This window comes from Phyllobates terribilis, unplaced genomic scaffold (genome assembly GCF_046119375.1).
Source record: "Phyllobates terribilis strain yellow unplaced genomic scaffold, ASM4611937v1 Scaffold_3__8_contigs__length_932513732, whole genome shotgun sequence".
Classification (NCBI taxonomy): Eukaryota; Metazoa; Chordata; class Amphibia; order Anura; family Dendrobatidae; genus Phyllobates; species Phyllobates terribilis.
In genome coordinates, this window is record NW_027362763.1 from 120,060,923 (window position 1) to 120,133,011 (window position 72,089).

Consider the following 72,089-nt stretch of genomic DNA (forward strand, 5'->3'; position numbering starts at 1 on the left):
ACAAAGTACAAGTGTTATCAGAGATAATTAGTATAAGACCCGGTCAGACATTCACCCTGTTATCACTAATAATGATGAGAACTTATCTTCACATAAAATGAAAGACAAGACACACAGCAGTTTTCTGCAGATGACGTCTCATTTTACTTACTGATAAAGTAGCGGGTGTCCTCATCTGACTTTAGCTCAGGAACGAACAGGGGCTTCTGACTTAGAAGGTTGTCAAAGTCTAAGTGATGCAGAAATGGATGCATTTTGATCTCATTTGCTCCTCCTGGAAAAGGAAGACAAGAAAGAATGTGATAGAGTCATTTTTAGAGAAACTGCTCCATATCGGTACAGTTTATGTTAACCTGAACTGAAGATGTAACAACAGACATGAAGGAAATGTACTGAAAGTCACAGCATGAAAAATGGGGAATGGATAAGTAGGTAGATTACTGAACCTCATGGACACAACCATTTGTCTGGTCACAGACGTGTAATAAGTCATAATACTATTATAATATTACCTGTCCCAAGTCTATCTGCTGGATCTTTTCTGAGCAGCTGAGTGATGATGTCCCGAGCATCAGGTGGAGTAGAGTATTTATGATATGTCAAAATTAATTTATCTGTTATATAGAAACAAATATTACAGGAAATGAAACGTTTTCATTTATTTTTATAAAAAATGTCCTTAATGAGGCTAGAAATTAAACCAGAAAACCAATGAAACCAAATAACAGTGACATCACAAGCATTCAGATTATTTTACTTACCCTCAAGGACACTGCGTAAAATATCTCTTTTTAAAGCCCCTTTAAATGGTGTACATCCATAAAGAAATTTATGTAGAGTGATCCCTACTGACCACCAATCAACGGGCCTTCCATAGCCTTTCCTTTGGATAATTTCTGGGGCCATGTAACTAGGGGTGCCAAAAGTCTGGAAACCAACAGAAGAATGAGATGATAATCAATAAATATAATTGCGTCAAATAACATCAGTGCAAACGTTTTATAGAGAAATTGTCAGAGAAAGAGAAAGAGATGAAATCTGTAAAGTACAAGACCTTGTAAGTAAAGCCTACCTCTTCATCAAGGAACTCGCTGGTGATGTCCTCAGTTGAAGCCTTGTAGATATCTGAGCTTGGTCTCATGAGGCCGAGTTTTGAAACCCCAAAATCGGTGACCTTAATATGTCCTGTTGATGATATCAGGAGGCTGTGAAAGAAAGAAATGGTGTCAGACCCAAGTAATTACCCATAGACTGTATAAAAACTATAATTTTTTTCCCCTTTATTATACTACTGGGGTCACTTACTTGCCAGGCTTCAGGTCTCTGTGCACCACACCATAACTGTGCAGGTATTCCACAGCAAGTACCGTTTCCGCAATGTACATACGGGCCAGGGGGATTGGTAAAGGACCCCTGCGCTTTATAAGACTGGCACAGTCTCCTCCTATCGGAGAAAGCAAATATGAGAGGTGAGGGTTTGTTTCAATGTAAATTACACATGATGAGGGTGAATATGAAATAAGTGGAAATATTGGGACAAGATGGCCTATATAGAGATATACTGTGTAATGTAGAGCGTATACTGTATACTATATGTTGCCATCCATGTGGGCACATTATGGTCATATATAGGTGCTAGGACTAAACAGACGTGGGCTGGATATAGATACAATGGATGTGTCCTACCTGGTACATACTCCATGACCATACACAGATGAAGTTTAGTAGGGAAAGAGCAGAACATGGAGGCCACAAAGGGACAATCAGCGAATGCTGAGATGTCCCTCTCCAGAAAGGCCAATTCAAGTCTCTTTGGCTTTTTCAGGTTCTCCTTGTCCATTGTCTTCATAGCACAAATCTGGTTTGTGTCTTTATGGCGCACTAAGTGGACGGCCCTGGAGAGGAAGAAAATCCATGATTTATTACAAATTCTTATTAACAGTCCATCTATAGACCTCATCAAATGATCTCCTGTACTAATGGTTAATACTAGATGTGAGGCCATCACTATAAATCCATGTCTAGAAATGCATAAAATAATACTCCATAAATGATTATCAATGGAGGGTCCACATCCACGTCACATCCTAACTGACCTGACAGATAGATGTGGACAGTGATGTGGTCTCCTAATTTCTCTATGGGAATATTACATGGGCAGGACACCGAGGCATCATCATAAGGAGCCCTGGGAAATAAATATTATACCAAAGTAAAGCTCACCCAAAGGCTCCACTGCTGATCAGTTTGATCTGTTTATAGTCGCTCTTACAAGGATTTCTCTCTGGGTTCAATGATCCGATCAAGGCCTAAAAAGGAATAAGAAATGACATTAAGACAGAAAATGCAGGAGAATAAAAGCTCAAGATGCAGGAACGTCTCCCTTCTATATTATGTCCCCACTGATTACACTGTAGAGAACGTAATACAAGCCGGACCCACCACAGACCCCATTATATTATAAAGGGAAATCCCCCATACACATAAATCAATACTGCAGGGAAGGATAAGGGACATCACACAGAGGGGGCAGGAAGAATAACGCCATTATCACACATAATATGTCTGATCTACATGACGAACAGTGATATCCCATTGTCATATGGGATATAATATGGGATGTATAATTCACACACGTCATCTAATGATATACAGACGTCCCTCTGATACTTACACTGGCAGATTCCTGGATGATTTCTGGTGTCTCACATATTCCACCATCAGTATTTGCCGGCACAGTTATTCCTAAAATAATGAAGAAACGTTATTTATTAAATGTCTATATCAGCACTTAATAACCAAAAGAAAAGGAAGTAAAAAAGTCAAATATCAAAAAAACATAACAAATTTTATTGATTAATCAGAACAATTCATGATAAAAAAAATAATAAGAGAATGTCAGACACAGAGAACGCTCTCTCTTTCAAACCAAGAACAACTGATCAAAATCACTTCAAAACCTATTCATAATGGTATTCATACAAGTTTGTGTCTGTTTAGAATGTAGAAGATATAGGAACAATCTGTAGTCCTCAAAATTAATAAGACAAATAAAAAAGAGAAACCTGCACAGTCTGGGAGGGTGGGAAGCAAGACCCCGACATGTGTTTCGCATAGGCTTCTTCCAAGGGGTATTGAAGAAGTTTTGCGTAGGCTTCTTCCAGCGGGTGTGTAAGAAGCCTACATGAAACGCGCATCAGGGGCTCACTCCCCACCCTCCCAGACCATGCAGGTTTCTCCTATTTATTTGTTTATTTATTTATACAGAGGATGAAGAATAAATCAACATATTCTTTGCCGTTCTCAATAACGAAATATTTGAATGTAAAATATTAGATGATCGTCTTACCTTCTATCAGATCGGAGTTTGGCCCTGGCTGACTATTATCAGGGTCAGCAACATTTAGGTTTTGCCCCTCTGCGGAGTCGCCTTTTGATGTTTCCTGATGGATAAAAGATATACAATTAATATAACATTTCTCAAACACTAGATTACCATATATATAAAGCAGGAAGGATTAAACCTTGATTTACTTGACAAGTTCAGTATTGGACGGACAATTCACGGCCGCTCTATCAAGTAAATTTACATTAATATTTAAGCGACTTGTATCTACAACTGTTCTCTAATAACTTCTATCAGAACTGCAGCATTTACAAGGAGGAAGATTGTGATGATCGAGTGAGACAGAGGTAGAAATACAAGCTCCGCACCGCTGAGTACAGACTGTCACCACAGAGGATGGAGCCGCAGAGACAGGCTGCCATAAAATATCCTGTGTCTGCCTGGAGCGGAGAGAGGAAGGCCTCTACCATCATAAATCTGACCTTCTGCTATATGACTGGTAATCTGGAGAAGATCAGACAACAAGGACATGAGATGTAGAAGATGACAGATCCTTACCAGGCGCTCCAGTGAGTAGGCCGGATACTCCAGTACAAGCAGGACATTTTGGGCCAGCTGTTTGAAAAAGGCCAATTCTCCACTTTGGGATTTTTCTTCAGCCTATAAAGATGAAAATAAACAAGAAATGAAAATAATCAATAAAATTCATGAACATATATGGTATTGCCACGTTTGTTAAAGTCTGATCTGTTAAGATAGGTGTTTATTAATTGTGTTAATTAATTCCCTAACATCGAGAAAAAAAATCAAAACGCTAGATTTACAGGTTTTTTTGCTCACCTCACTTCACTAAAAAAATGTAATAATAAGTAATTAAAGCACCGTATGTACACAAAAATGATATCAATAAAAACCTGAGTTCACTGCGCAAAAAAAGGCTTTACTTAGTCCTATCAACAGAAAAATTACAATGTTATGGGTCTCTGAATATAGTGACACAAAGAATCATTTCATCTCAATTGGAATTTTTTTCACCTTGTTTCAATACAATGTATGGTAAATAGGATGGAGCCATTGAAAGCTGCAATTCATCCCAAAAAAACAAGCCCTCACATGTCTATGCCAATGGAGAAATAACAAAGTTATGGCTCTTGAAAGAAAGTGAGGAAAAAATGAGAGCAGAAAAATGAAAAATTCTGTTGTCCATAAAGGGTTAACCAATCCTATTCCTTCCTCCCCCCGCATCCAGGACCTTCCCACCCCTAATTCAACTAACCCTTTAGATCCCACCCTCTCCTTTGTCATGTAGCCTGATTGCCCTGTTTTGACTCCAGGCTATTCTTATCTGGGTATTTGGCACAGGTTAAACTTAAACTTGTATTCCATTATTATTTTCCATTATTATTATATATAATTTGTGCAGATTGTCTGCTACTTACCTGGTGTACTAATGTCCAGATGTTCTGCTGTAAATGCTCAAGATATTCTGAGCTTATGCAACCTTGGTGGTATTTGGTCAGGCAATCTCTCACAAGCTCCATAACCAGCCGGTAAGTGAAGCTGAGGACGCCATCGGGTAGTGGTAGCACAAAGTCAGGGTCATAGGTGGTAAGAATCCCCTGGAGTAGTGCTAACACCTGAAGTCTGTCTGGAGGAATTCCAGACATTTCAAGTAATCCAAGCGCGGTTAGTATATGACTAGCTATATGGCTTATCACACCAACAGCAATGACACCGGAATGTCAAAGTGACAACAGGAGTGTAAACACTTGTAGAAGTAGTGATGGTTAATTGTGATGTCATAATGGAATCTTGTGTTCTAATCTTAAAGGGGCATCTTACCTTATAAGGAAGTTGCCTTGCAACCCTTAAGTAGGGAAAAATATAGGCTCAGCATCAGTATCTGTTATACACAATAAAAATTATAGCGTTTTGTATCAATAAGAAATTCCGATTCCAGCGCTAACAGAAATATCTTTCTGTGGGAACAGGGCATGTGGGGCTGGGGCTGCATCCAACCCTGGCATATGAAGCACGCTGGCCCATGTTGCTCTGCCACAACCACTTCCAAAGATGGGGGTCTTTATTACAAATATGACCCTGCCTACCAATGGAGAAAATCAAAATTTACTACTCCCAATAATTCCAGTTTTTAAACTTGGCAAAATAGGTCTCTTTATAATATTAATAGTAACCTCTTGACCCTCCTTATAATAATAATAGCGCCCATCTGGTTCTCCTGATAATATTAAAGGGAATCTGACAGTGGCATCAACCCTCATAAGCCATCTATATGGGCATTTAGGTCATAGAACGTTGAAGAAACCGATACCTTGATATCTGCCATCTGATGTCTTATTCCACAGAAATCCACATTTTCTTTTATATGTAAATGAGCTGTTAAGATCTATGGGCCGGACATAGATCTCCCTGAGAATCTGCATCCAGAGATTATTTTCAGTGGAACAGGTAGTTATCAGTGGGAGACATGTACATCAGGAGAGTAGACGGTCAGTCATTACATGTGTCACACTGGAAATGACTCTTTTCATTTATAATAAGCCCTGGATGCAGATTCTCAGGGAGATCTATGTCCGGCCCATAGATCTTAACAGCTCATTTACATATTAAGAAAAAAAGTAAATTTCTCTGGATTAAGACATTCATCAAATAGTGGCTATCAAGGCATCACTCTATTCAACTTTCTCTGACCTGCATCTTTATGTAGACGGCTTATGAGGGTTGATCTTACTGACAGTTTCCCTTTAATAGTGTGGCTCGGACCTCCTTATAATAATAGTGCCCCTTATGGGCCTCCTTATAATAATGATAATAATGGTGACTACCTGTTCTTTTTTATTAAATTAAAAATAATAATGCTCCGTCAGGCCTCTTTATAATAGTAATATTAATGATAAAAATATTAGATGACCCCACACGGTTTAGGGAAAGTGTCACTGAATGCAGAAGCCGGGTCTAAGCTCCTAATAAACACTACCCACCTCCTGCCCTGCTGTGTTATTACAGGCTTTATTCCCCTTCAAGCCTAAGCAGCAGAATGCCGGTATCTCCTCTTACTGCTCCATTTCACCTGCTGTCAGTAATGCAAAGTGCCTGGGCCCTGTTTTAAAGCCTCTTGCTAACCCTCTCCCACCATGTATCTAGTGGTAGACCCCATATTAATATAAGCCCCCTACATACCTTGAGCTGCCCCTCTCCAGCTGTCTTTTCTGGAGCTGATCCCAGCAGGTATGGCTGACAAGAGGCTGCAGCTGGAGGCCTTGTGCTTCAAGCAGCATTGTGGGGAGGAAGGATAGCTGTCCTGACTTCTGGCAAGGCTTGCAAGTCTCCTTCACGGCTGGACTGGGCATCTGGCAATTCTGTCAAATTCTGGCTTGGCCGGTCTGGCAGTGGGCTGCATCGATCCGCAACACTATTAACTGTTAACAATTATAGTGAAGCAGAGAGCCATCAGCTCCCTGCTCTGCCACTTAACTAAGGCAAGCCACAGATTGCTTCCGGCCACAGGCAGGGACTGCAAGGGATCGGTACCACGTAATGGACGTCAGGCAATGAGATGACATCAGAGACTGTAGTGAGGAGGAGCACATCACCACTCGGCATGGGAGTGTCGTGAGGAAAATATGAGTTTATTTCTATTTTTTTGCAGTCACTGCAGGGTACTAATATTATTACAAGATAAGATACCTAGGGGGGCACTAATGTCTCATAAAGAGGCCAAGGAGGGTGACATTGTTATTACAGGTTGTCCCATGGGGCTCTTTTATTATCACTATGGAGGAGGCCTAGAGGGGCTCTGTTATTATTATAAGGAAGCCCGGGGATATTAATATTATTGTAAGAAATCCCGGGGCGCTATAAATATTATAAGGAAGCCCAGGGTCCATTATTATTATTATTATTATTATTATTTTAAGCATGCCCAGGGGGTCTCTATTATTATTGGGGCAATATTATTGTAAGAAGCCCTGAGTGCACCATTATTATTAGGTACAGATGGGGGCATTATTACTCTGTAGTGGCACAGAGGGGACACTGTTACTGTGTGGGATACAAAAGCAGGAAGCTCTTTCTATGCAGGGTACAGAGGGGGCATTATTACTACGACAGGGGTGGGCAATTAATTTTCCAGAGAGGAAACAAGAGAGACTGTGACTGTTGTGGAGGGTCAAACCAATAGGCTGAATTTAATTCTGCTCATCATTAATATTACAAAAAATAATTACAATTATTATTTTATAATAATAGTATCACTTAATATTAAGTAGAATTAAGTATGCTGACATCCCCCTATATACCGTACGAGCCCGCAAACAGCCTCCAATATACAGTATGAGCCCCTACACAGCCCCTTACATACAGTATGAGCCCCCAAATAGCCCCTCTATATACAGTGAGCCCCCACATAGCCTCTCTGTATATAATATGAGCCCTCACATAGCCTCCTATATATAGTATGAGCCTTCACATATTTCCTATATACAGTATTTGCCCCATAAACAGTATTAGCCCCCCATAGCCCCTCTATATGCAGTGTGAACCTCACATGGCCTCCTATATACAGTATATATACTCCTATGTGAGCCCTCACAAAGTTTCATAGTTTTAAAGTTGAAGATAGACTTAACACCATCAAGTTCAACCTATAGTCTAAAATGTTGATCCAGAGGAAGGCAAAAACCCCATGGGGCAGAGATTAATAGCTCCATATTAGGGGAAAAATTCCTTTCCGATTCCATAAGACAATCAGACTAGCTCCCTGGATCAACGCCCCATCACAGAATCTAGTGCCCATATCATGTAATGTTATATTTCTGGAAATTGCAGTTGGAACCAGCTCAACACACCGGAGTAATTAAAAATTTGCAAACTCTTTATTGGAAATCCTTTAAAAATGAAATTGATAAAAAATTGGGCATCTTAGACAACAAAGAGGGGTGTAACAGGAATCAATCCATACGCGTTTCTAGCTACATGGCTCTTAAACACAGTGTTCAAGAGCCATGTAGCTCGAAATGTGTATGGATTGATTCCTGTTACACACACCACCCCTCTTTATTGCTTTGTTGTCTGAGATGCCCAATTTATTATCAATTTCATTCTTAAAGGATTTCCAATAAAGATTTTGTGAATTTTTAATTACTCCGGTGTGTTGATCTGGTTCCAACTCCAATTTCCTCAACTACCTCCAGCGCTGTGCAGCAGCGGGGACGCCGTGCTCCTCCCGGACTGGAACAGCATCTCAGGGGTGAGCTGAATTTTTTCTTATTTAATGTTATATTTCTCAAGAAAAGCATCCAGACTCTTCTTCAATTTTTGTAGTGAATCACTCATTACAAACATCATCTGGCAGAGAGTTCCACAGTCTCACTGCTCTTACAGTAAAGAATCCGCGTCTGTGGTAATGATTAAACCTTCTTTCCTCTAGACGTAGAGGATCCCCTTTTGTCCCCATCGCAGGCCTAAGTAAAAAAAGCTCATTATACACATCTCTGTATTGTCCCCTCATATATTTGTACATTGCAGCAGGATCGCCCCTAAGCCTTAGTTTTTCCAAACCGAAAAACCCCAAGTTTGATATCTGTCTTGGTATTGCAGTCCACCCATTCCCTTAATAACCTTGGTTGTTCTTCTCTGTACTCACTCTAGTTCAGTTATGTCCTTCTTATACACTGGAGACCAAAATTGTACAGAGTATTCTAAGTGGGGTAGCAATGGTGACTTGTATGGTGGCAAAACCAATGTTCTTGCCATGAGTGTCTATGCCTCTTTTAATGCATCCCATCATTTTCTTTGCCTTGACAGCAGCTGCCTGACACTGGTCACTAAAGTGAAGTTTGCCGTCCACCCATACACCCAAGTCTTACTCAGTGACTGTTTTACCCAGTGTTTTACGATTTAGTTCATAATTATTTATTTTATTTCCTCTGCTCAAGTGGAAAGTGGTGACTACCTGTTCTTTTTTATTAAATTAAAAATAATAATGCTCCGTCAGGCCTCTTTATAATAGTAATATTAATGATAAAAATATTAGATGACCCCACACGGTTTAGGGAAAGTGTCACCGAATGCAGAAGCCGGGTCTAAGCTCCTAATAAACACTACCCACCTCCTGCCCTGCTGTGTTATTACAGGCTTTATTCCCCTTCAAGCCTAAGCAGCAGAATGCCGGTATCTCCTCTTCCTGCTCCATTTCACCTGCTGTCAGTAATGCAAAGTACCTGGGCCCTGTTTTAAAGCCTCTTGTTAACCCCCTCCCACCATGTATCTATAGCATCGGCGTCTCTGCCCCCTGCTGGCGTAGCGTACATGTACATACCGTATCATACGTGTACGTTACGGTAAGCTCGGACCAATGAGAGGAAGCATCCGGCGCTCAATCAGAGGAAGTATCCGGCACCCAATCAGAGGGACAGCTGTAACATCACGTGCCAACGTTAGCTGCTGGTCTGAGATTGGCTGGCGGCTGCTTCCTGTGATTGGGCGGAGCTTACAGTAATGTACGGGACGCTACATGTAGGGTACAGCAGCGGAGAGAGACCGGCGGTCGGGCAGAATCCAGCGTGGAGCCACAGAGCACCGATGAGTGTGTGTGTTCTGGCGGGTCTGGCAGTGGCATGGGGTTATTTGGTGGTGGCAGCGTGTTTGGTGGATCCAGCGGCGACCCCAGGAGCGGCTCTGACAACGGCGGCGTCTCTGGCGGTGTGTCCGGCTGTGCTTGGAGCGTTTGCAGTGGCGGGTGCAGCCAGGGTGTCCTGTGCCATCTTGGGACACTCATGTGCTTCCTGCCGGGCACGGCCGCGGTGCCTTATGGGATTCGTTCACTTCGCAAACTGCCAATTATGTAAGTACATAGCCTCCCATTGCTTAGTGTTCTTGATTGTCTTTGTGGGCACACTCTCCTCCGTAGTGTAAAAACAAGGCAGCAGCACAAGTGCGAATGCTCGCTGGGTTATGTCATCATCTTTGCCAGTGATGGTGCATCGGAGACCAGAGCTGTGGAGTCAAAGTCGGAGTCGTGGAGCCTGAGTCGGTGCCAATTTTGGTGGAGTCGGTATAAAAAGGACTGACTCAGACTCCAAAAATATATAATAAATTGGGTACGGTAGTGCAATGCAATATTTGCAAATTATTATGTTCTACATATCTTGATTATTATAGCAATGATTAAAAGGCTTATGTTCACATGATGCTACAATAAATGTATCACCTAAACATCAGCAATGTACGAAGGAGTCAGAGTCATGGAGTCGGAGTCAGGGAAATTGAGGAGTCAGGGAAATTGAGGAGTCAGTGGTTTGGCTTACCGACTCCACAGCCCTGGAGACAGCCAGGCAAGTGTCGCTGCTGCAGTTGTGTGTGCCTTTCCCAGAATTTCGCGCAGTATCCTAGATGCCAAATTGCAGCATCTGTATCCACGATCGTGCATCTACCTAATAATGCATGTTGCAGCAGCCTCCAAGATGCATTATCAGTAGGAATAGATATATTCAGATGCTGAATATGGACAAATATTTTCAATTAACACTACCCCACCACTATACTAGAGAAGCAAACAAAACCATCTCAAACTTTTATTTAAAACATTTTATTTACTGGAAAAAGTAATGAGGCAGAGGGCAAAAACATTTAATACAAAAAAAAATAAATTCATATATGTACTCTTTTAAAACCAAAGGAAAGAAATTCTGCATTAATGAGCCTTGTCATTTATTCATAACTCTGTCAATCTTGCACCAATGCCATCCAGACATGACATCCACATTTGGAAATCTCAATCCCCTTTTTTTGCCAAGAAACATCTAAAGGAGTTATTCAAGTCTCCAACGCTTGGTTACCTAAATAGAAAAAAATAAATAATATAATATATATATATATTAGATGGTGGCCCGCTTCTAACGCATCGGGTATTCTAGAATATATATGTAGGCTGCTGGGGTGTATATAGAGGCTGCTGGAGTATATATAGAGGCTGCTGCTGCTGGGATGTATATAGCGGCTGCTGGGGTGTATATAGCGGCTGCTGGGCTGTATATAGAGGCTGCTGCTGCTGGGGTGTACTGACCAGAAAATGTGACTGCCTCAGCCAATCACAGGCCATAGTTAACCGGATTTACCCAAAGTCCATTTTCCCTAATATGGGTAAATCCAGTTAATTTGTAGCATATAGCACAGTGGGTAACCGAAGTCCATTTTTCCCTAATCTGGTGAACAACTGCAGTATATGATACTACTTAACCGTTTTTACTCAAAATGAACGGACTTTGTCGTTTTTTAGACCCTGGGTCACTGCCCCCCCGTGCTGGATCTGCCCCCGCAGTGTTCGCTTTCTACCCTCCATCCCACGTGCTGGCTCTTATGCAGCGGGTGAGAGCGGGCAGAGTAGGCGTGAGTGGGTAGAGCAGAGTGCGGGACAGCGGGGGGACAGTGGGAGACAGGAGAACACAAAGGGAGACAGTAGAGCACAATGGGGTCAGTGGAACACAGCGGCGGAGAGCAGAGAAGGGGTCAGTGGAGCATAGCAAGCAAAGCAGGGTACAGCGGAGTACAGCAGGGGACATTAGAGCAGAGAAGGGGTCAGCGGAGCAGAGTGGGGGACAGCAAAACAGAGAAGGGTTCAGCAGAGCTCAGCGGGGGTTAGCAGAGAAGGGTCAGTGGAGCACAGCGGGGGACTGCAGAGCAGAGAAGGGGTAAGCAGAGCATAATGGGAGACAGCAGAGCACAGTGGGGGACAGCAGAGTAGAGAAGGGGTCAGTGGAGCACAGCGGGGAAAAAGCGGAGCAGAGAAGGGTCAGTGGAGCACAGCGGGGGACACCAGAGGAGGGGTTAGCAGACCACAGAGGGGGACAGCGGAGCAGAAAAGGGGTCAGCGGAGCATAGCTGGGGACAGCGCAGCACAGTGGGGGATAGCGAAGCAGAGAAGGGTCAGTGGAGCACAGTAGGAACAGAGAAGGTCAGTAGAGCAGAGAAGGGGTGTGTGTGTGTGTGTATATACACATGCGGTGTGTGTATATGTGTTCCCTCGCCCGACATCGCCGCAGCGCTGCCTGCACCCACCTCCGTGTAGCCACAGCCTCTAGGAAAGACCGCGGCTTGCGGCCTGTGCACGGAGGTGGCTGCAGGCAGCGCAGTGGCGATGTCGGGCGAAGGGGAATGGGGGAAGAGTCCCAGCGACGGCAGGTCCAGGCGGCGGGTGGGTTCCACTTCCGGTGAGCGTGGTTCAATTCTCGCGGCAACTCGCGGCTGGACTGCGCCTGTCCCTGATTGGTTCTGGCCGGCCGGGATTGGTTCAGCGACGCGGGATTTCGGTTAAGGAAGTGGAACCACAAGGCAATTATATAGTGAACAGCTAAGGCAGCTTAGATGGTATCGCTTCCCACAGGTGGAGCAGGGCCTCAGGGCAGCGTAGGAGGGGGGATGCAGGGCAGGCGAGACAAATCCAGGTCAGAGCAAGAACAGGGACGGACACGATAGTCACTTCAGTACCTTTTACTGGTGGAAATTCAGACACATCCCAGAGCACTGTAGGGTGAAGGGTGCATATCAGAATCCTCCCCAATGAGCGGGTGTAGGGCCTCCTGTTTCTTGCCTCTGCGTAGTAAGTTTCTGACCTGCCTGGAGCTAGGCCTAACTTTGTCTCTGTCCTGCGCTGGCTGACCTTGTGGTAGGGCCTTTTCTTGGAATACACGCTCCCAGCTTACGGGGCCTATGTGTCTCCTGGCTCTGTTACGTATCAGCACTTTAGCGATCCTGGGACCTGTAGTTCTCCAGGGATTCCGGTTATACCTTACTGGGTCATAGAGATCCCGGTAAGCTCGGATCCGGTGTCCGGTAATGCTTCGGGGTGAGCTAGTTAAGCTCCTTTGCCCCCTATGTACTAACTTCTCCACTTGCCTTCGGCCTTCTCGGGCCCTCACTAGGCTATACACACTAACGGCAGCTTGCCACGCTTCACCGATCTTATGGCGCCGGCACACCTAAGCTCACTATTCAGAGCTACAACTGAGTCTGGACTGTGCTTCACTGCAGGAACTCTCTCAACAGACTTGACTAGGCTGAGCTCAACTCTGTATTCAGGTCTGTGCTTGCTGAACTCTCCAGAGGAACTGAACTGCCTGGCTCCACCTTCCCTTTTTATATCCGTAACGGGCTCCCTCTGCTGGTCTGAGGTGGAAGGTGGAGATGTGTGAATGTTTATGGGGGCCTCTTGTGGAGGATTCCATCAATGCACTCTTCCAGGATCTGTGATACCAAGCGCAGCTGGGCGTCACATTCCCCCCTAGCAAAGCTTAGCACTCCCGGTACATTTTATAACAATAAGAAACATTAACAATCTTCCCTTTATGGGAGGCACCAAGCTTAAACGTTGCATAATAATATCAACAAATACAAAGTGTCCTCAGAATTCAAGTCTCTTGTGGTGACGTTCCCAAACAGGATGTCCATCTCACAGAGTAGAGTACTTGGTGGTTTGAGGGACCTGTCCCAAACCCTCAACGTAGGCCCTGGGGTGGCTGCAGGGCATGGAAATCCCGAGTTGGACCTCCAATAGAGCCACTCCAGACAGGTTTTCCTTCGGTGGTCACCTAAAGGGGCACTCCTGGGAGCGCAATTATATACAATAAATAGTTTTTGGGCTGCACACAGTCCTCAGCCACGAAGTTCTTTATGCAAACAATAAAGGAATTAATCAGGTAAAGTGTCCATGTCACTTGAACTGTTCAATAATAAAGCAAAGCACAAAATAATATACATTAGTACAGTACATTACAATTTAATACCCCAGGGGTAACTATCTACATTTGTCAGAGGTTAGCTATCTTACTGCTTGTACCTGAGAGGGGGTTTACCTCGCGTGCTACGTGTTGATCTGCGTAGTGCGGTGGTCTGTGAGGTATCAATGTCTGTACTATCAATTACCCTACCAGTTCTACGTGTGACTATGTTGTAAAACTGCCTTAACCTCTCTCTGGAACTGGTAAGTCTACCATTGGCTGGGCCTTCTTGCTCTACTCCTGCCGGGGATCCTTCGTCCGGGGATTCTTCTTGAGCTGGCTCTTCTGCGGCACTAGGCTCTTCTGCAGCACTTACAGGTTCAACTTGCTGTGGAGGGTCTTCTGGTTGTTGAAAGAATTGGAGTATTGGAAAGATTACTGCTCCTCCTAGTTGGGGCCAATCTGCTGGGAAGTCTCCTAAGTCAGTATGGATTACTGCTTCTTTAGGCTCCTCCTGGATAATGAAAGGCACTTCTTCTTGGGGTTTCAGTAGATTTGGACATAACTTTAGATGGTCCCTGGATACTGTGGCAGTTGTCCTTCCTCCATCTCGACTAATTATGCAGGTCTTCTTATTATCAAATCTTGACTTCAGCACAGTGTAGGGTTCTTTCTCTCACTGGTCATCAAGTTTGTGGTTCCTTCTTTTCCTTTTCAATACTATTTCACCAGGTGTGAAAGGCTCTGCGGGTGCACGTTTATTGTAGTGGGCCTCTTGCTTATCCCTCACCCAGGTGAGACTGTCCTCGACACAGGCTTGTACCCTTCTGTACTGCTCTTGTCTGGTCATGTCCCAGTCCTCAGTGGTCACATCCGCTTCTGGTTCTACTACACCAAGCTCCAGATCCATAGGCAACTTCCCAGGTCTTGCACGCATAAGATATGCCGGAGTACAATTGGTGGAACTCACGGTTGTACAGATCCACTAGGTCAGGTAGTAGGTCTGGCCACTGATTTCTCTCCTCAAGTGGTATGATCTTCAGCAGGTCGATGATGATGTTGTTCATCTTTTCACAGAAACCGTTGGTTTGTGGGTGGTACGGTGTAGTTCTTATCTTTTTACACCCGTACAGATGGCACAACTCCTTAAACAATTCAGCCTCAAAGGCCGGGCCTTGGTCCATCAGCACCTGCTCAGGGTATCCATGGAGTCCGCAGAAACACGCCTGGAAGGTCTTTGCTGCTGTCTCCGCCGTCAGGTCCTTGACGGGGGCGACCACCAGGAACCTAGAGTAGTGATCCACCATGGTCAGGGCGTAGGAGTACCCTGACCTGCTGGGTGACAACTTGACATGGTCCAGGGCCACGATCTCCAGGGGTCGAATCGTCTTGATGGGTTGCAGGGGTGCCTTCTGGCTGCTGTAGTCTTTTCTTCTGAGGCCACAGGGTCCACAGTCTTGGCACCACCGCTCAATGGAGCTGCGCATTACTACCCAGTAGAATCGACACTTCAGCAGGGTCTCTAGCTTTTTCCAGCCAAAGTGTCCCGCCTAATCGTGGTAGGCCTCCAACACCATTTCTTGCGGCCCGCCCGGTATTTAATTGTAAATTGGTAATTTGGCAGCTGAGCCATCCATCGTTGTTCCAGTGCTCCTAGCTTGGCTGTTTCAAGATGGGTCAAAGGGTTGTTATCAGTGAAGGCAGTGAACTTGCTGGAGGCCAGGTAGTGCTTAAATCTTTCAGTGATGGCCCAGACCAAGGCCAGGAACTCCAAATTAAAGCTGCTATAGTTCTCTGGGTTCCTCTCGGTCGGGCGGAGCTTCCTGCTTGCGTATGCGATTAACTTCTCCTGGCCATTCTGCTTCTGACTTAAGACAGCTCCCAGCCCTTCGTTGCTGGCATCTGTATACAGCAGGAACGGTTGGCTGTAGTCAGGGTAGGCTAGGATCTCATCGCCTGTCAGGATCTCCTTCATCTCCTGAAATGACTCGACTTGCTCCTTACCCCAGTGGAAAGGGGGATTTCTGCCTTTGGGGGACTGCCCTACCAGGAGGTCTTGCAGAGGGGCTGCTTTCTTAGTATAGTCTTTTACAAACCTCTGGTAGTATCCTACTAGTCCCAGGAACTGATGCACCTCCTTGAGGTTCTTCGGCTCCGGCCACTTCTGGATGGCAGCGATCTTCTCCGGGTCTGGTGCTACCCCTTCCGGACTGACAATGTGCCCCAGGTACTGTACCTTTCTCTTGAGCAGGTGGCACTTTGAGGGCTTCAGCTTCATCCCATACCGGGACAGTGAATCAAATACCTCTGCCAGGTGTTTCAAGTGGTCCTCGTACGTTCTGGAGTACACTATCACGTCATCCAGGTATAGTAACACAGTCTCGAAGTTGCGGTGTCCCAGGCAGCACTCCATCAATCTCTGGAACATTCCAGGGGCATTGCAGAATCCAAACGGCATACTGTTGAACTGCAGAGTCCCATCGGGGTTGTAAAGGCCGTCTTCTCCCGATCCTCCTCAGCCACAGCTACTTGCCAGTACCCACTAGTGAGGTCAAGGGTGGAAAAGTAATTTGCAGACTTTAAGGCAGCTAGGGACTCCTCTATGTGTGATAAAGGGTATGCATCTTTATGTGTAATGCGATTTACTTGTCGGTAATCTACACACATTCTCATGCTCCCATCCTTTTTCCTAACTAGCACTAGGGGAGCTGCCCAGGGACTACAACTATCCCTTATTATCCCCGCCTTTCTCATGTCGTGCCACATTTCCTTAGCCTTCTGGTAGTGAGCTGGTGGTATAGGCCTGTAACGTTCATTGATTGGGGCATGGTCGCCTGTGGGGATATGATGTTGAACCCCCTTAATCCTCCCGAAGTCAAGTGGATGTTTACTGAACACCTGCGAGTATTCTTGAACCACCTGGTGTACACCCTGTTTTTGATGGGCAGAAGTGGTGTCTGTCCCAACATGGAGCTGTTGACACCAATCCTCCACCTGGGTTGCAGGGTCATTATCCTCCACTTCATCTGGTGAGGCTAAGGACTCCGCCTTGTGAATACAATTGTTATTTACAGCATGTAATTTGGCAACAGTGGGATAACGTGGCATCTTCCCCACAGTTGAGAAGACGGACGGGCACCCTCCCATTGCGTACATCTACCACTCCTCTGGTGGTTAAGAGCGTGGGTCTGTGCTCGGAGCAAAGGGGTTCTACTACCGCCTGGTAGCTCTGTCCTCTAAGACCTATAGCAGCTCTACACCAGATGAGCATTTCACTCATTGGGGGGACGACAATGGGTGTGGGGTCCGTTACACGCACATTACCAATTTCACCTTCCGCTAACCTTACTTGCTGTTGGTACATCAGGACTCGGATCTCCTTCTGCAGCGCCCTCCTCTGTCCTGGTCTGGCAGTGTCAGCTATCTGTTGGAGCAAGAACACAACCTCTCCCAAACAGTTACCAACAATGTTTGCTTCGGGGTGAGCTAGTTAAGCTCCTCTGCCCCCTATGTACTAACTTCTCCACTCGCCTTCTGCCTTCTCGGGCCCTCACTAGGCTATACACACTAACGGCAGCTTGCCGCGCTTCACCGATCTTATGGCGCCGGCACACCTAAGCTCACTATTCAGAGCTACAACTGAGTCTGGACTGTGCTCCACTGCAGGAACTCTCTCAACAGACTTGACTAGGCTGAGCTCAACTCTGTATTCAGGTCTGTACTTGCTGAACTCTCCAGAGGAACTGAACTGCCTGGCTCCACCTTCCCTTTTTATATCCCTAATGGGCTCCCTCTGCTGGTCTGAGGTGGAAGGTGGAGATGTGTGAATGTTTATGGGGGCCTATTGTGGAGGATTCCATCAATGCACTCTTCCAGGATCTGTGATACCAAGCGCAGCTGGGCATCACATAAGGACTCTGCACCCCTTGCTTAATCCACATCCAATATTGATCTTGTGTTTCTGGACACACTCATCACCTACGTCAGGCCTAGCTACCACAGGTGACTTGTTACAAGTCGGGGCGACGACTGACTTCCTGGCCTGACCCCTGTGGCTTTTGTATTTTTCTGCTGCAGATCACATGTCCCCTGTGTACCTAGCTCTGCTTTCCTCTCATTCAGCCTGCCTTCTGTCCTTTGGTTCCAATACCCTTTCAGGGTCCTACACCTATATTCCTGATCACTACATGGCAGCATCTGCCCACAAATACCTTACAGCTCATTTCTATTATATGAATCACTCACTCTCCTTACATTCCTCCTCTCTTTAAGCTCATCAGTACTTGGATGAGAAAGGTTACTTATGCTCTAGATGCTCCTTGGCGGTGGTCTCAGAGTCACCAATATCCAAACACACTCCTGTGTCTGCTGTATTACATACTGCCATATGAAATCATCTTCCGCATACCTCCTGGGTGAAACACCAGTGTTGGTACATTCAGATCTGTGAGGTCCCTCCTGACCTGTCTCTTCTGGGACACTGAGGCCCTGAAACACTCTTCCTGTGATTTTGACCTCTACCCTACCCTCTAAGCTAGCCCCGGTCATTCTCTCTTCATCAGACACACATATCGGTAGCATGTAAGGGTGCCGCACTCTCTCTGGTGCGACGTCTTCTCCTTTCGGGGTGTACTCTCCTTGTCACTCGATGAGGAGCAGCCTCCGATGCGTAGTCCAATTTTCCCCAAGGGTGCTTCACTTGAACCAAAACTCGATTCCCCAGCTGTAATGGTGCCTCCTGCACAGGAGTTACTACAGGATGCCTTTTCCCCTGGGGCTTCTGTACAATCTTAAGTCTCAGTGTTTCTAACCGATGTTGGTGTTCCCACACCAAAGTTGTGGTGTTTATCTACGTACTATCTTCCTCTGGATCAAGCTCTAGCTCAGTAACCTTACGGCTGTTACGTCCAAACAGCAACGTGTAAGGCGTGTACCCTGTCGTAGCATGAACCCGGTTACTGTACACCCAGACCAGTTCTGGTACAAATTCAGGCCATTTCATTTTCCTGTGTCACGGTGTAGGGGAATGCTGGTGAGGAAATAGCAGATACGGGCTGGGTGAGCAGGGAAAACTAATCTGTCCCTAGACTGGGAACCCTGAATAGCCCTGACCCCAAAAGTATCTCTGATGGTGAGAAGGTTCGGGTCTCCACCCTAAGCCCTAACTCCTCCACAAGCCCTGCGCTAATTCCCCAAACCTCCCTCCGCAGAACAAAGGTACAGCAATCTCAAAGGAAAGGACTTCAGCAGCACAAACGAACAGCACTGCACAGCACGGCTTCCAGGTATAGAGTGAAACTCTATCAGCTGCACCACCTGGTGGAAGGCGAGGCTACTTAAAGGCTAAGGGGAGGAGACACACAGAAACTCACATCCACCAGGACATGGCAATAGAATTGGCATGAACCCATGCAGTACAAGAGGGAATTTCACAGTTTAAGTTACAGCGGCATCTAGAATAGACCGCAGACACACAGCGCTAGACAGCGTGTGACATCCTGTCATCTTCCTGTTGTCCTCCACAATTCTCAGAATGTAGATAAAGTTCTGTTGAAACGTTCACAGTCCCCATTTCTCTATGGGTGGTAGGGTGTAGTTCTGGAATTCTCAATGTTGTACAGTTGGTGCAATTCATCCATGACTTTTCCATGAAAACAGGCTCCCATCTCAGAGTGAATTCTTTTTGGACACCCGTATACGCAGATGAAGTCATGACAGATGGCACAGGCTGCTGACTCGGCTTTTTGATTCCCGGTGGGAGTCATGACTGCTAACTTATTAAAATGATCCATCATCACCAGACAGTACAGACAACCATTATCGGAGTGGCTGATCTTGAGATAGTCCACCATCAGCACTTCCAAAGGGAAAGAAAACCTCTTCACCTATATAGATGCTCTGTGTTTAGGGGGTTTAGTCATCTCACCCTGATGGGATTTCCGGTAATCTTCTTTCACCACTCGATTTACAATACAATACAGAAGCCGTTGTAGCCAGTGGAAAGTTCTCTCTGTTCTGAAATGGGTATCACTCTCATGGACTTCCTTCTTCACTATGGGCTTCATTCCTTGTGAAATCATTAGCAGATTACAATGAGGCAATCTGGGCTACCGCCTAGGGCCAAAGGCACCGGGGGTCCTTTGGCCATATTGTCCTCATTATAATGGTTTTTTTCACCACTGTCGGCAGTGGACATCTCCGGAGAGGGAGCTTTCCTAAAGCTCAGCTGCCAGCAACTCACAATGGTTTGCTGGCATCTACAAGGCTATGTGTGTATGTGATCTTAGGAATAACAGAAGCTTTGGTCCTCTCCTCCACTTTTGGCTGAGATTTAGAGGATTAATCGGAGACATAGAACCGCTGTTCTCCACTTTGGAATCCAACCCTTCAGATATATGGTATATGATGTATAGTATTGATATACCAAAAATATCAGTAATAATCAATTAAATTCTAAAAGACATTAATCAATTTAAAATTTGTATTTATTTAGTTTAATTAAATCTGGCATGGAAGGATGAAGACGTGTTCTTGGCGAAGCCTTCAACTTTAGCAGGTGTTTCTTGCTGGTCAGGATGCCACGAGTAGATGGTTCAAATCCTTCCATACAGGTACAGCATTGATGGTGGACATGCTGTAGTTTCTTCAGGGCGCTAGATGTGGGGGTTTTCTGTCCTCGAGATGTCTAAGGTGCCCTGGTGACAGCAGGCAAAAATGCAGCTTCCTCTGACAGTGCGAGCAGCCCTGGATAATCCACGCCGGCAGAATGATATCATCCGGCGGAAGATGGAACCTATGAGAAAAGATGTAAAACTAATGTAAGTAATGGGACTCCATATTAGAGGGTCCTACTGTGGTGTCACTGTGGGAGAACATTAGAGGAATCTCATCACACAGAGGGCAGGGATCATTGTCAGTCATCATACATGTGACAATCCCACCACTGACAGATAACATCTGCTCCACATGACTTCTTCTCACTGACATCATACAACAGGGAGATTATTGTCACACTTACCTCGCCTACTTTCCCCCTCTTCTACTTTCTCTGTTTTTTCTTGTCTTCTCAGTTTTAGAAAATATTTTCTTTTCTTCTGAACTGGAGATTCTAATCAAAAAGTCAGAAAAAAATATTAATTATAAACTTCTAAAATATTTTCTTTGTATCTATATAGAGTTATGCAATTGATTAATATGCACCTGTAGCATTTCTGTGTGCCGCCATGTGGTGACTCCCCAAGGAAATATGTCCCCTTATTATCATGACATACTTGCAGCAAGACACTGTGTTATCATATAATCAGTTAGATTAAACTTCAGTGTAACTTTCAAGAGCACCCATCACCAGATCAAAAGTTTCTGAGATTCACTCTTATCTTATGTCTGCTGCTCCCCTGAGTATTCTGATATTTGTTTTGCTAAAATCCACCCTATGTTTTTTTCCATGAGGGTGTGGCTCACAATTTTATATTGCAGAGCAACCTAAAGACACGCCCCAGAGGATCCTGTGAGCACCACCCTCTTGGAAAAGACCATAAACATTAGCACTAAATAAGACCCATAACTCAAAAAACTGAATACTCAGGGGAGCAACGGGAATAAAGTAAGTAATTTTTGAAGACTTCATGTGCTGATTCACATTATAATTTTGGATTATAGGCTATAGTTGGATGGCCTATAAACCTGTACATACCTGACAATGAGGACGAGGATGACTCGTTGTTTTTAGCAGTGAAACACTGATTGTCTCCATTAGTTTTGGAAGAGGAAGACTCTTTCTGCCTGTTTGGTAGAAGAAAGACCAGTAAATTAAAAGTAAAAACAATAGAAAAAATGAAGAACACCTGTTTGTGAGGCCAATTAGGACAACATAGAGGGGATACCCTGCCCACGGCCTCAACTAGTAATATTGGCCTGTCATGAGCTGGAAATGAATGGCTGGTCACAATGATCAGCTGTTATTGCAGTGTTATCACAAGCCAGACGCACAGAGATCAGCAATCATGGGGTGGTGGATGCTGGATTTAGATTTGTGTTACTCGTGTCTTGTATTTGGTTCTGAACATACATCAAAACTAAATCTCATAATAATAATAATCTACTCACATGTCTGAGTGTTTTTCACTGTTCTCTTGGGAACACTGTGGAGTTGACATAGGCTCTACATTGGTCATCATCCCGGTATTGGTGATATTTAGCTAAAACACACAGAGAAAAATAAATTGATTTATTTTTAAGCATTTTTGTAATTATAGGTTTTAGACATACTATTAGCCACATACTTACTTTACAAAACCTTTGATAAGATGATACAAAGTTTTTTATTTCTGGCCAGTCATTGTCCTCTCTTGTGTCCGCCTCATCTGAATTCATGTGTCTGCTACAACGAGCTACAAAGTACAAGTGTTATCAGAGATAATTAGTATAAGACCCGGTCAGACATTCACCCTGTTATCACTAATAATGATGAGAACTTATCTTCACATAAAATGAAAGACAAGACACACAGCAGTTTTCTGCAGATGACGTCTCATTTTACTTACTGATAAAGTAGCGGGTGTCCTCATCTGACTTTAGCTCAGGAACGAACAGGGGCTTCTGACTTAGAAGGTTGTCAAAGTCTAAGTGATGCAGAAATGGATGCATTTTGATCTCATTTGCTCCTCCTGGAAAAGGAAGACAAGAAAGAATGTGATAGAGTCATTTTTAGAGAAACTGCTCCATATCGGTACAGTTTATGTTAACCTGAACTGAAGATGTAACAGCAGACATGAAGGAAATGTACTGAAAGTCACAGCATGAAAAATGGGGAATGGATAAGTAGGTAGATTACTGAACCTCATGGACACAACCATTTGTCTGGTCACAGACGTGTAATAAGTCATAATACTATTATAATATTACCTGTCCCAAGTCTATCTGCTGGATCTTTTCTGAGCAGCTGAGTGATGATGTCCCGAGCATCAGGTGGAGTAGAGTATTTATGATATGTCAAAATTAATTTATCTGTTATATAGAAACAAATATTACAGGAAATGAAACGTTTTCATTTATTTTTATAAAAATTGTCCTTAATAAGGCTAGAAATTAAACCAGTAAACCAATGAAACCAAATAACAGTGACATCACAAGCATTCAGATTATTTTACTTACCCTCAAGGACACTGCGTAAAATATCTCTTTTTAAAGCCCCTTTAAATGGTGTACATCCATAAAGAAATTTATGTAGAGTGATCCCTACTGACCACCAATCAACGGGCCTTCCATAGCCTTTCCTTTGGATAATTTCTGGGGCCATGTAACTAGGGGTGCCAAAAGTCTGGAAACCAACAGAAGAATGAGATGATAATCAATAAATATAATTGCGTCAAATAACATCAGTGCAAACGTTTTATAGAGAAATTGTCAGAGAAAGAGAAAGAGATGAAATCTGTAAAGTACAAGACCTTGTAAGTAAAGCCTGCCTCTTCATCAAGGAACTCGCTGGTGATGTCCTCAGTTGAAGCCTTGTAGATATCTGAGCTTGGTCTCATGAGGCCGAGTTTTGAAACCCCAAAATCGGTGACCTTAATATGTCCTGTTGATGATATCAGGAGGCTGTGAAAGAAAGAAATGGTGTCAGACCCAAGTAATTACCCATAGACTGCATAAAAACTATAATTTTTTTTCCCTTTTATTATACTACTGGGGTCACTTACTTGCCAGGCTTCAGGTCTCTGTGCACCACACCATAACTGTGCAGGTATTCCACAGCAAGTACCGTTTCCGCAATGTACATACGGGCCAGGGGGACTGGTAAAGGACCCCTGCGCTTTATAAGACTGGCACAGTCTCCTCCTATCGGAGAAAGCAAATATGAGAGGTGAGGGTTTGTTTCAATGTAAATTACACATGATGAGGGTGAATATGAAATAAGTGGAAATATTGGGACAAGATGGCCTATATAGAGATATACTGTGTAATGTAAAGCGTATACTGTATACTATATGTTGCCATCCATGTGGGCACATTATGGTCATATATAGGTGCTAGGACTAAACAGACGTGGGCTGGATATAGATACAATGGATGTGTCCTACCTGGTACATACTCCATGACCATACACAGATGAAGTTTAGTAGGGAAAGAGCAGAACATGGAGGCCACAAAGGGACAATCAGCGAATGCTGAGATGTCCCTCTCCAGAAAGGCCAATTCAAGTCTCTTTGGCTTTTTCAGGTTCTCCTTGTCCATTGTCTTCATAGCACAAATCTGGTTTGTGTCTTTATGGCGCAGTAAGTGGACGGCCCTGGAGAGGAAGAAAATCCATGATTTATTACAAATTCTTATTAACAGTCCATCTATAGACCTCATCAAATGATCTCCTGTACTAATGGTTAATACTAGATGTGAGGCCATCACTATAAATCCATGTCTAGAAATGCATAAAATAATACTCCATAAATGATTATCAATGGAGGGTCCACATCCACGTCACATCCTAACTGACCTGACAGATAGATGTGGACAGTGATGTGGTCTCCTAATTTCTCTATGGGAATATTACATGGGCAGGACACCGAGGCATCATCATAAGGAGCCCTGGGAAATAAATATTATACCAAAGTAAAGCTCACCCAAAGGCTCCACTGCTGATCAGTTTGATCTGTTTATAGTCGCTCTTACAAGGATTTCTCTCTGGGTTCAATGATCCGATCAAGGCCTAAAAAGGAATAAGAAATGACATTAAGACAGAAAATGCAGGAGAATAAAAGCTCAAGATGCAGGAACGTCTCCCTTCTATATTATGTCCCCACTGATTACACTGTAGAGAACGTAATACAAGCCGGACCCACCACAGACCCCATTATATTATAAAGGGAAATCCCCCATACACATAAATCAATACTGCAGGGAAGGATAAGGGACATCACACAGAGGGGGCAGGAAGAATAACGCCATTATCACACATAATATGTCTGATCTACATGACGAACAGTGATATCCCATTGTCATATGGGATATAATATGGGATGTATAATTCACACCCGTCATCTAATGATATACAGACGTCCCTCTGATACTTACACTGGCAGATTCCTGGATGATTTCTGGTGTCTCACATATTCCACCATCAGTATTTGCCGGCACAGTTATTCCTAAAATAATGAAGAAACGTTATTTATTAAATGTCTATATCAGCACTTAATAACCAAAAGAAAAGGAAGTAAAAAAGTCAAATATCAAAAAACATAACAAATTGTATTGATTAATCAGAACAATTCATGATAAAAAAAATAATAAGAGAATGTCAGACACAGAGAACGCTCTCTCTTTCAAACCAAGAACAACTGATCAAAATCACTTCAAAACCTATTCATAATGGTATTCATACAAGTTTGTGTCTGTTTAGAATGTAGAAGATATAGGAACAATCTGTAGTCCTCAAAATTAATAAGACAAATAAAAAAGAGAAACCTGCACAGTCTGGGAGGGTGGGAAGCAAGACCCCGACATGTGTTTCGCATAGGCTTCTTCCAAGGGGTATTGAAGAAGTTTTGCGTAGGCTTCTTCCAGCGGGTGTGTAAGAAGCCTACATGAAACGCGCATCAGGGGCTCACTCCCCACCCTCCCAGACCATGCAGGTTTCTCCTATTTATTTGTTTATTTATTTATACAGAGGATGAAGAATAAATCAACATATTCTTTGCCGTTCTCAATAACGAAATATTTGAATGTAAAATATTAGATGATCGTCTTACCTTCTATCAGATCGGAGTTTGGCCCTGGCTGACTATTATCAGGGTCAGCAACATTTAGGTTTTGCCCCTCTGCGGAGTCGCCTTTTGATGTTTCCTGATGGATATAAGATATACAATTAATATAACATTTCTCAAACACTAGATTACCATATATATAAAGCAGGAAGGATTAAACCTGGATTTACTTGACAAGTTCAGTATTGGACGGACAATTCACGGCCGCTCTATCAAGTAAATTTACATTTATATTTAAGCGACTTGTATCTACAACTGTTCTCTAATAACTTCTATCAGAACTGCAGCATTTACAAGGAGGAAGATTGTGATGATCGAGTGGGACAGAGGTAGAAATACAAGCTCCGCACCGCTGAGTACAGACTGTCACCACAGAGGATGGAGCCGCAGAGACAGGCTGCCATAAAATATCCTGTGTCTGCCTGGAGCGGAGAGAGGAAGGCCTCTACCATCATAAATCTGACTTTCTGCTATATGACTGGTAATCTGGAGAAGATCAGACAACAAGGACATGAGATGTAGAAGATGACGGATCCTTACCAGGCGCTCCAGTGAGTAGGCCGGATACTCCAGTACAAGCAGGACATTTTGGGCCAGCTGTTTGAAAAAGGCCAATTCTCCACTTTGGGATTTTTCTTCAGCCTATAAAGATGAAAATAAACAAGAAATGAAAATAATCAATAAAATTCATAAACATATATGGTATTGCCACGTTTGTTAAAGTCTGATCTGTTAAGATAGGTGTTTATTAATTGTGTTAATTAATTCCCTAACATCGAGAAAAAAAATCAAAACGCTAGATTTACAGGTTTTTTTGCTCACCTCACTTCACTAAAAAAATGTAATAATAAGTAATTAAAGCACCGTATGTACACAAAAATGATATCAATAAAAACCTGAGCTCACTGCGCAAAAAAAGGCTTTACTTAGTTATATCAACAGAAAAATTACAATGTTATGGGTCTCTGAGTGACACAAAGAACCATTTCATCTCAATTGGAATTTTTTTCACCTTGTTTCAATACAATGTATGGTAAATAGGATGGAGCCATTGAAAGCTGCAATTCATCCCAAAAAAACAAGCCCTCACATGTCTATGCCAATGGAGAAATAACAAAGTTATGGCTCTTGAAAGAAAGTGAGGAAAAAATGAGAGCAGAAAAATGAAAAATTCTGTGGTCCATAAAGGGTTAACCAATCCTATTCCCTCCTCCCCCCGCATCCAGGACCTTCCCACCCCTAATTCAACTAACCCTTTAGATCCCACCCTCTCCTTTGTCATGTAGCCTGATTGCCTGTTTTGACTCCAGGCTATTCTTATCTGGGTATTTGGCACAGGTTAAACTTAAACTTGTATTCCATTATTATTTTCCATTATTATTATATATAATTTGTGCAGATTGTCTGCTACTTACCTGGTGTACTAATGTCCAGATGTTCTGCTGTAAATGCTCAAGATATTCTGAGCTTATACAACCTTGGTGGTATTTGGTCAGGCAATCTCTCACAAGCTCCATAACCAGCCGGTAAGTGAAGCTGAGGACGCCATCGGGTAGTGGTAGCGCAAAGTCAGGGTCATAGGTGGTAAGAATCCCCTGGAGTAGTGCTAACACCTGAAGTCTGTCTGGAGGAATTCCAGACATTTCAAGTAATCCAAGCGCGGTTAGTATATGACTAGCTATATGGCTTATCACACCAACAGCAATGACACCGGAATGTCAAAGTGACAACAGGAGTGTAAACACTTGTAGAAGTAGTGATGGTTAATTGTGATGTCATAATGGAATCTTGTGTTCTAATCTTAAAGGGGCATCTTACCTTATAAGGAAGTTGCCTTGCAACCCTTAAGTAGGGAAAAATATAGGCTCAGCATCAGTATCTGTTATACACAATAAAAATTATAGCGTTAAATGAGCTGTTAAGATCTATGGGCCGGACATAGATCTCCCTGAGAATCTGCATCCAGAGATTATTTTCAATGGAACAGGTAGTTATCAGTGGGAGACATGTACATCAGGAGAGTAGACGGTCAGTCATTACATGTGTCACACTGGAAATGACTCTTTTCATTTATAATAAGCCCTGGATGCAGATTCTCAGGGAGATCTATGTCCGGCCCATAGATCTTAACAGCTCATTTACATATTAAGAAAAAAAGTAAATTTCTCTGGATTAAGACATTCATCAAATAGTGGCTATCAAGGCATCACTCTATTCAACTTTCTCTGACCTGCATCTTTATGTAGACGGCTTATGAGGGTTGATCTTACTGACAGTTTCCCTTTAATAGTGTGGCTCGGACCTCCTTATAATAATAGTGCCCCTTATGGGCCTCCTTATAATAATGATAATAATGGTGACTGTTATGCACACGCCCGGACTGACTGGCGTGTGCGGGTGTTGTGGTTCCACTGGACCATGAACCGGAGAGTGCCTGGAGGGGCGTGACTAAGTATCTGGCCGATCCGACCAAGATGGCACGACGGCATACGACGCCAGTGCACCAGGGAGAAACTGGGCAGAGGGACCAGGTGCTACTCCAGGTCAAACTCCGGACACGGGGGTTGACCCACACAGGGATTACTGGAACAGGCTGGTTAGGCTGGCGCACAGACTGGAGGGTATAGGCAGGCACGACTGGTATGCAGGCAGGCGGGTAAAGGCAAGCGCAGCTAGAGTGCAGACAGGGAGGCACTAGCAGGTAGGAACACAGGCGGGATAGGACCCAGTACACACTGGGACTCAGGAACAATACAGGCAGAGGGGTACAGGCAAGCACAGCTAGAGTGCAGACAGGGAGGCACTAGCAGGTAGGAACACAGGCGGGATAGGACCCAGTACACACTGGGACTCAGGAACAGGCAGGTTAGGCTGGCACAGACTGGTGGATGTAAGCAAACACGGCAGGTATGCAGATGGGTGGATACAGGCGAGTATGCAGGCAGGGAGGTACTGGCCGAAAGGACGGGCTGGAGCACAGAAAGGTTAAGACCCAGTACAGACTGGGTCACAGAACCGCAGATGCGGTAGACAACCACAGCAGAGAGGGAACGCCCGAAGCGGTGGGCAAGAACAGAGCAGGACGGGGCTGCAGGAGCAGCGAGCACAAGCAGGGCAGGACAGGACTGCCGGAGCAGCGGGCAGAAGCAGGGCAGGACAGGACTGCCGGAGCAGCGGGCAGAAGCAGGGCAGGACAGGACTGCCGGAGCAGCGGGCAGAAGCAGGGCAGGACAGGACTGCCGGAGCAGCGGGCAGAAGCAGGGCAGGACAGGACTGCCGGAGCAGCGGGCAGAAGCAGGGCAGGACAGGACTGCCGGAGCAGCGGGCAGAAGCAGGGCAGGACAGGACTGCCGGAGCAGCGGGCAGAAGCAGGGCAGGGCAGGACTGCCGGAGCAGCGGGCAGAAGCAGGGCAGGACAGGACTGCCGGAGCAGCGGGCAGAAGCAGGGCAGGACAGGACTGCCGGAGCAGCGGGCAGAAGCAGGGCAGGACAGGACTGCCGGAGCAGTGGGCAGAAGCAGGGCAGGACAGGACTGCCGGAGCAGCGGGCAGAAGCAGGGCAGGACAGGACTGCCGGAGTAGTGAGCAAAAGGGTCAGAGCGGAGCAAGGCTGCCGGAGCAGTGAGCAAAAGGGTCAGAGCGGAGCAAGGCTGCGGAGCAGTGAGCAAGGAGTCAGAGCAGGCTAGAACCGCCGGAGCGGTGAGCAAAGGAGTCAGAGCAGGCTAGAACCGCCGGAGCGGTGAGCAAAGGAGTCAGAGCAGGCAAGGCTGAGTAGGGGGGACAGGGCTCTGTTCACACGGAACAGACAGGAAGGGAAAGGCAGAGCCAGACACCCACAGGGTACTTGCAGAGAAGTAGCGAGTGGACCACAAACTCACAAACGGGAGTACAGAGACAACAAGCAGGAGTTAGGTACGAGTTCAGACTCTGCAGAAAAAGGAAGGGAACGGACATAGAGGCAAAACAGGTAAAGGATAGGAGAGAGTTCAGACTGGAACTGAGTGTACGGAAGAGACCGACACTGCAGCGGAATACAGGAGCGGGTCTGGGAATACGGCCCCCAGAGAGGCAGGACGAACAGGCAAGGAGCGTGTTCAGACAGGACAGACAAGATACAGGAGCGGGTCTAGGTAATCGGCCCCTAGAAGGCGGGAGGAACAGGCTAGGAGCGTGTTCAGACAGGTCAGACAAGATACAGGAACGGGTCTAGGTAATCGGCCCCTAGAAGGCAGGAGGAACAGGCTAGGAGTGTGTTCAGACAGGCCTGGAAATACAGCCTCCAGGATAGGCAGACAAGAGAACAGAGAACGGGACCTGGCACCTTCAGAGTGCAAGCACACACTGAATGAAACACTATGCTCAGGCAGGAATAGATGGGAGCAGCTGAGCTATATACCAGGTGACAGACAGCAATAGGCTGAGGACGCACAAGGGGTGTGACCCACAGCAGGTACAAAAAGCAGGAAGTGATCGGGCGCCGCCCTTAAGCAGCAGAAACAGACACAAACAGACAGCATGGAGGGAAGCCAAAGAGACATTCTGGACTGGAGATCAAGTGCGCGCTCTTGCACAGTGGGAGATGGACCACCATGCAAGGACGCCGCCAGGTATGTTACAGTACCCCCCCCCTTACGCCCCCTCTTCTTCAGGCCTGCCAGAATCTTCCGCAGGGAATTCGAGGACCAGTCGTTCACTTCAAGGAGATCACTTCCACTGTCCACAGGAAAAACTGATCTCATCTGGTTAGCTAGGATGCTACCTCCTATCCAGCCATCCTCAGCAACAGACGAAACGGGTGGAGTACCAGGAACAGCACACAAGGAAGTCTCTCTCCACATATTTTCAGGTGGCACCCCAGAGGGTACAGGAGACAACTGGAAGTCCTTCACCGGGTTGGAGGGGGACAGAGACTTGAGGGTAATCTCTGCTTCGAGGTACATCTTGTCAAGCTCACAGGAAGAAATAGACGGGTTATCAGGTACATAATGAGAAAAAGTCACTGTCTCTTTGTTATCTGGTGGTACCCCGGAGGATTCAGGAAACAACTGGAGATCCCCCGCCGGGTCAGAAGAGTGCAGAGGCTCAGAGAAAACATCTCCTTCAGAGTACACTAGGTCGGACTCACTGGACGAAGCGAGCGAGGTATCAGATCCAGGATATAGGAAAGTCTCTGTCCATTCACCACCAGGTGGCACCCCGAAGGGTTCTGGAGACAACTGGCGGTCCTCCGCCTGGTCAGAGGGGTGTAGAGACTCACGGGTAACCTCTGCTTCAGAGTACACTAGGTCGGACTCACTGGACGAAGCAAGCGAGGTATCAGATCCAGGATATAGGAAAGTCTCTGTCCATTCACCACCAGGTGGCACCCCGAAGGGTTCTGGAGACAACTGGCGGTCCTCCGCCTGGTCAGAGGGGGGTAGAGACTCGGGAGTAACCTCTGCTTCGGAGTACACTAGGTTGGACTCACTGGACGAAGCGAGCGAGGTATCAGGTACAGAGTATAGGAGAGTCTCTGTCCTTTCACTACCAGGTAGCACCCCGAAGGGTTCTGGAGACAACTGGAAGTCCTCCGCCTGGTCGGAGGGGTGTAGAGACTCGGGGGTAACTACCACTTTGGGGTACCCATTGTCAGGCTCACAGGACGAAGCGGACAAAGTATCGAGTACCGAGTGTAGAGAAGTCTCTCTCCATTTGTCATCGAGTGGTATCCCGGAGGATTCAGGAGGCAACAGGGGGTCCTCCGCCAGGTAGTAGAGGTGCACAGACTCAGAGGTAACCACAGCTTTGGAGCATCCTTGGACATGCACACCGGTTAAAGTGGGTGAAGCATCTGATGCCGGGTGCAGGAAGTTCTCCTGTGTGGAGTCTGGATGGGCAGAAGTCTCTTCGGGCAGGAGAACTGGTGCACTACCCACGCACATTACCCGTTGGGGCTTCTCCAGGATACAGGGAGATGAAGCTTCAGTAGGGACTTCAAGGTTGGGGTCAGGAGGTCTCAGGGAGGACAGACCTTGGCGTGACGGCTTGCCTCTACGTCTAGCACGTCTGGACTGCCTCTTGAGGTTGGGAGAAGTATTCCGGAAAGCGTAGTCACCCTGTGAGGATTCTGGGTGGGCAGTAGTCTCATTGGGCTGGAGGACTATTGCGCTACCCACACACATTACCCATCGGGGCTGCTCCAGGATATTGGGAGGTGAAGCTTCAGCAGGAGCCTCCGGGTTAGGATCATCGAAGACCATTAGAAAGGCCACCAGGAAGGCCATTAGGTCCAGGAGGATCGGATCCTGTGTTTCATATAGGGGGTTGATCCATTCCAAGGCATCACCCGCCAGGTAAGACATAATGAATGCCACCTTAACCCGATCGGTGGGAAAACATAGAGGGTAGAACTTGAAGTGTAGCATGCATTGCTCCACAAATGCACGACTTTGTCTTGGATCCCCATAATAACGTAGCGGATCTGCAGGAACGAGAGCAGATAGATCCATCTGGACGGGTGCGTAAATCGCCTGGAACTCAGCTAAAGGGAAAAAAAAAAAAATTATTTATTTATTTTAATGCATGTATTCGCTGGAAAACTTCTCAGAGAGCGAAGGCCGTGGGGCTCAACGGGAACCATGGCCTGAGCATGCTGTTATGCACACGCCCGGACTGACTGGCGTGTGCGGGTGTTGTGGTTCCACTGGACCATGAACCGGAGAGTGCCTGGAGGGGCGTGACTAAGTATCTGGCCGATCCGACCAAGATGGCACGACGGCATACGACGCCAGTGCACCAGGGAGAAACTGGGCAGAGGGACCAGGTGCTACTCCAGGTCAAACTCCGGACACGGGGGTTGACCCACACAGGGATTACTGGAACAGGCTGGTTAGGCTGGCGCACAGACTGGAGGGTATAGGCAGGCACGACTGGTATGCAGGCAGGCGGGTAAAGGCAAGCGCAGCTAGAGTGCAGACAGGGAGGCACTAGCAGGTAGGAACACAGGCGGGATAGGACCCAGTACACACTGGGACTCAGGAACAATACAGGCAGAGGGGTACAGGCAAGCACAGCTAGAGTGCAGACAGGGAGGCACTAGCAGGTAGGAACACAGGCGGGATAGGACCCAGTACACACTGGGACTCAGGAACAGGCAGGTTAGGCTGGCACAGACTGGTGGATGTAAGCAAACACGGCAGGTATGCAGATGGGTGGATACAGGCGAGTATGCAGGCAGGGAGGTACTGGCCGAAAGGACGGGCTGGAGCACAGAAAGGTTAAGACCCAGTACAGACTGGGTCACAGAACCGCAGATGCGGTAGACAACCACAGCAGAGAGGGAACGCCCGAAGCGGTGGGCAAGAACAGAGCAGGACGGGGCTGCAGGAGCAGCGAGCACAAGCAGGGCAGGACAGGACTGCCGGAGCAGCGGGCAGAAGCAGGGCAGGACAGGACTGCCGGAGCAGCGGGCAGAAGCAGGGCAGGACAGGACTGCCGGAGCAGCGGGCAGAAGCAGGGCAGGACAGGACTGCCGGAGCAGCGGGCAGAAGCAGGGCAGGACAGGACTGCCGGAGCAGCGGGCAGAAGCAGGGCAGGACAGGACTGCCGGAGCAGCGGGCAGAAGCAGGGCAGGGCAGGACTGCCGGAGCAGCGGGCAGAAGCAGGGCAGGACAGGACTGCCGGAGCAGCGGGCAGAAGCAGGGCAGGACAGGACTGCCGGAGCAGTGGGCAGAAGCAGGGCAGGACAGGACTGCCGGAGCAGCGGGCAGAAGCAGGGCAGGACAGGACTGCCGGAGTAGTGAGCAAAAGGGTCAGAGCGGAGCAAGGCTGCCGGAGCAGTGAGCAAAAGGGTCAGAGCGGAGCAAGGCTGCGGAGCAGTGAGCAAGGAGTCAGAGCAGGCTAGAACCGCCGGAGCGGTGAGCAAAGGAGTCAGAGCAGGCTAGAACCGCCGGAGCGGTGAGCAAAGGAGTCAGAGCAGGCAAGGCTGAGTAGGGCGGACAGGGCTCTGTTCACACGGAACAGACAGGAAGGGAAAGGCAGAGCCAGACACCCACAGGGTACTTGCAGAGAAGTAGCGAGTGGACCACAAACTCACAAACGGGAGTACAGAGACAACAAGCAGGAGTTAGGTACGAGTTCAGACTCTGCAGAAAAAGGAAGGGAACGGACATAGAGGCAAAACAGGTAAAGGATAGGAGAGAGTTCAGACTGGAACTGAGTGTACGGAAGAGACCGACACTGCAGCGGAATACAGGAGCGGGTCTGGGAATACGGCCCCCAGAGAGGCAGGACGAACAGGCAAGGAGCGTGTTCAGACAGGACAGACAAGATACAGGAGCGGGTCTAGGTAATCGGCCCCTAGAAGGCGGGAGGAACAGGCTAGGAGCGTGTTCAGACAGGTCAGACAAGATACAGGAACGGGTCTAGGTAATCGGCCCCTAGAAGGCAGGAGGAACAGGCTAGGAGTGTGTTCAGACAGGCCTGGAAATACAGCCTCCAGGATAGGCAGACAAGAGAACAGAGAACGGGACCTGGCACCTTCAGAGTGCAAGCACACACTGAATGAAACACTATGCTCAGGCAGGAATAGATGGGAGCAGCTGAGCTATATACCAGGTGACAGACAGCAATAGGCTGAGGACGCACAAGGGGTGTGACCCACAGCAGGTACAAAAAGCAGGAAGTGATCGGGCGCCGCCCTTAAGCAGCAGAAACAGACACAAACAGACAGCATGGAGAGAAGCCAAAGAGACATTCTGGACTGGAGATCAAGTGCGCGCTCTTGCACAGTGGGAGATGGACCACCATGCAAGGACGCCGCCAGGTATGTTACAGTGACTACCTGTTCTTTTTTATTAAATTAAAAATAATAATGCTCCGTCAGGCCTCTTTATAATAGTAATATTAATGATAAAAATATTAATGACCCCACACGGTTTAGGGAAAGTGTCACTGAATGCAGAAGCCGGGTCTAAGCTCCTAATAAACACTACCCACCTCCTGCCCTGCTGTGTTATCACAGGCTTTATTCCCCTTCAAGCCTAAGCAGCAGAATGCCGGTATCTCCTCTTACTGCTCCATTTCACCTGCTGTCAGTAATGCAAAGTGCCTGGGCCCTGTTTTAAAGCCTCTTGCTAACCCCCTCCCACCATGTATCTAGTGGTAGACCCCATATTAATATAAGCCCCCTACATACCTTGAGCTGCCCCTCTCCAGCTGTCTTTTCTGGAGCTGATCCCAGCAGGTATGGCTGACAAGAGGCTGCAGCTGGAGGCCTTGTGCTTCAAGCAGCATTGTGGGGAGGAAGGATAGCTGTCCTGACTTCTGGCAAGGCTTGCAAGTCTCCTTCACGGCTGGACTGGGCATCTGGCAATTCTGTCAAATTCTGGCTTGGCCGGTCTGGCAGTGGGCTGCATCGATCCGCAACACTATTAACTGTTAACAATTATAGTGAAGCAGAGAGCCATCAGCTCCCTGCTCTGCCACTTAACTAAGGCAAGCCACAGATTGCTTCCGGCCACAGGCAGGGACTGCAAGGGATCGGTACCACGTAATGGACGTCAGGCAATGAGATGACATCAGAGACTGTAGTGAGGAGGAGCACATCACCACTCGGCATGGGAGTGTCGTGAGGAAAATATGAGTTTATTTCTATTTTTTTGCAGTCACTGCAGGGTACTAATATTATTACAAGATAAGATACCTAAGGGGGCACTAATGTCTCATAAAGAGGCCAAGGAGGGTGACATTGTTATTACAGGTTGTCCCATGGGGCTCTTTTATTATCACTATGGAGGAGGCCTAGAGGGGCTCTGTTATTATTATAAGGAAGCCCGGGGATATTAATATTATTGTAAGAAATCCCGGGGCGCTATAAATATTATAAGGAAGCCCAGGGTCCATTATTATTATTATTATTATTATTATTATTATTATTATTTTAAGCAGGCCCAGGGGGTCTCTATTATTATTGGGGCAATATTATTGTAAGAAGCCCTGAGTGCACCATTATTATTAGGTACAGATGGGGGCATTATTACTCTGTAGTGGCACAGAGGGGACACTGTTACTGTGTGGGATACAAAAGCAGGAAGCTCTTTCTATGCAGGGTACAGAGGGGGCATTATTACTACGACAGGGGTGGGCAATTAATTTTCCAGAGAGGAAACAAGAGAGACTGTGACTGTTGTGGAGGGTCAAACCAATAGGCTGAATTTAATTCTGCTCATCATTAATATTACCAAAAATAATTACAATTATTATTTTATAATAATAGTATCACTTAATATTAAGTAGAATTAAGTATGCTGACATCCCCCTATATACCGTACGAGCCCGCAAACAGCCTCCAATATACAGTATGAGCCCCTACACAGCCCCTTACATACAGTATGAGCCCCCAAATAGCCCCTCTATATACAGTGAGCCCCCACATAGCCTCTCTGTATATAATATGAGCCCTCACATAGCCTCCTATATATAGTATGAGCCTTCACATATTTCCTATATACAGTATTTGCCCCATAAACAGTATTAGCCCCCCATAGCCCCTCTATATGCAGTGTGAACCTCACATGGCCTCCTATATACAGTATATATACTCCTATGTGAGCCCTCACAAAGTTTCATAGTTTTAAAGTTGAAGATAGACTTAACACCATCAAGTTCAACCTATAGTCTAAAATGTTGATCCAGAGGAAGGCAAAAAACCCATGGGGCAGAGATTAATAGCTCCATATTAGGGGAAAAATTCCTTTCCGATTCCATAAGACAATCAGACTAGCTCCCTGGATCAACGCCCCATCACAGAATCTAGTGCCCATATCATGTAATGTTATATTTCTGGAGATTGCAGTTGGAACCAGCTCAACACACCGGAGTAATTAAAAATTTGCAAACTCTTTATTGAAAATCCTTTAAAAATGAAATTGATAAAAAATTGGGCATCTTAGACAACAAAGAGGGGTGTAACAGGAATCAATCCATACGCGTTTCTAGCTACATGGCTCTTAAACACAGTGTTCAAGAGCCATGTAGCTCGAAATGTGTATGGATTGATTCCTGTTACACACACCACCCCTCTTTATTGCTTTGTTGTCTGAGATGCCCAATTTATTATCAATTTCATTCTTAAAGGATTTCCAATAAAGATTTTGTGAATTTTTAATTACTCCGGTGTGTTGATCTGGTTCCAACTCCAATTTCCTCAACTACCTCCAGCGCTGTGCAGCAGCGGGGACGCCGTGCTCCTCCCGGACTGGAACAGCATCTCAGGGGTGAGCTGAATTTTTTCTTATTTAATGTTATATTTCTCAAGAAAAGCATCCAGACTCTTCTTCAATTTTTGTAGTGAATCACTCATTACAAACATCATCTGGCAGAGAGTTCCACAGTCTCACTGCTCTTACAGTAAAGAATCCGCGTCTGTGGTAATGATTAAACCTTCTTTCCTCTAGACGTAGAGGATCCCCTTTTGTCCCCATCGCAGGCCTAAGTAAAAAAGCTCATTATACACATCTCTGTATTGTCCCCTCATATATTTGTACATTGCAGCAGGATCGCCCCTAAGCCTTCGTTTTTCCAAACCGAAAAACCCCAAGTTTGATAATCTGTCTTGGTATTGCAGTCCACCCATTCCCTTAATAACCTTGGTTGTTCTTCTCTGTACTCACTCTAGTTCAGTTATGTCCTTCTTATACACTGGAGACCAAAATTGTACAGAGTATTCTAAGTGGGGTAGCAATGGTGACTTGTATGGTGGCAAAACCAATGTTCTTGCCATGAGTGTCTATGCCTCTTTTAATGCATCCCATCATTTTCTTTGCCTTGACAGCAGCTGCCTGACACTGGTCACTAAAGTGAAGTTTGCCGTCCACCCATACACCCAAGTCTTACTCAGTGACTGTTTTACCCAGTGTTTTACGATTTAGTTCATAATTATTTATTTTATTTCCTCTGCTCAAGTGGAAAGTGGTGACTACCTGTTCTTTTTTATTAAATTAAAAATAATAATGCTCCGTCAGGCCTCTTTATAATAGTAATATTAATGATAAAAATATTAGATGACCCCACACGGTTTAGGGAAAGTGTCACTGAATGCAGAAGCCGGGTCTAAGCTCCTAATAAACACTACCCACCTCCTGCCCTGCTGTGTTATCACAGGCTTTATTCCCCTTCAAGCCTAAGCAGCAGAATGCCGGTATCTCCTCTTCCTGCTCCATTTCACCTGCTGTCAGTAATGCAAAGTACCTGGGCCCTGTTTTAAAGCCTCTTGTTAACCCCCTCCCACCATGTATCTATAGCATCGGCGTCTCTGCCCCCAGCTGGCGTAGCATACATGTACATACCGTATCATACGTGTACGTTACGGTAAGCTCGGACCAATGAGAGGAAGCATCCGGCGCTCAATCAGAGGAAGTATCCGGCACCCAATCAGAGGGACAGCTGTAACATCACGTGCCAACGTTAGCTGCTGGTCTGAGATTGGCTGGCGGCTGCTTCCTGTGATTGGGCGGAGCTTACAGTAATGTACGGGACGCTACATGTAGGGTACAGCAGCAGAGAGAGACCGGCGGTCGGGCGGAATCCAGCGTGGAGCCACAGAGCACCGATGAGTGTGTGTGTTCTGGCGGGTCTGGCAGTGGCATGGGGTTATTTGGTGGTGGCAGCGTGTTTGGTGGATCCAGCGGCGACCCCAGGAGCGGCTGACAACGGCGGCGTCTCTGGCGGTGTGTCCGGCTGTGCTTGGAGCAGCGTTTGCAGTGGCGGGTGCAGCCAGGGTGTCCTGTGCCATCTTGGGACACTCATGTGCTTCCTGCCGGGCACGGCCGCGGTGCCTTATGGGATTCGTTCACTTCGCAAACTGCCAATTATGTAAGTACATAGCCTCCCATTGCTTAGTGTTCTTGATTGTCTTTGTGGGCACACTCTCCTCCGTAGTGTAAAAACAAGGCAGCAACGCAAGTGCGAATGCTCGCTGGGTTATGTCATCATCTTTGCCAGTGATGGTGCATCGGAGACCAGAGCTGTGGAGTCAAAGTCGGAGTCGTGGAGCCTGAGTCGGTGCCAATTTTGGTGGAGTCGGTATAAAAAGGACTGACTCAGACTCCAAAAATATATAATAAATTGGGTACGGTAGTGCAATGCAATATTTGCAAATTATTATGTTCTACATATCTTGATTATTATAGCAATGATTAAAAGGCTTATGTTCACATGATGCTACAATAAATGTATCACCTAAACATCAGCAATGTACGAAGGAGTCAGAGTCATGGAGTCGGAGTCAGGGAAATTGAGGAGTCAGTGGTTTGGCTTACCGACTCCACAGCCCTGGAGACAGCCAGGCAAGTGTCGCTGCTGCAGTTGTGTGTGCCTTTCCCAGAATTTCGCGCAGTATCCTAGATGCCAAATTGCAGCATCTGTATCCAGGATCGTGCATCTACCTAATAATGCATGTTGCAGCAGCCTCCAAGATGCATTATCAGTAGGAATAGATATATTCAGATGCTGAATATGGACAAATATTTTCAATTAACACTACCCCACCACTATACTAGAGAAGCAAACAAAACCATCTCAAACTTTTATTTAAAACATTTTATTTACTGGAAAAAGTAATGAGGCAGAGGGCAAAAACATTTAATACAAAAAAAAATAAATTCATATATGTACTCTTTTAAAAACAAAGGAAAGAAATTCTGCATTAATGAGCCTTGTCATTTATTCATAACTCTGTCAATCTTGCACCAATGCCATCCAGACATGACATCCACATTTGGAAATCTCAATCCCCTTTTTTTGCCAAGAAACATCTAAAGGAGTTATTCAAGTCTCCAACGCTTGGTTACCTAAATAGAAAAAAATAAATAATATAATATATATATATATTAGATGGTGGCCCGCTTCTAACGCATCGGGTATTCTAGAATATATATGTAGGCTGCTGGGGTGTATATAGAGGCTGCTGGAGTATATATAGAGGCGGCTGCTGCTAGGCTGTATATAGAGGCTGCTGGTGTGTATATAGCGGCTGCTGGGCTGTATATAGAGGCTGCTGCTGGGGTGTACTGACCAGAAAATGTGACTGCCTCAGCCAATCACAGGCCATAGTTAACCGGATTTACCCAAAGTCCATTTTCCCTAATATGGGTAAATCCAGTTAATTTGTAGCATATAGCACAGTGGGTAACCGAAGTCCATTTTTCCCTAATCTGGTGAACAACTGCAGTATATGATACTACTTAACCGTTTTTACTCAAAATGAAGGGACTTTGTCGTTTTTTAGACCCTGGGTCACTGCCCCCCCGTGCTGGATCTGCCCCCGCAGTGTTCGCTTTCTACCCTCCATCCCACGTGCTGGCTCTTATGCAGCGGGTGAGAGCGGGCAGAGTAGGCGTGAGTGGGTAGAGCAGAGTGAGGGTAGTAGCAGAGAGCGGGGCAGCGGGGGGACAGTGGGAGACAGGAGAACACAAAGGGAGACAGTAGAGCACAATGGGGTCAGTGGAACACAGCGGCGGAGAGCAGAGAAGGGGTCAGTGGAGCATAGCAAGCAAAGCAGGGTACAGCGGAGTACAGCAGGGGACATTAGAGCAGAGAAGGGGTCAGCGGAGCAGAGTGGAGGACAGCAAAACAGAGAAGGGTTCAGCAGAGCTCAGCGGGGGTTAGCAGAGAAGGGTCAGTGGAGCACAGCGGGGGACTGCAGAGCAGAGAAGGGGTAAGCAGAGCATAATGGGAGACAGCAGAGCACAGTGGGGGACAGCAGAGTAGAGAAGGGGTCAGTGGAGCACAGCGGGGAAAAAGCGGAGCAGAGAAGGGTCAGTGGAGCACAGCGGGGGACACCAGAGGAGGGGTTAGCAGACCACAGAGGGGGACAGCGGAGCAGAAATGGGGTCAGCGGAGCATAGCTGGGGACAGCGCAGCACAGTGGGGGATAGCGAAGCAGAGAAGGGTCAGTGGAGCACAGTAGGAACAGAGAAGGTCAGTAGAGCAGAGAATGGGTGTGTGTGTGTGTATATACACATGCGGTGTGTGTATATGTGTTCCCTCGCCCGACATCGCCGCAGCGCTGCCTGCACCCACCTCCGTGTAGCCACAGCCTCTAGGAAAGACCGCGGCTTGCGGCCTGTGCACGGAGGTGGCTGCAGGCAGCGCAGTGGCGATGTCGGGCGAAGGGGAATGGGGGAAGGGTCCCAGCGACGGCGGGTCCAGGCGGCGGGTGGGTTCCACTTCCGGTGAGCGTGGTTCAATTCTCGCGGCAACTCGCGGCTGGACTGCGCCTGTCCCTGATTGGTTCTGGCCGGCCGGGATTGGTTCAGCAACGCGGGATTTCGGTTACGGAAGTGGAACCACAAGGCAATTATATAGTGAACACACATTTCACATACAGTGACAGAACTACCCAACTCTGAGACCTTATTGTTCCCACACAGCCTGTCCTTGGGTGGCTCCGTCTGAGATAAGGTGTTATATTCAGCTAGGATGCATTTTAAAAAGATTTCTCTCTCCAGTCAGGGTGATGAAGGACTGTATCCCTTATCTGCATTATACACCACAGGGAACCCTGGTTTTACAGATTTCTGCTGCCTTCACCATAGCCCATAGGAGACATAATATATTACCTTATTGTATGATTAGACACTAACATGTCCCTGTGGACATTACAGCTGTGTTAAAAAAACAAACAAAAAAATGAGATAAGGCGACACTCTCACCCTTCCTGGGGATGGATGGCACAGTGAGCACCATTTATGGCCTCCCTCCAGGCAGGAGCAGAACCTGCAGGGGGGCGAGTATAGGAGCAGTGAAAAGAGAAAAAAAACATCACATGGACTGTGAATGCCAGTTTGAAAAAAGAAATATGAAGCATTTCCCACCTTTGGTCCCTAGAGGGAGGGCTTACAATGTTTCTAGTTTGAAAGAAAAAAAAATGTGATGCTTCTCCCCTTTTGGTCTTTAGAGGGGGGCTTGCAATGTTAAAAATTTATAGCACACCCCCTGTAACTGATGAACTATAAATTCAGTGGCCTGAACACAGAGCATTGTCAGAAGGTTCCGGTAAATCCAGGTAACTGCTAGCATAGTGCACAGCAAGGCAATCTGATAAACCACTATCCACTAGAGAATGAAATCCACCCAATGTACAGAGTCACTGCTGCCCCAAGAAAGATTGAAGAAAACAACCAGCGTGTATTTGTTGTTTTAGGAAATAGGCTGTGAGACTTTTTTTTTTTTTTTTTTTTTTACAGGCTAGGTTTTATTTTTACATGGTGTTTTTTAATACAGATCCCATGGTGTTGTGGATCCGCCGGCTGCTGGGCGTAAGTATGTACCTTACCTACCAGTGTCTTACATCTGCCAATATGTATAACATTTTTTATTCACTTCTGGGTGTCTATAGGTAAATTACCTTACTTGATGCAATACGCAGTCACACTGTGACAGTGATACCACATGGAACGGTGTGAAGTCTACCATTTTGTCATGTCTGCAGCTTTTTGAGCGCTTTATGAATGTGTAAGGCCGTATTCCCTTTGACAGTAGTTGCACGGTGCATCACCAGTCTTATACTGCTTTTTTTAGAACATATACCACGAGGACATACCTGACCTTCCCAGTTTGCTCTAAAGTATCAGAGCGACTGGACAAACATCTACACGGAGTGTGCATGACCCAGAATTCTGCCGAGGAGAGGAAAGCCGCTACTGCTGATGCAAGGGCCAGAGTTAGAAAAATCACATCCAAAGGGACAAGCATAGACGAGGAGGACATTATGTCTCTTCAAACATTGGCCAACGTAATCCCTTTCCTTGAGGATAGAGGGTTCCTCATAGTCCGGAAGCCAACTGCGGCCAGGTAGGCTCCACTTTTTCCTATCAATCTTTTGGCTATATCACATGACTTTGTATGTTTAATATATTAGTGTTGAATGATCTGATCGGCCCAACTTCAGGATGGATCAGGCGCTTTTTTGGCTGACTGGGTTTAAGGTTAGGGCCGATCACCGATTGTCGGTCAGATTGGGTCGATGCTTTTGACCCCATCTAACCCAGGATGGCTCATCACCATTTGATATGCATGTCCGTTAATCAGGTGGCTTTTTATAAATTTACAGTACTGTCCAATGTGAGGAGCAGACTGCAGGTGCCAGCAGCACTGCCCCTGCGGTGGAATATGAAGTGGTCCAGGAGAGCGAGATGTCCGAGAGTGTGTAAGTGTCTGCCAGTCAGCCAGTCTGTGTCAGTCAGTCTGCGTCAGTCAGTCTGTCTGTCTGTCTAACTCACACATAATGCTTTCTTTCCTCGCAGTGCCAGTGCCGTGCATCCCTCTGCTCAGTCAACTCAAGAATCTCCTTCAAGAGAAGAAGACTACCAGAGATCGCCTGTACAGTGAGTTTATTGCTTAGTCTTTTCATTAGGATACACCCAGCATTCAGTTATCCAGTGAACCACTGCACCATATGCTACTACTTAACCGGAATTACTCAAAATGAAGGGACTTTGTCGTTTTTTAGACCCAGGGTCACTCCCACTGTCAGAGGTGCGGGCATTCAGGTGTCTGATGCCCGTCCCAGCTGGCCAGGGGAGATACCACCACCAGCAGCCGCGTCCCAGCTGGCCAGGGGGGGGGACACCACCACCAGCAGCCGCGTCCCAGCTGGCCAGGGGAGATACCACCACCAGCAGCCGCGTCCCAGCTGGCCAGGGGGGACACCACCACCAGCAGCCGCGTCCCAGCTGGCCGGGGGGGAAACCACCACCAGCAGCCGCGTCCCAGCTGGCAAGGGGGGGGGGACACCACCACCAGCAGCCGAGTCCCAGCTGGCCAGGGGGGGGGAACCACCACCAGCAGCCGCGTCCCAGCTGGCCAGGGGGGGGGGAACCACCACCAGCAGCCGCGTCCCAGCTGGCCAGGGGGGGACACCACCACCAGCAGCCGCGTCCCAGCTGGCCACGGGGGGGGGGGGGGGGACACCACCACCAGCAGCCGAGTCCCAGCTGGCCAGTGGGGGACACCACCACCAGCAGCCACGTCCCAGCTGGCCAGGGGGGGACACCACCACCAGCAGCCGCGTCCCAGCTGGACAGGGGGGGAGGGGAACCACCACCAGCAGCCGCATCCCAGCTGGCCAGGGGGGGAAACCACCACCAGCAGCCGCATCCCAGCTGGCCAGGGGGGGAAACCACCACCAGCAGCCGCGTCCCAGCTGGCCAGGGGGGGAAACCACCACCAGCAGCCGCATCCCAGCTTGCCAGGGGGGGACACCACCACCAGCAGCCGCATCCCAGCTGGCCAGGGGGGGACACCACCACCAGCAGCCGCATCCCAGCTGGCCAGGGGGGGGGAAACCACCACCAGCAGCCGCGTCCCAGCTGGCCAGGGGGGGACACCACCACCAGCAGCCGCGTCCCAGCTGGCAAGGGAGGGACACCACCACCAGCAGCCGCGTCCCAGCTGGCCAGGGGGGAGACGGCCTTTGCTGGCTCACGCCATACACACATATACATATATACTCAAACCAAGGAAGAAGAGGATAGCCGGGTTGCGTTATCATGGAGGCTGGAGAGCCGCGTCTCCACAATGCTTCATTATCTAACTGAAGAAAAAAAAAAAAGGGAAATTAATTTGCAATAATATAAAAAAATATATAATATATTATGATACAATATATAATATATATATATATATATAAGACCACCAGCAGCCGCGTCCCAGCTGGCCAGGGGGGACACCACCACCAGCAGCCGCGTCCCAGCTGGCCAGTTGGGACATACACATAAAGAAACACAAATACACAGGGAGTAAGGCACACAGGAGGAAGACAGCACACAAGGGGGAAGAGCTCCTATCGGAACGTCACCCCCCTCCCGATGCGATAGCATCGGGCTTCCAACTAGTATAATATATATATATATATATATATATATATATATATATATATATACACACACTAGATGGTTGACCGATTCTAACGCATCGGGTATTCTAGAATATGTATGCGGAACACCGGGCGCAATCAGCACAGCAGTTTTTACATTTGGCGCCAATATCGCTGATTGCTCCCGGCCGCGACCAATCAGCATAGAGGTTTTTAAATTTGGCGCCAATATAGCTGATTGGTCGCTGCCGACGGCCGCGGCGCTGCTTGTGCGGGTACTTCCGCTGCGAGAAGCTGGGAGATGACCGGCTGCTCGCAGCAGAAGCATCCCGAATGGTGGCGCCGCTGCCCGGTCCTCCCTTCACTCTTACAGTCGGGAGATCAGCGGTCCTAGCCGCTGATCTCCCAACGGTAGCCGCATGGAGGTCAGCGGCGCCGCCGGTCGGGGTAGTTCTGCTGCGATCAGCCGGTCATCTCCCGGCTGCATAGCCGCTGACCTCCGTGCGGCAGATGAGCCGCTAACGGCCGCCATCTTTTTTCTGAAATCCCGCGTCGCTTATTGGCTGCGGCCGGACCAATCAACGACGCGGGATTTCCTGGACAGACAATTATATATATTAGATTTTATTTATGAAGATTTAGGAATAATGCAATACATGCGGGCGGGCGTGCGGCGGTGTAGGTGTGCAGTGGTGTGTATGAGCAGCGGCTGTGTGCCCCGATGGCTGTGTCACCTTGTGGCTTTGTACTCCTGTAGCTATGTCCTTCTGTCTCTGGCTGTCTCCCCCGTGTGCGCTCTCTGTCTGTGCCTGTCCCCCTGTCTCTGGCTGTCCACCATGTCCCCATGTCCCCTTGCCTCTGGCTGTCCCCCATGTCCCCCTGTCCCCCTGTGTATCTGGCTGTCCCCCTGTCTCTGGCTGTCCCCCATGTCCCCCTGTCTCTGGCTGTCCCCCATGTCCCCCTGTCTCTGGCTGTCCTCCATGTCCCCCTGTGTCTGGCTGTCCCCCATGTCCCCCTGCTCTGGCTGTCCCCCATGTCCCCCTGTGTCTCTGGCTGTCCCCCATGTCCCCCTGTGTCTGGCTGTCCTCCATGTTCCCCTGTCTCTGGCTGTCACCCATGTCCCCCTGTCTCTGGCTGTCCCCCAGTGTCTGGCTGTCCCCCATATCCCCCTGTCTCTGGCTGTCCCCCATATCCCCCTGTCTCTGGCTGTCCCCCATATCCCACTGTCTCTGGCTGTCCCCCTGTCTCTGGCTGTCCCCCATGTCCCCCTGTGTCTGGCTGTCCTCCATATCCCCTTGTCTCTGGCTGTCCCCCATGTCCCCCTGTCTCTGGCTGTCCCCCATGTCCCCCTGTGTCTCTGGCTGTCCCCCATGTCCCCCTGTGTCTGGCTGTCCTCCATGTCCCTCTGTCTCTGGCTGTCCCCCATGTCCCCCTGTCTCTGGCTGTCCCCCATATCCCCCTATATCTGGCTGTCCCCCATGTCCCCCTGTCTCTGGCTGTCCCCCATGTCCCCCTGTGTCTCTGGCTGTCTCCCATGTCCCCCTGTCTCTGGCTGTCCCCCATGTCCCCCTGTGTCTCTGGCTGTCTCCCATGTCCCCCTGTGTCTCTGGCTGTCCCCCATGTCCCCCTGTCTCTGGCTGTCCCCCATGTCCCTCTGTCTCTGGCTGTCCCCCTGTCTCTGGCTGTCCCCCATGTCCCCCTGTCTCTGGCTGTCCCCCATGTCCCCCTGTGTCTCTGGCTGTCCCCCATGTCCCCCTGTGTCTCTGGCTGTCCCCCTGTCTCTGGCTGTCCCCCATGTCCCCCTGTGTCTCTGGCTGTCCCCCATGTCCCCCTGTGTCTCTGGCTGTCCCCCATGTCCCCCTGTGTCTCTGGCTGTCCCCCATGTCCCCCTGTGTCTGGCTGTCTCCCATGTCCCCCTGTGTCTCTGGCTGTCCCCCATGTCCCCCTGTGTCTCTGGCTGTCCCCCATGTCCCCCTGTCTCTGGCTGTCCCCCATGTCCCCCTGTGTGTCCCCCTGTGGCTCTGCTGCAGGCACCACCCCCTGTCCTCTGCTCCTGTCCTGTGTGGCCCTGTGTCCCCCTGTTCTGGTCCTTTGCCCCAGTCCTATTGGGACATAGGATCGTTGAGTGTACCTCAGTTAAGGATGACAGCAGCCGGCGGGCATCCTCTGCTCTTTGAAGAAAATGGCAGACACGGCACTAGAGACAGCCTCCGCCTCTCCGGGAAGGGAGAGTTCTGTTCTCCCGCGGAGCCTCTTGGGAGTTGTAGTTCTCCAGGCGCTGTCACTGCCTCTTCTGGCCTGGGCGTGGACTACATCTCCCAGCATGCTGTGCGGCTTCGGCCTCAGACAGACAGCTGGCTTCCCAGCAGCGTCACGTCCCCCCGCCCCCCAGCCATTCACACAGGGACGGGGAAAGGAGGAAACAGAGCAGGCTGGAACATTGAGCCCGCGCCTCCCTCTCCCCCTCCCCCCACGGCCATTCTACATTGTGCTCCGGACGGGGCCACAAGCAGATCACCCTGTCCCTGCCTCTGATGCCACACTGTACACTGCCCCCCACATTGAGCCCGCAGCCCGTGCGCGTCCCCTACCGGCCGTTAACATTGTACATTGCACAATGAGTGACAAGCCAGCCGGCTCCGAGTCAAACACCCTGACTCCGCCCCCGCCGTGCAACATCCCCGTTTTACGCGATTTGAGGGTCTTTTGAAGTATTTTTTTGCGGCGGCCATCATCCGGGGGAGGGGCTGATGATACCACACGCACTTAAAATTCAATCTGCAACAAAAAAGTCACTGACCCCGTTTTTCACATGAAATTTGCAAAATAAAAATAAGCGTACGTGCGGACGCGCCTCCGTTCAGCGCAGCGTCCGTTATCACGCTCATCGCATGAATTACGGAAAAAAAACGTAAACTTTCTCTTTTTTTGGGCGCACTTTTTTTTCCACCCTATTGGGCTAGCTAAAGGCAAAACTGTCCATGGACAGCCCGCCACCTGCTGCTCGTTCACCGCATTGCATCTCCTAACCCAGATAATGGTGTTTGAGGGTTCCGTGGTCTGCTGCACCACCTGCCTGGGGTCGGCAGATCGCATGGCCCTAATCCGGTTAATTTGTGCACTTTGTGATTTTGGGGTGATCTTTTTCGTGCAAATAGGGCGTAGTCGCAGAGGCGCGGGAGAGGCGGCATATCGTTCGGCCGGTCTCGGCGGTGGGGCACGCACCAGTCTCGCGACCGCCGGGGCAACGGAACGGCCGCAGCGGCCCAAAGAAGCGCCACGGCGAGGGGGAAAAAAATTCCGCAAAAGCGGAGATGCTGCCCTCCGGGGCGTCGCCCCAGGGCCCGGCGTACCGATTTTCGAGGCGATCCGCCAAAATTTCCGTTTTTCCAGAGTCAGGCTGTAACCCTTCAGGTGGGAATGCTGCACTCGGAGAGGATCTCCTTTCATGTGCTATCCGGACTCTTTCACTCCCTTTTGCTAGGTCTTGCCTGGCTACAGAGACATGAACCCATCCTGAATTGGTGATCTGGTGAGGTGCTCCGTTGGGGGCAGGATTGTCATGAGACTTGCCTGGTTCCGGTTCGTCTGGCTCGACCTCCGTCTACTCCGGCTAATCTACCTGGTCTGCCGGCACACTACTGGTCCTATGCGGACGTCTTCGACAAGAAGGAAGCTGAGACACTACCACCTCATAGGCTGTATGATTGCCCTATCGACCTGGTACCCGTTGCTTCTCCTCCCCGCGGGCGTATCTACCCCTTGTCGCTGGCTGAGACCCGGGCCATGACTGAGTACATCGAGGAGAATCTTGCTAGGGGATTCATCCAGAAATCTACTTCCCCGGCTGGAGCAGGATTCTTCTTCATTAAAAAGAAAGACGGCTCGCTTCGGCCGTATATTGAATACAGGGGTCTTAACCAGATTAACATCAAGAATATGTACCCCCTGCCTCTAATCTCGGAGCTGTTCGAGTGCCTTAAAGGTGCAAGGGTCATCACCAGGCTCGATCTTCGTGGGGCATACAATTTGGTCCGGATCCGCCAGGAAGACGAGTGGAAGACGGCATTCAACACCTGGGACGGTCACTATGAATACCGCGTGATGCCCTTTGGTCTCTGTAATGCCCCAGCCGTCTTCCAGGAGCTGGTTAACGACATCTTCCGTGATCTCTTGTATTCTTGCGTAGTGGTGTACCTGGATGATATCTTGGTCTTCTCTCCGGATCTGCCCACACACCGGAGGAATGTTCGTCAGGTTCTGCTAAGGCTCCGGCAGAATCGTCTCTACGCAAGACTTGAGAAATGTCTCTTCGAACAGACTTCCCTTCCGTTCCTGGGATATATTATCTCCGAGACTGGTCTTCGGATGGACCCCGAGAAGTTTTCTGCCGTCTTAAAATGGCCCCGACCGGAGGCGTTGAAGGCGATTCAGCGATTCCTGGGCTTCGCAAATTATTACCGCCTCTTCATCCCTATTTTCTCCTTTCGGACTGCTCCCATCTCCACGCTCACCCGTAAGGGAGCAAATCCCAAGGAATGGACTTCCGAAGCGGAGGAGGCCTTCGTCTCCCTAAAACAAGCTTTCTCCTCCGCCCCTGTGCTGCACCGTCCGGATTGCAACAAGCAGTTCTTCCTGGAGGTTGATGGTTCCTCCTCCGGAGCCGGAGCGGTGCTCACCCAGAAATCCCCATCCGGGAGAATGGTAACCTGTGGCTTCTTCTCCAAGCTCTTCTCCTCATCGAGCGCAACTACTCCATAGGAGATCGTGAGCTGCTTGCCATCAAATTGGCGCTGGAGGAGTGGGGCTACCTGCTGGAAGGGGCTCTGCACCCGGTGATCATCTACACAGATCACAAAAACCTGGCCTCTTTACAAAACGCCCAGAGACTCAATCCGCGTCAGGCCCGGTGGTCTCTGTTCTTTGCCAGTAAGTGTAGGGATAGTCCAGGCGGAAAGGAAAATAAAGTGGCAAATCTACTGTATTACTGAAGCTAGAAACGGAGGGTGCTGTGCCTGATACTGCGTGTGCCAATCGGATGTCCTTGAACTGTCCAGTAAACTTTTGTTGGTTAAAATGAATTGGATGTGCACTGAGTTGTGTACGGCTGTTCCTAAATATGTATTTAGTGCCCCAAAGTCGTAGTCTATATGCCTTTAAGATGTAGCAGAGCCAGCAGCTGCCTGATTATGTTTGCACAATGTTAATATTTTAGTTTGCAGATAATGTACACGAGAATTCAGCACATACACACGTGGTCAAAATTGTTGATACTCCTCATTTAATGAAAGAAAAACCCACAATGGTCACAGAAATAACTTGAATCTGACAAAAATAATAATAAATTAAAAATCTATGAAAATGAACAAAATGAAAGTCAGTCATTGCTTTTTAACCCTGCTTCCACAGAATTTAAAAAAAAATGAAACTCATGAAATAGACCTGGACAGAAATGATGGTACCCCTGAAAATAATGTGACAAAAGGGACATGATAAATCAAGTTGTGTCCACTAATTAGCATCACATGTGTCTACAATCTTGTAATCAGTTAGTGGGCCTGTATATAGGGCTACAGATACTCACTGTGCTGTTTGGTGACATGGTGTGTACTACACTCAACATGGACCAGAGGAAGCAAAGGAAAGAGTTGTCTCAGGAGATTAGAAACAAAATTAGAGACAAGCATGTTAAGGGTAAAGGTTATAAGACCATCTCCAAGCAGCTTGATGTTCCTGTGACTACAGTTGCACATATTATTCAGAAATGTAAGATCCATGGGAGTGTAGCCAACCTCCCTGGACATAGCCGCAGGAGGAAAATTGATGACAAATCAAAGAGACGGATAATACGAATGGTAAGAAAAGAGCCCAGGATAACTTCTAAAGAGATTAAAGGTGAACTTCAAGCTCAAGGAACATCAGTGTCAGATCGCACCATCCGTCGTTGTTTGATCCAAAGTGGACTTCATGGGAGACGACCAAGGAGAACACCATTGTTGAAAAAAAGTCATAAAAAAGCCAGACTGGAATTTCCCAAACTACATGTTGTCAAGCCACAAAGCCTCTGGGAGAATGTCCTATGGAATGATGAGACAAAAATGGAAGTTTTTGGCAAGGCACATCAGCCATGTTCACAGACGGAAAAATGAAGCATATCAAGAAAAGAACACTGTCCCTACTGTGAAACATGGAGGAGGCTCTGTTATGTTCTGGGGATGGTTTGCTGCATTTGGCACAGGGTGTCTTGAATCTGTGCAGGGTACAATGAAATCTCAAGACTATCAAGGGATTCTAGAGAGAAATTTGCTGCTCAGTGTCAGAAAGCTTGGTCTCAGTCGCAGGTCATGGGTCTTACAACAGGATAATGACCCAAAACACACAGCTAAAAACACCCAAGAATGGCTAAGAGGAAAACATTGGACTATTCTGAAGTGGCCTTCTATGAGCCCTGACCTAAATCCTATTGAGCATCTTTGGAAAGAGCTGAAACACGCCGTCTGGAAAAGGCAACCTTCAAACACGAGACAACTGGAGCAGTTTGCTCATGAGGAGTGGGCCAAAATACCTGTCGAGAGGTACAGAAGTCTCATTGACAGTTACAGGAATCGTTTGATTGCAGTGATTGCCTCAAAAGGTTGTTCAACAAAATATTAAGTTAAGAAGAACCATCATTTCTGTCCAGGCCGATTTCATGAGTTTATTTTTTTTTAAATTCTGTGGAAGCAGAGTTGGAAAGCAATGTCTGACTTTCATTTGTTCATTTCAAAGATTTTAGTTTATTATTACTAATAACTGACTAATTTCAATCTGTCTTGGAGTTTCCTATAGCTTGTAACATGTCATAGATATAATTACATATATCTTTTCCCCCATGCACTTGCACTTTAGTCTATTTACATGTACGCACGTTCCATATACTTGTTGTGTATTACAGTATTTGGCATTATATGGATATACTATGTATACTGTATATCCATTTGATGTATCGTCACTCATTTTATTATTCCTGCACTTTCTTTACTTTTCTATCATTAATAAATAGGTTTTCCTATAATTCAGTCTCACTCCTGTGCACTTATTTTTTATTATACTTTATTTTTTATTAATTATTTTTTCACTTTCAATATGGGACTTCTAGCACTTATATATCAATATGGTGATCTAATATTTTTATTTGTGTATTCTTCTGAGTGTACATCCTCCTTTTTCCCCTCATTAATAGTATAATTGCCAGACCTGAAATACCAAGCACTTTCCACCTATTGTGTCCCCCATTTCCTTGTAGATTGTAAGCTTGCGAGCAGGGACCTCACTCCTGATGTAACTGTTTAAACTGTCTTACCTTGTATTGAATTTATTGTTTGTATATGTCCCCGCTTAATTGTAAAGTGCTGCGGAATATGTTGGCGCTATATAAATAAAAATTATTATTATTATTATTATTATTATTATTATTATGTCCACTTTATCACTGGGGTTCTGTTTATATAATATAACTTCTATTTTTTTATCCCCAGTTGGTTATTAATTATCTAATGATTTGCACTGTTTTCATTCTCATACACCTTTCTATGATTATATCAAGGGACGACCATCATGACACTTCCTTGCTTCATTTATGACTGAAGTATTGATTAATGGCTCTATGCTGGGGAGATCTTATGATGTGCTTATCCTTACTTGGATTTGGTGCATCTCTTTCCATACTGCGATAAGCTTTCCCGTGGTGTGCGCTTTCGGTTGCAGGCCGAATTAGGTTGCCGTGATGACGTGTCCTCCAACGTCACTTCTCCCCTCCTCCCGGGCTGACGCGTCGGCCGGTGGGCGGGGCCTGGTGACATGGTACGCTGCTGCTGCGGCTTCTGGAAGCGCCGATGCAGCCACACATGAGTACACTGAGCACGGCCCAATATAAGGGAGCTTCCCTGCCCCCTATGTATCCTTCCCCCCGAGGAAGCGGCACGTAAAACGCTCGTTGGGGTTGTCCTTTTTCTCACAGTCACCAGGTTGTATTGCTTCTTCCCTCCACTCCCTATATACCTGCCGTGTTATGATGTCTTATGTTTGCTTTATGCTGAATGGATCTCTCTTGACACTACAGTCTATATTGCATTTTAATCAGAACTCAGCTATATGTCTTCTCGTCATAACTCCTGGTCTTCCTAGGGTTTTTGTGGAAGTGTTACCATATTGAGTTTTAATTTTTTTTGCTTCAAGGTTATATACAGCACTATCTGTGGACTCTGTTTCCTCATATATATTGCATGCAACACTTTATAGCCTCTACTGATAGTTTATTCTCTTGACAGGTTTTCATACCGTTGAGTTTATTTGTGTGACTCTATACCTTGGGTCCTCACTATCACTAATTGCTATATTATTATTATTTTTTCTATTTCATGTGACACTTTACAGATTTTTTCTGATTGATTGGATAGGCCTTCTATGCCTTTATATTATCCTTGTATGTGCTGATACCTATTACCTCGCTCATACTCTCGGTCATACTCCCAACCTACAGACTGTGGGATCCTTCTATTTACTTCTCCTTTTTTAGTACTGTGTTTTTTACTGACTGTTTTAATGAATTGAAATAAATATTGATTTTATTGGCATCTATTCTTCATTTATTTTGATTGGATTGCTTTAAGACTGAAGTATTGCATTTAATAGGCCCCTTTACGCCTTTGGATTAAAATGTGATATGTTGCAGTTGTGCAAAGTACTTATGCAAAAGACATGTAAATTATACTTGTGACGAATGCAAACAGTAAATTTAGCACCGTGAACCTTATTTACCATTTTATATAGAAAAACTGAACTTTTTATTTATTTATTTATTTTTTTAAATATATTTACATACAGTTTGATGTGACTAGTAATAGTTTACAGTTATATAAAGATTATTTTTTATGTGCAAAGGTGCAATATGCATGAATATTGCAATAAGGTCATGTAACATTTTTTGATACAATAAAAATTAAGTTTTGATTTCATTTTTCATTTGTTTATGAACAACCATGTTCACATACAGTATAATAATGCAACAGGTATTCAAATAAAACACTTAAATTAGCTAAAAATCAAGACTTTAATATGTCCGGTCAAAAATGACCGGAACATTATAAGTGTATAGTAGACCCGAACAGAACAGCAGGGTTAAGTCAAAACAATTTGAGCAACTCGGAATTTGTTTTACATTTTTTAGACTTTTTAAGTTTGTGGAAGCAGTGGCACAGAGAACGCGGACTCAGTGGTACAATAAAACAAGTGGTTTATTAACTATTTACAAAATTATTAAATTATATATCAATGACAATACAGACAGTGTAGAGCGATCTCTGCGCTCTCTCTCTGTCTCTTGCTTGTGGTCACCGTCTGGCCCTGTTTCTGGGCCTGTTTATCTGAACGATGCCCTATAAAATATCAAACGTAGCGCTACAGCACTAACAAGTATGACACCAATAGCTTAGCTGTCGACTAGATATCCTTGATTTTCCCTGACACAGGTAACCACTGTCTGTTACGCTCACTAAACCTTGCGTGGCTCAGTTATACTCCTACTGAGCTTCACACCAAGAACATGTGCTGAGTACAATTACCACTGTAACATCAATATTCACATAAAGTATATGCAACATACATCGTTGTACAGGGTCGGACTGGGGTGTCTGGGGCCCACAGGGAGAACTGACTCTAGGGGCCCACCTACAGCCATATGCAAATATCTGTTATCCGCTATCCCTGTTATAGTGGAGCATTGACTGGCGGCTCCTGCACATCTACTGTGCGACACTAACTGGGATGTAGAATTACGGTAGTTTGCATTAAAGGGGTTCTTTGGTTAAAACAAGTTATCACCGATCCATGGGATCCACAGGATCGGTGATCACTTATTGATCGTTTGGGTCCGAACATTGAAAAACGCGCCTATCAGAAGAATGGGGAAGTTTCATCCCTGACAGGACACATCCCCATTTTAAAATGCAGCTTCCAAAAAAGAGCAGCGCTCACAGTCACTGAGGGAATGAATGGATCAGTGGTCACATCTCACCAGTGACATTATACACAGGAGCTCTGTATATAGTACACAGGTAATACAGTGGTCACCAGTGACATTATACACAGGAGCTCTGTATATAGTGTACAGATAATACAGTGGTCACCAGTGACATTATACACAGGAGCTCTGTATATAGTGTACAGGTAATACAGTGGTCACCAGTGACAATATACACAGGAGCTCTGTATATAGTGTATAGTGTACAGGTAATACAGGGATCACCAGTGACATTATACACAGGAGCTCTGTATATAGTGTACAGTGTACAGGTAATACAGTGACCACCAGTGACATTATACACTGGAGCTCAGTATATAGTGTCAGTGTACAGGTAATACAGGGTTCACCAGTGACATTATACACAGGAGTTCCGTATATAGTGTCAGTGTACAGGTAATACAGTGATCACCAGTGACATTATACACTGGAGCTCTGTATTTAGTGTACAGGTATTACAGTGGTCACCAGTGACATTATACACAGGAGCTCTGTATATAGTGTACAAGTAATACAGTGGTCACCGGTGACATTATACACAGGAGCTCTGTATATAGTGTACAGGTAATACAGTGATCACCAGTGATATTATACACAGGAGCTCAGTATATAGTGTACAAGTAATACAGTGGTCACCAGTGACATTATACACAGGAGCTCTGTATATAGTGTACAGGTAATACAGTGGTCACCAGTGACATTATACACAGGAGCTCTGTATATAGTGTACAGATAATACAGTGGTCACCAGTGACATTATACACAGGAGCTCTGTATATAGTGTACAGGTAATACAGTGGTCACCAGTGACATTATGCACAGGAGCTCTGTACATAGTGTATAGTGTACAGGTAATACAGTTGTCACCAGTGACATTATACACAGGAGCTCTGTATATAGTGTACAGGTAATACAGTGGTCACCAGTGACATTATACACAGGAGCTCTGTACATAGTGTATAGTGTAAGTTAATACAGTGATCACCAGTGACATTATACACAGGAGCTCTGTATATAGTGCACAGGTAATACAGTGGTCACCAGTGACATTATACACATAAGCTCTGTATATAGTGTACAGATAATACAGTGGTCACCAGTGACATTATACTGTCACGCTGTCTCTGTATACTGGAGGTAGGGGGCCTAAGCTGACCCTAAGCTGGGGCCCTGACTAATCCCTCAACCTGGAGGTACTGTTAAAGGTACAGAGGTCCAGGCCGCCAGCGTAACCCCTACCTCCTGAGGATCCCTGCACCTAAGTAATCTAGTCCTGAGAAGGACCCCGATCACAACAAAAGAGGACAAGTAATAATATGCCCACACACAGTACTTAGACGAACGAGACAGTACAAGGGAAAAACCAAAACCACCTTGCATACAAAAACTACACAACTACAACAGAGGGAACACCAACGGGAAAGGAGATAAATGATAAAGCGAGGAAGGGAAAAAACACTCCAAATACACTTATCTCAGAAACTCCAAATACCACGATCCGCTCTGTTAGTCTGTATGAAATGCTTTCACCGACACTTCCCAAACAGACCAGCAGGCATTTGAAGGAGTCTCACTACAGCAGCATTGATTGCAGCTGGGCGAGGCTGGACCTCGTCTAGCACAGAGAGAGAGAGAATTAACTCCCTCACTGCCGAAAACACAAAGCACCAAAAAGTCAGCTGCGAGAAGTCAGGCTGTGTAATCGTGACGATCTTCGTGGCGACACACCCGTGACAGTACCCCCCCTTCTACGAGGGGCCTCCAGACCCTCAGGGCCAGGTTTATCCGGGTGAGTCGTGTGGAAGGCCCGAACTAATCGGTCTGCGTTAATATCCGACGCAGGAACCCACATCCTCTCCTCAGGACCATACCCTTTCCAATGAACCAGGTACTGAAGGGACCGGCGATTAAAACGTGAATCGATGACCCTTGATACCTGGAACTCCAAGTTACCATTGACCACCACTGGAGGGGGAGGTAAAGGTGACGGTACCACCGGCGCCACATACCTCTTAAGCAACGATCTGTGGAACACGTTGTGAATTTTAAACGTAGGGGGGAGGTCAAGACGGAATGCCACCGGATTAATTATAGAACTGATCCTGTATGGCCCGATGAACCTGGGACCCAGTTTCCAGGAGGGAACCTTAAGTTTAATATTCCTGGTAGACAACCATACCCGATCGTTCACACTTAGGTCCGGACCAGACACTCTCCTCCTATCAGCCATATGTTTGTATCGGTTCCCCATAGTATTCAGATTCTTCAGCACCCCTCTCCATACTGAAGCGAGTGATGAGGAAAATCGTTCCTCCTCAGGAACCCCCGAAGAGCCCCCCCTACTGAAAGTACAAAACTGGGGGTGAAAACCATATGCCCCAAAAAACGGGGACTTACCAGTGGACTCGCTCCGCCTATTATTAAGAGCAAACTCTGCCAGAGGTAAGAAAGAAGCCCAGTCCTCCTGGTTCTCTGACACAAAACACCGGAGATATGTCTCCAAGCTCTGGTTCATACGTTCCGTCTGACCATTGGTCTGAGGGTGAAAAGCCGATGAGAATGACAAATGCATCCCCCGCCGTGCACAAAACGCCTTCCAGAACTTGGACACAAACTGAGACCCCCGATCAGACACCACATCGGAGGGTACCCCGTGAAGCCTCACAATCTCCCCAATGAACACCTGCGCAAGAGTTTTAGCATTAGGGAGAGCCGGAAGAGCGATAAAATGTGCCATCTTGCTGAACCTGTCCACTACAACGAGTATGACCGTTTTACCCGAAGACGGAGGGAGGTCCGTAATAAAGTCCATAGACAGATGAGTCCGAGGACGCTCCGGGATCTTCAAAGGTAAGAGGGCCCCAGATGGACGGGTATGTGAGGTCTTAGAGCGCGCACAAACCCCACAGGACGCGACAAAAGTTACCACCTCCTTATGTAAGTTAGGCCACCAAAACCGACGCGAGAGGAGATCCACAGTTGCTTTACTCCCCGGGTGTCCTGCCAAAACTGAGTTATGGTGTGCCTCGATCACCTTTTGTCGCAACTGATCTGGAACAAACAGTCTCCCCGGAGGTCCAACAGGGGCGTCCCCCTGAGCCTCCAATACCTCCTCCTCCAGCTCAGAGCATACTGCCGAAACCACCACCCCCTCCTGAAGGATAGGAATCGGGTCGTCCGTATTCCCGGCCCCAGGGAAACTACGAGATAAGGCATCCGCCTTTACATTTTTTGACCCAGGACGATATGTAACGACAAAATTAAACCTGGTAAAAAACAATGACCACCTAGCTTGTCTGGGATTCAGACGTTTCGCGGACTCCAGATATAGCAGGTTCTTGTGATCGGTGATGACGGTGACCGGATGGACTGCCCCCTCCAAAAAATGGCGCCACTCCTCAAAAGCTAACTTAATGGCCAAGAGTTCCCTATTGCCGACATCGTAATTCCTCTCAGCGGACGACAATTTTTTAGAGAAAAAGGCGCACGGATGCCACTTACCAGGGGACGAACCCTGTGACAATACTGCTCCCACCCCTACCTCGGAAGCGTCTACCTCTACAATGAATGGCTGTGACGCATCAGGTTGAATGAGTATGGGTGCCGAGGCAAAACATTTTTTCAAGGAGGAGAATGCTTGACAAGCCTTGTCAGACCACCTAGAAAAATCCGTCCCCTTTTTAGTCATGTCTGTGAGAGGCTTAACCATGGACGAGAAATTACGAATGAACTTCCGGTAATAATTAGCAAACCCCAGGAAACGTTGTAGTGCCTTAAGATTCTCTGGCCGATCCCACTCAAGAACTGCCCGCACTTTCCCAGGGTCCATACGAAAACCGGACGCTGAAACCAGGAAGCCTAAAAACTGGAGTTCCTGTACGGCGAACACACACTTTTCCCATTTGGCATACAGTTTATTATCCCGCAAGATCTGTAACACCTGCCTAACGTGCTCCTGATGAGACACCAGATCCGGCGAGTAAATTAAGATATCATCCAGATATATGACAACAAACTGTCCCACCAGGCGGCGAAAAATGTCATTAACAAAGTGTTATAACACCGCCGGGGCATTAGTCAGACCGAATGGCATGACAAGGTTCTCATAATGCCCCTCCGGAGTGTTAAACGCCGTCTTCCACTCATCCCCCTCCTTCATCCTAATCAGATTGTACGCCCCCCTGAGATCCAATTTAGAAAACCATTTGGCGCCCACGATCTGATTAAAGAGATCGGGAATAAGTGGGAGTGGATACGGATCTCGGACCGTAATCCGATTAAGTTCACGGAAATCCAGGCAAGGGCGTAGGCCTCCATCTTTCTTCTTAACAAAGAAGAACCCCGCAGCCACCGGTGAAGATGAAGGTCTAATATGCCCCTTAGCCAGACTTTCTGAAATATAATCCTTCATGGCCTGCCTCTCAGGACCAGAAAGGTTATACAACCTAGCTTTAGGTAACTTGGCCTCAGGGAGCAGTTTTACAGAACAGTCATACTCGCGATGAGGAGGTAGTTCCTGACACCCTTTCTCCGAGAATACATCCTCAAAGTCCGCCAGAAATGGAGGTAAGACCCAAGGAGTAACCGCACCGATGACCGTGTTCATGCAGTTTTTATTACAGAATTTACTCCATTGGCTTATCTCTCTGGTTTGCCAATTAATAACCGGGTTATGCTTAGTTAACCAAGGAAGGCCCAACACTATAGGAGTGGGAAGACCCTCCAACACGTAGCAAGACAACAGTTCTTTATGTATCGCCCCCACTTGAAGTTTTACGTCATGCACAGCTTGCAAAAAACTTCCCTGACCGAGAGGCCTGGCATCGATCGAGAATATGGGGATGGGTTTAGCCAACTCACTCAATCGCATACCTTGAACCCGGGCAAACCGAGCATCAACCAGATTAGCCCCGGCCCCACTATCCAGAAGAACAGATATCCTCTCAGTTCTCGTACCCACCACCACCTCCGCCGGTACGAGAAACTGAGACGAACCTAGGGACGAAATACCTACTCCCAGATTGCCGTCCACCACACAACCTGGGATCAACAGTTTTCCGACGACTCTTCACTCTGCAAGGGACGGGATGGACACCCCCCAATAAAATGTTCCTTTCTCCCGCAGAAGAAACACCTTCCTGCCTTATGGCGCACCACCGGTCCCCTCCCCCGAAATGATGTCCCTCCTAATTGCATAGGCTCCTCTGGACTGACCAGGGGAACCACCATATGAGGGGACCTTGTAGGAGGTGGAGTCATCACAGGGGGTCGAGTTATCCCGCACCTCTCCTGAAGCCGTCTGTCAACGCGAATAGCCAGGGCCATAGCGGCTTCCAGTGACGCGGGAGAGTCATACTGTGCCAACACATCCTGTAATTTGTCGGATAAACCTTGACAAAACTGGCTCCTAAGAGCCGGGTCATTCCACTGGGTGTCCGTGGCCCACCTACGGAACTCCGAACAGAATTCCTCCGCCGGACGATCTCCCTGCTGGATCCTACGTAACTTAGACTCAGCAAGGGAGATCCGATCTGGGTCATCATATACGAGTCCCAGAGCAGCGAAAAACCTATCCACTGACTGGAGAGCCGGGGAGCCCGGGGGAAAAGAGAACGCCCAAGATTGTGGGTCCCCTTGTAGGAGCGAGATGACAATTCCCACCCTTTGTTCTTCACTCCCCGATGACCGAGGCCGCAGCCGAAAGTACAATTTGCATGCCTCCCGGAAAACAAAAAACTTGTCCCGCCCCCCAGTGAACCTGTCAGGGAGAGCTACTTTAGGTTCTGGTCCGGCTTGCTCCTGAGGATGCAAAACCTTGGACCTAACGTCCGCCAGCTCCATGGACAAACTCTGCAACTACCGAGCTAGACCGGCTACTGGATCCATGGTAGCTGGAGAAAAACTAAGTGGGTCGGTGAAAATGTCACGCTGTCTCTGTATACTGGAGGTAGGGGGCCTAAGCTGACCCTAAGCTGGGGCCCTGACTAATCCCTCAACCTGGAGGTACTGTTAAAGGTACAGAGGTCCAGGCCGCCAGCGTAACCCCTACCTCCTGAGGATCCCTGCACCTAAGTAATCTAGTCCGAGAAGGACCCCGATCACAACAAAAGAGGACAAGTAATAATATGCCCACACACAGTACTTAGACGAACGAGACAGTACAAGGGAAAAACCAAAACCACCTTGCATACAAAAACTACACAACTACAACAGAGGGAACACCAACGGGAAAGGAGATAAATGATAAAGGGAGGAAGGGAAAAAACACTCCAAATACACTTATCTCAGAAACTCCAAATACCACGATCCGCTCTGTTAGTCTGTATGAAATGCTTTCACCGACACTTCCCAAACAGACCAGCAGGCATTTGAAGGAGTCTCACTACAGCAGCATTGATTGCAGCTGGGCGAGGCTGGACCTCGTCTAGCACAGAGAGAGAGAGAATTAACTCCCTCACTGCCGAAAACACAAAGCACCAAAAAGTCAGCTGCGAGAAGTCAGGCTGTGTAATCGTGACGATCTTCGTGGCGACACACCCGTGACATATACACAGGAGCTCTGTATATAGTGTACAGGTAATACAGTGGTCACCAGTGACATTATACACAGGAGCTCTGTATATAGTGTATAGTGTACAGGTAATATAGGGATCACCAGTGACATTATACACAGGAGCTCTGTATATAGTGTCAGTGTACAGGTAATACAGTGGTCACCAGTGACATACACAGAAGCTCTGTATATTGTGTATACATAATACAGTGATCACCAGTGACATACACAGGAGTTCTGTATATACTATACACACACGTGGTCAGAATTGTTGGTACCCCTCATTTAATGAAAGAAAACCCCACAATGGTCACAGAAATAACTTGAATCTGACAAAAGTAATAATAAATTAAAAATCTATGAAAATGAACAAATGAAAGTCAGACATTGCTTTTCTGCTTCCACTGAATTTTAAAAAAAATTAAACTCATGAAATAGGCCTGGACAGAAATGATGGTACCCCTGAAAATAATGTGACAAAAGGGACATGTTAAATCAAGTTGTGTCCACTAATTAGCATCACAGGTGTCTACAATCTTGTAATCAGTCAGTGGGCTTGTATATAGGGCTACAGATACTCACTGTGTTGTTTGGTGACATGGTGTGTACCACACTCAACATGGACCAGAGGAAGCAAAGGAAAGAGTTGTTTCAGGAGATTAGAAAGAAAATTATAGAAAAGCACGTTAAAAGGTAAAGGTTATAAGACCATCTCCAAGCAGCTTGATGTTCCTGTGACTACAGGTGCACATATTATTCAGAAATTTAAGATCCATGGGACTGTAGCCAACCTCCCTGGACGTGGCCGCAGGAGGAAAATTGATGACAAATCAAAGAGACGGATAATATGAATGGTAACAAAAGAGTCCAGGAAAACTTCTAAAGAGATTAAAGGTGAACTTCAAGCTCAAGGAACATCAGTGTCAGATCGTACTATCCACCGTTGTTTGATCCAAAGTGAACTTCATGTAAGATGACCAAGGAGAACACCATTGTTGAAAAAAAAAATAATAAAAAAGCCAGACTGGAATTTGCCAAACTACATGTTGACAAGCCACAAAGCTTCTGGGAGAATGTACTATGGACAGATGAGACAAAAATGGAAGTTTTTGGCAAGGCACATCAGCTCTATGTTCACAGATGGAAAAATGAAGCATATCAAGAAAAGAACACTGTCCCTACTGTGAAACATGGGGGAGGCTGTTATGTTCTGGGGCTGCTTTGCTGCATCTGGCACTATCAAAGGGATTCTAGAGAGAAATGTGCTGCCCAGTGTCAGAAAGCTTGGTCTCAGTCGCAGGTCATGGGTCTTGCAACAGGATAATGACCCAAAACACACAGCTAAAAACACCCAAGAATGGCTAAGAGGAAAATATTGGACTATTCTGAAGTGGCCTTCTATGAGCCCTGACCTAAATCCTATGGAGCATCTTTGGAAAGAGCTGAAACATGCCGTCTGGAGAAGGCAACCTTCACACACAAGACAACTGGAGCAGTTTGCTCATGAGGAGTGGGCCAAAATAGCTGTCGAGAGGTGCAGAAGTCTCATTGACAGTTACAGGAATGGTTTGATTGCAGTGATTGCCTCAAAAGGTTGTTCAACAAAATATTAAGTTAAGAAGAACCATCATTTCTGTCCAGGCCTATTTCATGAGGTTAATTTTTTTTTAAATTCTGTGGAAGCAGAAAAGCAATGTCTGACTTTGATTTGTTCATTTTCAAAAATTAGTAATTTATCAGATTCAAGTTATTTCTGTGACCATTGTGGGTTTTTCTTTCATTAAACGAGGGGTACCAACAATTTTGACCACGTGTGTAGTGTAAGTGTACATGTAATACACTGACTCACCAGTGATGTCTCTAGGTGAAGTCCTTCATCTTCGCTTTTCTTCTTCATCTGGCACAGACAGCCATCACTTCTTCCAGCCAGGAATCATCTCTGCAGAAAATAACACACAGTTATCAATAACTGATCTCTTCTAGAGAATATTCCCACTTTTCCCCCCGACTTCTACACTACACCAGTTGAAGAAAAAAAGCAACATAGTGCCGTCCTGCACAGTAACAGGACCCCTCTTTTGTCCCATCCCATGGAAAACAATTTCCTAAAAAGTAAATTATATTACAGAAGTAATAATGTAATAATAATAATTGGAATCTAAAGTAATAATGTTCCCCACTGGTCACCATAAACTAATAAAGTATGTTCCTCAATCTGGCTCCCAAACAGTAATTAAGTCCCTTGTCTAGCCAGGCACCCCCATATGTCCCTTCTGGCCACCATTTGTCTAGTGTGACCCCTCCATATATTTATCCTAGCACACGTGTATCGAGCCTGCCCCCTCCTATATACCCATCCTAGCCCCCCCATGTGGCCAGTCTGCCCTCCCCACATATCCATCCTTGCCTCCATGTTTCCAGCCTGCGCCCCCATATATCCCACCCATATATCCTCCATGTGTCCAGCCTGCCCTCTACATACACATCCTGGCCTCCATGTGTCCAGCCTCCCCCCCTCATAAATCCATACTGCCCTTACCCCCTGCATATATCCATCCTGACACCCCCCATATATCCAGCGTGCCCCTCCATATATTTATGCTAGCCCATGTGTATCGAGCCCGCCCCCCCCACGTATTCATCCTAGCCTCCCATGTGTCCAGTCTGTCCCCCCCCCATATATCCATCCTGGCCTCCATGTTTTCAGCCTGCCCCCCCATATATCCATCCTGGCCTCCATGAGTCCAGCCTGCCCCCCCCATATATCCTTCCTGGCCTCCATGAGTCCAGCCTGCCCCCCCATATATCCATCCTGCCCCCCATATATCCATCCTGGCCTCCATGTGTCCAGCCTGCCCACCCCCCTTTGCCTGGGTCCAGCCAGGGTTCCCCCTTGTGTGTCCAGCCAGGGCCCCCCCTTGTGTGTCCAGCCAGGGCTCCCCCTTGTGTGCAGTAAGGGCTCCCCCTTGTGTGTCCAGCCAGGGCTCCCCCCTTGTGAGTCCAGCCAGGGCTCCCCCCCTTGTGTGTCCAGCCGGGCCCCCCCTTGCGTGTCCAGCCAGGGTTCCCCCTTGTGTGTCCAGCCAGGGACCCCATTGCGTATCCAGCCAGGGCTCCCCCCTCCTGTGTCCAGCTTGGCCCCCCCTCATGTGTCCAGCTTGGCCCCCCCTCGTGTGTCCAGCCAGGGTTCCCCCTTGTGTGTCCAGCCAAGGCCCCCCCTCGTGTGTCCAGCCAGGGTTCCCCCCTCTTGTGTCCCGCCAGGGTTCCCCCCTTGTGTGTCCCGCCAGGGTTCCCCCCTTGTGTGTCCTGCCAGGGTTCCCCCTTGTGTGTCCAGCCAGGGTTCCCCCCTTGTGTGTCCAGTCAGCTGCCCCCTTGTGTGTCCAGCCAGGCTACCCCCTTGTGTGTCCAGCCAGGGTTCCCCCCTTGTGTGTCCATCCAGGACCACCGCTTTTGTGTCCAGTTGGCTCCCCCCTTGTGTGTCCAGCCAGCCTACCCCCTTGTATGTCCAGCTGGGCTCGCCTTGTGTGTCCAGCCAGGGTTGCCCCTTGTGTGTCCAGAGAGGGTTCCCCCCCTGTGTGTCCAGCCAGGCTACCCCCTTGTGTGTCTGTCCAGCTGGGCCCCCCCTTGTGTGTCTGTCCAGCTGGGCCCCTCCTTGTGTGTCTGTCCAGCTGGGCCCCCCCTTGTGTGTCCAGCTGGGCCCCCCCTTGTGTGTCCAGCTGGCCCCCGCCTTGTGTGTCCAGCCAGTGGGTCCAGACCATTACACACACACACACACACACACACACCTCTTACCTTCCTGAGCTCCCGTGCGGTGTCCTCCTTCTCCTGAGTTGCGCGCCTCCTTCACAGCAGGCGCATGACGATGACGTCATACACCTACCAGCGAAGGGAGACACGCAGCTTCAGCTGCTTTACTGGGACATGCGCCGTGGTGGTTCAGGTAATGAACGCTGCGTGCGCGCGTCCCTGCATACACTGTGCCTGCGCTTTTAAAGGGCCCGTGCCCCTTAAAACCGCAGGATTTTTTTTTGTTCTCTTCTCCCCCCTCTACTCTGCAGCAGGGGGCGGGGCCCACTGGGAAATTTCCCGGTATCCCGCCAGCCCAGACCGACCCTGTCGTTGTATGAATATTGGTATAAATGCACACTAATCTATAATAGTTAAAGATAGACTGGACTGTCAGCCAATGGTGTCTGGGTCGAATCAGTATGGGCCTCCGTCAACCTGCTCTATTTTCCCATGGCAGTCGCCGCCCCAGACCCTAACAGGAGCCCACACTACACTTTCCTGCAAGGATGAAAGTCTCACACTGTGGGCCATAGTCAATTTCTTCTACCACAGACCTTCTGTCCTTGCCTCCAATTTCCAGAGAGAGACAACTCATGCTCCCTTCTGCTCACATAACCGAATTTCTGTCCTTCCAATTGGGTCTACGCTCACACGACCGAATTTCCATTTCTGCAATCGGGTCTGTGCTATCTGCTATCTTTAGCCTCGACAATCAGGATCTCCTAGCCTCTGTAAGTGACTCGCCCAGGGTGATGGGGATGACTCGGTACCCGGGCCTTTCGCCTGACCTTCGGGATGTCACGGTGGTCGGCTCCCGGGCCCGTACTCTCGGGTCAGCTTTTAAAAAGGGATTGGTTTGTTTATTAGTTTTATTAAAGTTCGTGACGCCACCTGTGGTTTCTGGTGAGATTCACCAGCGCTGCGGCAGTCCACTGAGGCCGGTGATAAGGCAGCTTAGATGGTATCGCTTCCCACAGGTGGAGCAGGGCCTCAGGGCAGCGTAGGAGGGGGGATGCAGGGCAGGCGAGACAAATCCAGGTCAGAGCAAGAACAGGGACGGACACGATAGTCACTTCAGTACCTTTTACTGGTGGAAATTCAGACACATCCCAGAGCACTGTAGGGTGAAGGGTGCATATCAGAATCCTCCCCAATGAGCGGGTGTAGGGCCTCCTGTTTCTTGCCTCTGCGTAGTAAGTTTCTGACCTGCCTGGAGCTAGGCCTAACTTTGTCTCTGTCCTGCGCTGGCTGACCTTGTGGTAGGGCCTTTTCTTGGAATACACGCTCCCAGCTTACGGGGCCTATGTGTCTCCTGGCTCTGTTACGTATCAGCACTTTAGCGATCCTGGGACCTGTAGTTCTCCAGGGATTCCGGTTATACCTTACTGGGTCATAGAGATCCCGGTAAGCTCGGATCCGGTGTCCGGTAATGCTTCGGGGTGAGCTAGTTAAGCTCCTTTGCCCCCTATGTACTAACTTCTCCACTTGCCTTCGGCCTTCTCGGGCCCTCACTAGGCTATACACACTAACGGCAGCTTGCCACGCTTCACCGATCTTATGGCGCCGGCACACCTAAGCTCACTATTCAGAGCTACAACTGAGTCTGGACTGTGCTCCACTGCAGGAACTCTCTCAACAGACTTGACTAGGCTGAGCTCAACTCTGTATTCAGGTCTGTGCTTGCTGAACTCTCCAGAGGAACTGAACTGCCTGGCTCCACCTTCCCTTTTTATATCCGTAACGGGCTCCCTCTGCTGGTCTGAGGTGGAAGGTGGAGATGTGTGAATGTTTATGGGGGCCTCTTGTGGAGGATTCCATCAATGCACTCTTCCAGGATCTGTGATACCAAGCGCAGCTGGGCGTCACATTCCCCCCTAGCAAAGCTTAGCACTCCCGGTACATTTTATAACAATAAGAAACATTAACAATCTTCCCTTTATGGGAGGCACCAAGCTTAAACGTTGCATAATAATATCAACAAATACAAAGTGTCCTCAGAATTCAAGTCTCTTGTGGTGAGGTTCCCAAACAGGATGTCCATCTCACAGAGTAGAGTACTTGGTGGTTTGAGGGACCTGTCCCAAACCCTCAACGTAGGCCCTGGGGTGGCTGCAGGGCATGGAGATCCCGCGTTGGACCTCCAATAGAGCCACTCCAGACAGGTTTTCCTTCGGTGGTCACCTAAAGGGGCACTCCTGGGAGCGCAATTATATACAATAAATAGTTTTTGGGCTGCACACAGTCCTCAGCCACGAAGTTCTTTATGCAAACAATAAAGGAATTAATCAGGTAAAGTGTCCATGTCACTTGAACTGTTCAATAATAAAGCAAAGCACAAAATAATATACATTAGTACAGTACATTACAATTTAATACCCCAGGGGTAACTATCTACATTTGTCAGAGGTTAGCTATCTTACTGCTTGTACCTGAGAGGGGGTTTACCTCGCGTGCTACGTGTTGATCTGCGTAGTGCGGTGGTCTGTGAGGTATCAATATCTGTACTATCAATTACCCTACCAGTTCTACGTGTGACTATGTTGTAAAACTGCCTTAACCTCTCTCTGGAACTGGTAAGTCTACCATTGGCTGGGCCTTCTTGCTCTACTCCTGCCGGGGATCCTTCGTCCGGGGATTCTTCTTGAGCTGGCTCTTCTGCGGCACTAGGCTCTTCTGCAGCACTTACAGGTTCAACTTGCTGTGGAGGGTCTTCTGGTTGTTGAAAGAATTGGAGTATTGGAAAGATTACTGCTCCTCCTAGTTGGGGCCAATCTGCTGGGAAGTCTCCTAAGTCAGTATGGATTACTGCTTCTTTAGGCTCCTCCTGGATAATGAAAGGCACTTCTTCTTGGGGTTTCTGTAGATTTGGACATAACTTTAGATGGTCCCTGGATACTGTGGCAGTTGTCCTTCCTCCATCTCGACTAATTATGCAGGTCTTCTTATTATCAAATCTTGACTTCAGCACAGTGTAGGGTTCTTTCTCTCACTGGTCATCAAGTTTGTGGTTCCTTCTTTTCCTTTTCAACACTATTTCACCAGGTGTGAAAGGCTCTGCGGGTGCACGTTTATTGTAGTGGGCCTCTTGCTTATCCCTCACCCAGGTGAGACTGTCCTCGACACAGGCTTGTACCCTTCTGTACTGCTCTTGTCTGGTCATGTCCCAGTCCTCAGTGGTCACATCCGCTTCTGGTTCTACTACACCAAGCTCCAGATCCATAGGCAACTTCCCAGGTCTTGCACGCATAAGATATGCCGGAGTACAATTGGTGGAACTCACGGGTATGTGGTTGTACAGATCCACTAGGTCAGGTAGTAGGTCTGGCCACTGATTTCTCTCCTCAAGTGGTATGATCTTCAGCAGGTCGATGATGATGTTGTTCATCTTTTCACAGAAACCGTTGGTTTGTGGGTGGTACGGTGTAGTTCTTATCTTTTTACACCCGTACAGATGGCACAACTCCTTAAACAATTCAGCCTCAAAGGCCGGGCCTTGGTCCATCAGCACCTGCTCAGGGTATCCATGGAGTCCGCAGAAACACGCCTGGAAGGTCTTTGCTGCTGTCTCCGCCGTCAGGTCCTTGACGGGGGCGACCACCAGGAACCTAGAGTAGTGATCCACCATGGTCAGGGCGTAGGAGTACCCTGACCTGCTGGGTGACAACTTGACATGGTCCAGGGCCACGATCTCCAGGGGTCGAATCGTCTTGATGGGTTGCAGGGGTGCCTTCTGGCTGCTGTAGTCTTTTCTTCTGAGGCCACAGGGTCCACAGTCTTGGCACCACCGCTCAATGGAGCTGCGCATTACTACCCAGTAGAATCGACACTTCAGCAGGGTCTCTAGCTTTTTCCAGCCAAAGTGTCCCGCCTAATCGTGGTAGGCCTCCAACACCATTTCTTGCGGCCCGCCCGGTATTTAATTGTAAATTGGTAATTTGGCAGCTGAGCCATCCATCGTTGTTCCAGTGCTCCTAGCTTGGCTGTTTCAAGATGGGTCAAAGGGTTGTTATCAGTGAAGGCAGTGAACTTGCTGGAGGCCAGGTAGTGCTTAAATCTTTCAGTGATGGCCCAGACCAAGGCCAGGAACTACAAATTGAAGCTGCTATAGTTCTCTGGGTTCCTCTCCGTCGGGCGGAGCTTCCTGCTTGCGTATGCGATTAACTTCTCCTGGCCATTCTGCTTCTGACTTAAGACAGCTCCCAGCCCTTCGTTGCTGGCATCTGTATACAGCAGGAACGGTTGGCTGTAGTCAGGGTAGGCTAGGATCTCATCGCCTGTCAGGATCTCCTTCATCTCCTGAAATGACTCGACTTGCTCCTTACCCCAGTGGAATGGGGGATTTCTGCCTTTGGGGGACTGCCCTACCAGGAGGTCTTGCAGAGGGGCTGCTTTCTTAGTATAGTCTTTTACAAACCTCTGGTAGTATCCTACTAGTCCCAGGAACTGATGCACCTCCTTGAGGTTCTTCGGCTCCGGCCACTTCTGGATGGCAGCGATCTTCTCCAGGTCTGGTGCTACCCCTTCCGGACTGACAATGTGCCCCAGGTACTGTACCTTTCTCTTGAGCAGGTGGCACTTTGAGGGCTTCAGCTTCATCCCATACCGGGACAGTGAATCAAATACCTCTGCCAGGTGTTTCAAGTGGTCCTCGTACGTTCTGGAGTACACTATCACGTCATCCAGGTATAGTAACACAGTCTCGAAGTTGCGGTGTCCCAGGCAGCACTCCATCAATCTCTGGAATGTTCCAGGGGCATTGCAGAATCCAAACGGCATACTGTTGAACTCGCAGAGTCCCATCGGGGTTGTAAAGGCCGTCTTCTCCCGATCCTCCTCAGCCACAGCTACTTGCCAGTACCCACTAGTGAGGTCAAGGGTGGAAAAGTAATTTGCAGACTTTAAGGCAGCTAGGGACTCCTCTATGTGTGGTAAAGGGTATGCATCTTTATGTGTAATGCGATTTACTTGTCGGTAATCTACACACATTCTCATGCTCCCATCCTTTTTCCTAACTAGCACTAGGGGAGCTGCCCAGGGACTACAACTATCCCTTATTACCCCCGCCTTTCTCATGTCGTGCCACATTTCCTTAGCCTTCTGGTAGTGAGCTGGTGGTATAGGCCTGTAACGTTCATTGATTGGGGCATGGTCGCCTGTGGGGATATGATGTTGAACCCCCTTAATCCTCCCGAAGTCAAGTGGATGTTTACTGAACACCTGCGAGTATTCTTGAACCACCCGGTGTACACCCTGTTTTTGATGGGCAGAAGTGGTGTCTGTCCCAACATGGAGCTGTTGACACCAATCCTCCACCTGGGTTGCAGGGTCATTATCCTCCACTTCATCTGGTGAGGCTAAGGACTCCGCCTTGTGAATACAATTGTTATTTACAGCATGTAATTTGGCAACAGTGGCATAACGTGGCAATCTGACCTCATCTTCCCCACAGTTGAGAAGACGGACGGGCACCCTCCCGTTGCGTACATCTACCACTCCTCTGGTGGTTAAGAGCGTGGGTCTGTGCTCGGAGCAAAGGGGTTCTACTACCGCCTGGTAGCTCTGTCCTCTAAGACCTATAGCAGCTCTACACCAGATGAGCATTTCACTCATTGGGGGGACGACAATGGGTGTGGGGTCCGTTACACGCACATTACCAATTTCACCTTCCGCTAACCTTACTTGCTGTTGGTACATCAGGACTCGGATCTCCTTCTGCAGCGCCCTCCTCTGTCCTGGTCTGGCAGTGTCAGCTATCTGTTGGAGCAAGAACACAACCTCTCCCAAACAGTTACCAACAATGTTTGCTTCGTGGTGAGCTAGTTAAGCTCCTCTGCCCCCTATGTACTAACTTCTCCACTCGCCTTCTGCCTTCTCGGGCCCTCACTAGGCTATACACACTAACGGCAGCTTGCCGCGCTTCACCGATCTTATGGCGCCGGCACACCTAAGCTCACTATTCAGAGCTACAACTGAGTCTGGACTGTGCTCCACTGCAGGAACTCTCTCAACAGACTTGACTAGGCTGAGCTCAACTCTGTATTCAGGTCTGTACTTGCTGAACTCTCCAGAGGAACTGAACTGCCTGGCTCCACCTTCCCTTTTTATATCCCTAATGGGCTCCCTCTGCTGGTCTGAGGTGGAAGGTGGAGATGTGTGAATGTTTATGGGGGCCTCTTGTGGAGGATTCCATCAATGCACTCTTCCAGGATCTGTGATACCAAGCGCAGCTGGGCATCACATAAGGACTCTGCACCCCTTGCTTAATCCACATCCAATATTGATCTTGTGTTTCTGGACACACTCATCACCTACGTCAGGCCTAGCTACCACAGGTGACTTGTTACAAGTCGGGGCGACGACTGACTTCCTGGCCTGACCCCTGTGGCTTTTGTATTTTTCTGCTGCAGATCACATGTCCCCTGTGTACCTAGCTCTGCTTTCCTCTCATTCAGCCTGCCTTCTGTCCTTTGGTTCCAATACCCTTTCAGGGTCCTACACCTATATTCCTGATCACTACATGGCAGCATCTGCCCACAAATACCTTACAGCTCATTTCTATTATATGAATCACTCACTCTCCTTACATTCCTCCTCTCTTTAAGCTCATCAGTACTTGGATGAGAAAGGTTACTTATGCTCTAGATGCTCCTTGGCGGTGGTCTCAGAGTCACCAATATCCAAACACACTCCTGTGTCTGCTGTATTACATACTGCCATATGAAATCATCTTCCGCATACCTCCTGGGTGAAACACCAGTGTTGGTACATTCAGATCTGTGAGGTCCCTCCTGACCTGTCTCTTCTGGGACACTGAGGCCCTGAAACACTCTTCCTGTGATTTTGACCTCTACCCTACCCTCTAAGCTAGCCCCGGTCATTCTCTCTTCATCAGACACACATATCGGTAGCATGTAAGGGTGCCGCACTCTCTCTGGTGCGACGTCTTCTCCTTTCGGGGTGTACTCTCCTTGTCACTCGATGAGGAACAGCCTCCGAT